The 72,089-nt window shown below is 41.7% G+C and overlaps 1 protein-coding gene across 1 annotated transcript; it reads left to right on the top strand.

The window, feature by feature from the left end:
- Positions 1-27,347: 27,347 nt before the first annotated feature.
- LOC135701475 (methylthioribose-1-phosphate isomerase) lies at positions 27,348-64,425 on the top strand. The gene is made up of 8 exons (XM_065222281.1): positions 27,348-27,768; positions 28,952-29,053; positions 29,113-29,167; positions 62,941-63,176; positions 63,471-63,626; positions 63,707-63,759; positions 63,822-64,187; positions 64,268-64,425. Exons 2-8 carry the CDS (start codon positions 28,977-28,979, stop codon positions 64,405-64,407), a joined length of 1,083 nt encoding a protein of 360 aa, XP_065078353.1. The 5' UTR covers positions 27,348-27,768; positions 28,952-28,976; the 3' UTR covers positions 64,408-64,425.
- Positions 64,426-72,089: the final 7,664 nt, after the last annotated feature.

Below are 72,089 nucleotides of genomic sequence, written 5' to 3'. Positions count from 1 at the left end.
TGTCGAATGCAATAAATATCACAGTGTCGTCAGCAAATAAATTAATATCACAGTGTTTTAGTATTCTCTTCAAGTCGTTGATGTATAAAATAAATAAAAGAGGCCCCAGTACACTTCCTTGAGGAACACCCGTTTTTGTTTCTTTGGCACTTGATATCACCTGTTTATATTTAGTTTTTTGGTATCGGAGATTTAAGTACGATGAAAACCACTGCAGTACAGTTTCACAAACACCATATTTCATTAATGTTTGTATTAGTTTGCTTCTAGAGATAGTTTCAAATGCTCTCTTTAAGTCTAGAAACACAGTTATTACTTTAAACCGCTTTTCAAGATGAGTTTTCCACTTTGCAAGAACAAGGTTCAACGCACTTTCACAAGAATGATTTTTACGATACCCTGATTGTTCTGGAATCAGAAGATTATTTTCTGAAACATACTCCAAAAGCTGTTCTTTCACTGTCAATTCCAGAACTTTTTCGTAAAGTGGCAGCATGTTCACAGGCCGGTACTCTTCAGCTTTAATTGTTTTTTTTTAACCTTTTCAATAGGAACTACCAAAGATTCCTTCCATGAGTTAGGAACAACACCATTCATTAAGGACTCATTTATTATTTCTAGTAAAGTGTTCCCAAGGGCTTCGAAAGCATCCTTAAGCATCCGTCAATAACAACAGCATCATCTCAGGATAGTGGAGAGCAACAATTTTCCAGGACGCATAATATTGAGCTATTCAACAAGGGCATAGCTGGTATCAACGTATCGCCAATATCGACAAAAAAATTCCAGAATGTTAACTATCCCCGGAAAAAGTATATGGACATTACCAATGGCATTAAGAAACGCATCTTCGGTTGTCAAGCGGAAGAAGATGACCTGGAGCAACTAAAATTGAAATCTGCGCAACACAATGAGATGATCGGACAACTGAAGGAGAGATTTGCTGATCCAGGTTCATCGAGAGACGATCAAATAAGGATTCTGACGATTTTGCCGAAATCTTGGTCAACTTGGAAGCTCGATGCTTGGCAAACGGGAAAGGAGTATTGGCCACCCCCAACGAAAGGTTAGGACACGGTTTGGATCCCGAAATCAAAAACGAGGTATTGCAGTTCTTCGAAAGCGACCAGATAAGCAGAGCCACGCCAGGACTAAACGATTACGTTTCAGTGAACAAGGAAGGTAAGAAGATTCATATCCAAAAGCGACTTTTAGTTTGTACATTGAGAGAAGCTTTTATTAAATTTCAAGAAGTTAGTAAAAATAGCATTGGATTTAGTTCATTTGCAGCACTAAAACCAAAGCATTGCAAATTACTTGGTAGTTCAGGTTCTCACAATATTTGTGTTTGTACCATCCATGAAAATATTAATTTAATGCTTCATTGTCTTAGAAAATATTCATTCAAAAAATATTTCAACCATTATTTTAAAGAAAAATATTGCGCAGCTCATCATCCAGAACTAAACATTGTTATCTCCGCGAATGCGAACGTTGTCCAGGTCTCTCAGATTTTGAAAGAAGTTTTTCAGAAAAATTCGAGGAACAAGGTATGTCTGAAATATGTTTTGAACAATGGGTTTCAACTGATCGATGTAGTTTAGAGAAACTTGTAAAACCAGTAGATGGATTTGTTCCTTATTTTTGCGAAAAGTTTGAAAAACTGGTATCCCATGATTATATTAAAACTCAGCAGTCTAGTTTCTTGAGAAATACATAAAATACTCTTAAAAATGGAGAAGTTGTCATAATTTGTGATTTTTCCGAAAATTATTCATTTGTTCTTCAAGATGCTGCCCAAAGTAGCTACTGGAATAATCAACAAGCTACTATTCATCCTTTTTGCATTTATTATTCAGAATCAGGTATAATTAAAAATTTGAGTTTGATCGTAATCTCTGAAGCTTTAAAAAACGATACAATCATAGAGGTAACTCTAAGACCACTGGGTACCGAAGAAAATCATTATTATTTTTGGCTCACTCAGTACCAGAACAACGGTCCCAAGCAGTCCCAAGCTATTTCACTCACCCCTGCATGTTCTGCATGAATCCACACACCCCTGATGTTATCTGTCAAACTTTCATAGCGAATCAAAACAAACATAGTGTAGTAATAGAATTTCAACTAGAATAGGGTACGTTAATCGTTTGCTTGGGACCAATAGGCTACTAAAGTGGTGAGCCAATTTAAAATCGTTAGTTTCGTATTGATTGTTGATACAGTTGCGGTGCAAGTATTTATTTCAAAATTACTGACCTTTTTGCAAACAAAAATACAAGTAAAAAAAGCGATGTTTATGTCTGATGGAGCTGCATCCCAATATAAAAATTGCAAAAATTTGCAAGTCTTTGTAAATTTAAAACAAAGTACAATATTGATGTTGAATGGCACTTTTTTGCAACTTCGCATGGCAAGGGACCATGTGACGCGATTGGTGGCACATTAAAACGAATGGCAAGGAACGCAAGTGTGGCTGTAGAACACGAACATCCAATCACAAGTGTAGCAGAGTTATATGCATGGGCTAACCAGAAGAGTAATGATTATTTAACAAAAATGTCATTTTGTTTTGTGTCACAAAAGTGTAGGAAAGTGATGCTGTGTAATCATAATAATATAAATAATAATAAAATATAAAAATACCAACTAAAAGTAAACTTACTGTTTAATCACATCTGTTTGTGTCCTCCGAAAATTGGATGATTACGATTGGTTGACGACTTAATCAGTAGCAAAGCAAATACTATAAGAGCAAGCATTATCATTTTCCCGGCATTCATTCTTTGCTCGACTGTCGAGCTGTTCAGTCCGTATTTTCGCTTGAGTTCTCGATTCGATTTTGTTTCGTTTTGTGCTGTCGTGTTGCGCCGTGGAAGTGTCGCCACCTTCTCGCGTTCTGGCAAGTTTAATTGAACTTGCAAACACGAAACAAATGGTGCGTAAACGTGCCAATGAGCCAGCAGCGGGCCCTTCAAAGAAGGTGCTAATCAAGCCCAGTGCGTTGCAGGATGACGCCGGAAAACGAGTACTGCAAGCCAACCAGTATGCAGTACTCCCGGAAGAAAATGGCGATGGTGCAAGACGAGAGCGGATTCCCCCACTTTTCACGCCAGTGAAGGATGTTGCCAAGCTGGGTACCAAACTGGCAAAACACAAGCTGCTGCCTCGCTTCAAGCTTTGCAGCATCGGTACCAAAATCATGTGCTCCAGCCTGGAGGAGTACAAACAAATAGGAAGTTTCCTGAAGAACAACAACGAAGGGATCCACCAGTCTTGCGGCTCTGAGATCCAAAATCTGGGACCTGTTTCAGGTCATCATCAGTTGGGAGCATTACAAACCCCAACATCGTGATGTAACACAGTGTATGAACTGCCTCTCATATGGCCATGGCATCAAAAACTGCCACATGAAGACAAACTGCGGCAAGTGTGCTGGAACTCACTCAACTGTGTCCTGTGAGCAAGTCGATGACATCGAGCCAACGTGTGTCAACTGCGGTGGAAACCACCAAGCCTCCAATCGCGGATGTCCCAAGCGAGTGGAGTTCATTAATATCCGTCGGAAGGCCACAATCAACAACCAGCTCGGTCGCCTTCGTAATCAACGTTCGCCTCCTGTACTAACGGAAGTCCAGTACCCAGCTCTCCAGCCCCGTCGACATGTTCCGAACCTAGCCCCGCTTCCGCTCAACAACCAACAAGCCAATCTTGAGAGTATCCAAATGGTTCCCAACAGTCGGACAGTTCAGCATCGTCTCGCTGTTGCTGCAGCCCAGCCAATTCCAGGTTCATCCACCACCCCTGGTTTATCATACGCTGGTGCTGTCTCAGGTGAATCTGTCGATGATTCTCCGTTCACCTCGGAGGAACTTGTGACGCTCGTGGCCGAGGTCATCATCATCATGCGTACCTGCAAGACTCGATCCGAACAGCTTCATGCTGCCTTGTCACTCGTCACTAAGTATGGACCGTGAAGCTATAAAAATTGCAAATTGGAACGCTTGCTCACTGACGAACAAGCATAGAGAGCTACTCGATTTCCTCAACACCAAGGAGGTCGACATTGCTATCATCACCGAGACGCATCTGAAGCCCGAACTGAACGTATTCCTTCCCGACTTCCGGCTTGATCGCACCTGCTCTGGAGGTGGAGGAGTGGCCATCGCTGCAAGACGGAACATCAGTTGCCGGCTGCTACCAAACTTCCAGCTGAAAACAATTGGAGCCATCGGAGTGGAGGTGAGCACATCACTTGGCCCAATCACCATCATCGCGGCCTACTGCCCCAAGCAAACCAACATCAGGGACGGGCCGTCAGTGGCCCTCCGCAAAGACATCATCAAACTCACCCGGAGGAGCGGGAACTTTATCATCGCTGGCGATCTGAACGCAAAACATCAAGCTTGGGGCAATGGTTGGAGCAATAGAAACGTCATCATCCTCAATGATGACCTGCAAGAGGGCCGCTATACCATCTTGGCCCCGGACTCTCCTACCCGGTTGAGTCGGTCTGGGGTCCATGCGACCATCGACATCTTCGTAAGCAACATGGGACACAACGTCTCGCAACCTGTGGCATTCCAGAAGCTGAGTTCGGACCACTACCCGGTGGTGGCCGAAGTTTTTTTTTTTATATCTTTATTAAGGAGACTTATAGCAACAATCAATACGAAACTAACGATTTTAAATTGGCTCACCACTTTAGTAGCCTATTGGTCCCAAGCAAACGATTAATGTACCCTATTCTAGTTGAAATTCTATTACTACACTATGTTTGTTTTGATTCGCTATGAAAGTTTGACAGATAACATCAGGGGTGTGTGGATTCATGCAGAACATGCAGGGGTGAGTGAAATAGCTTGGGACTGCTTGGGACCGTTGTTCTGGTACTGAGTGAGCCAAAAATAATAATGATTTTCTTCGGGACCCAGTGGTCTTAGAGTTACCTCTATGCTTATAGGCCGAAGTTGGATTCTCGGTAAACCGATTCGAAGCTTCCCGGCGCAACTACCATCGAGTCAACTGGGCGCAATATCAACACTGCGTCGACACAACCATCGACTACGATGTCCAACCGGGGACGTCGCAAGATGTTGACTGGTGTCTACAAACCATCGAGGAGGCGGCTTCCCGGGCCAGGGAACAACACGTGCCAGTATCCAGACAGGTGAGTAACATTCTGAACCTTGACAGCCCTACCAAAGATCTCATTAGACTCTGTAACACCATTCGTAGGCAGTACCAGCGTACTGGCCTGTCTAACTTGAAGACCAATTGTAATCGATTAACAAAGATCCTTCAGGCCAAGTTGGTGGATCTCAGAAATAACGATTTTGCTAGTAAGATCCGCTCTCTCCCAGATTGTGCTAAGCCCTTCTGGAAACTTACAAAAATTCTTAAAAACAAGCCTAGGCCCATTCCCCCACTGACCCCACTGGATCGTCCCGGCGACCCAGTGGTTCATCTGATAACTCCTGAAGCGAAGGCTGCCGCGATAGGTCAACACTTCGTCAGCTCCCATAATCTCGGACAAAACATCATCAGCGCTCATGAATCTGAGGTTGATGAAAATGCAACCAATCTTCTTCAGATTCCTAACATTTTTCCAGAGGAATCCGAGATTACGGCTGACGAACTGTTGGCCTATATCAAATCATCTAAAAACATGAAGGCCCCATGTTTCGACAACATCCTGAATCTGGAACTCAAACACTTGAGTTCCAGATTCTACAACCATCTGGCACTGATTTTTAATCAGTGCCTCAGACTTGGCTACTTCCCCTCGTGTTGGAAGTCAGCTAAAGTCATACCCATCCGGAAACCTGGGAAGAATCCGTCCTCTCCTTCAAGTTATTGACCAATCAGCCTTCTCTCAGGATTATCAAAACTGTTCGAAAGAGCACTGTACCACCGGCTCCTAACATCTGCCGATGAAAACAACTTGTTACTCGAGGAACAGTTTGGTTTTCGGAAAGGTCGTTCGACCGTCCACCAGCTGACTCGAGTAACAAACATTCTCAGACGGAACAAGTCTGTTTTGAAAACATCTGCCATGGCGTTGTTGGACGTTGAAAAAGCATTCGACAATGTCTGGCATGATGGCCTGGTGTTCAAATTGCAGCAGTACGGTCTTCCAATCTTCCTAGTGAAGATCATAAACAACTATCTATCAGACAGGACGTTCCGAGTCTCTCTGAATGGCATCTCATCGGATGCTTTCAACATCGGTGCCGGGGTTCCACAAGGAAGCATTCTTGGCCCCATCCTATTCAACCTGTTCACCGGCTCTCCCTGATGGTGGATCGTTGTCTCTGTTCTCAGATGACACATCCATCGTCTACAAGGGTAGGGTCATCGGAGCTCTGACTGCCAAACTTCAGAGAGGCCTGGACGTCCTGTCTGAATATTTCAACAGCTGGAAGATCCGTATCAACGCGGCAAAGACCCAGGTCATTATCTTTCCACACTCTAAATCTCCTAGACTTGTTCCGTCGGAGAATAACAAGATCTGCCTGAACGGCACAGTGGTGGAATGGTCCAAAGAGATCGTGTACCTAGGGCTAACACTAGACAGCAAGCTTCTTTTCAGGGAGCACGTTGACAAAACCAAAACCAAGTGCAACATCTTGATAAGATCGTTGTATCCACTTATCAACAGGAAGTCAACCCTGTCCCTGAAAAATAAGCTTGCTGTCTACAAACAAATCATCCTTCCTGTAATCGAGTACGGTATGCCAATCTGGGAGAGTTGCGCAAAATGCCATCACCTTAAACTCCAAAGGATCCAGAACAAGATCCTTAGGATGGTCCTAAACAGTCCCCCGCGGACTAGAAATTCTGAGATCCACTTCCTGGCTGGAATTCAAACATTAGAAGAACGGAGAGTATTCATCCTGGAAAGGTTCAGAGACACCTGTCTGAGATCAAATCATCAGATCATACGTGATCTAGCACGTTAGGTTAAGTTATACTCGTAGTTAGGTAGGTTCGAGGGTAGGTTATCACTTTTTTTCAATTCAAATAAAACACATCCCCAAAGGGATATTCTGTAAACTAGTTGAAAAACGCAAATATTAAATTAGAATATCAAATTAAACAAAGATGAAGAGACAAGTAGGCTAATCAATTAAAATGATAAATCAATGTACTACCATAATCAACAGAAATAAACATAATTTTACTACTACTTTACCGGCATTCGATTGACTGACGGCGAGGAGAGCATATCTCCATAAAAGCAGCAGCGGTACCTCACTCGGGCTCATTCGATTGACGGACGGCGAGGAGAACACATCTCCAGCGGTGCCTCTTTCGGGCTCATTCGATTGGCGGACAGCAACCGCTGAGGGTTTTCTAAGTTTACCTCACTGCGGCATCCAGCGGACTCCCAGTATACCCGGACGGTGCCACATTCCGTGGCTTATCTGCTCGACGGACGGTGAGGAAAGCAGCAGCCGTGCCATATTCCGTGGCCGACGAACGGTGAGCTTCGGCCAGCTGAGGGTTTCTTTGAATTTACCTCACGGCCCCAAAGCAATCTGCAATCACAACCCATCCGGACAGTACTGGACAGCAAGGCACCCTTGCACTTGAGACATCCCACACCATGGAACCGACCGAAACGACGTTTGAGCTAATGCCTTGTTCGTCTCCGTCCCATAAAACCCTGGCAGGCCTTAGAATACGTTCCTCCCGTGCCACCCAGTTGGGGCTGCGGTGGGAATAGGTTCGGTTGAGTTATTCCCGTCTTACGCGATCCGGCTCTGAACATAACGCCCCATGAAGGCCTATGTCAACCCTCGTCATGGACCTCACTGCTCGCATAGGCACCCATGGGGATCAATCAGCGACTATTCCATTTGCACGGTAGGATAGCGGTCCAAGGGGGACCCAACAGTCGGGATGATTTCAAAAAATCACCAAAAAAGTCAAAAACCCCAAATCCCAGGTGAACAAGTCGACAGCGAATCCGTTCGCGAAGGGTGGTCTATCCAGATCTCCCGAACACAGTGAGCCGAACAAACGGCCGAAATCTCCGCGCGATGCAGAGGCAACGACCGAGATCGGTGGACAGCCGAAGGAGCAGCCGAAGGACTGGCCCGGGCTAATCAGAACCATGAATAGCTTTGGGCCCCTCCCTAGGCTGCTTGTAATCGCGGGACAGCTCGACGCCATCATAGAGTTCACGAGCACGAAGAGCAACATCGCGAAGGACCTAAAGCAGGCCTTGCGACAGCTCCGTGCAACCGTGAACGAGGCCCAGGACGACCACGAGCGGCTTAGGAAGCGACTAGAGGTCGCAGAGAGGGTGGAACAGAAGGAGCCGAAGTCTACCCAGACGGACGCCTTCAACTTCGCGGGCAACAACAAGATGTCCAGCGAGGCCCTCCACTTTGCCGTTACGCAGGGACAGAAGCACGATCGGCCCTCACCTTCGCCAGTAAAGGGCGCAGCACGCCCTAAGAGACGGAAAGTCTCTGCGCTGGTGGACTGTGTGGCGGTGGCCCATCAGTCCACTGCATCAGTGGACGTACCGAAAAAGAGGGCTGGAATAGCCAATAGCAAAAAAAAAAAAAAAATACATAAATGACATTTCCTACATACTTAAAAAAATAAAATTGCTTGTATATGCAGACGACATGAAGCTCTTTATGGAAATAAGTAATTCTAGCGATGCAGAAGAATTCCAGAATGAAATCAATATATTCCACACCTGGTGTGGTAAAAGTCTACTTAAACTGAACGTAAAAAAATGTACTGCAATAGCATTTAGCAGAAAAATTGAAACACCGCATATTGAAATATCATTAGGCAACCAAATCAAAGATGAATACTAAGATGAAACTGTCGGAAGAAAAACTTTCTATTTTAGTGTCTTCTTTCACGGTCCCTTTCATCCAATGAGAACCCCCCGTATTCAAGGTAATTTTGTGGTTTTGCTGCCCCCTCGGAAGAGATCAAATTTTGCGCTCATTTTTATCAAAACAATCACACCAAAATCAGAGATGTCCCATTTTTTAATTACTCGATTAACAACTAATCGATTATTTTTTGTTCGCTGTGCTGCCATTTTTCCACCGATGAGAGTGCAGCACATGTTTGAAACGATCGGTGATGATCCTTTGGAGATGTTAATGCTTATATCGGCATGATCTAACCGATTATAAATAGTTTACTTTTCGGTTCGTTAATCGATTAAACGATTATTCGAATGAAAATCGGACATCACTAGATGAATGTGAAACGTCATTTCAAATATAAGGCCGTTCATAAATAATGATACAATTTGAAAGGGACCGGGGCTAATCACAAATTACGTCTCCATGGTAACTGAAATAAACACGAGTGTTCACCGGTTGACCAAATAGTAGAAAAAAGCAAAATTGTAAGAGATCTAGGTGTAATCCTAGACTCCAAACTAACTTTTATAGAACATTATAATACTATCATTAGTAAAGCAAACAGAATGCTAGGCTTCATCAAAAGGTTCAGTCATAATTTCGAAGACCCATACACTATTAAGCTATTATATACCACATATGTAAGGCCAATTCTGGAATACTGCCACCTAGTATGGAATCCATACATTTCCATACACGAAGAACGCATAGAATCTGTCCAAAAACAATTCCTTTTATATGCTTTACGTAAATTGAATTGGACTGCATTTCCATTACCATCTTATGAAGCGCGCTGCATGCTCATCAATATACAAACACTTAAGGAGCGCCGCCAATTTGCAATGCTTTTCTTCATCAACGACATTATTTCAATGCGCATAGATTCGGCAGAAATTCTCGCACAATTAAATTTTTACACACCTTGTCGATATCTTAGAACACGGAATTTATTTTCAGAAACATCGTACAGAACAAACTATGCAAAAAATAGCCCAATCAATCGAATGATGCGCCTATATAATTTGCATTGCGGAACTATTGACATCACTATGTCCAAGCAGCAAATACAAACTAAGCTAAAACAGAATAGAATTAATGCATAGTATGTAAGTAAACATTGTAATAATCATTGTATGTAGTCTACACTGGCTTGACGAAATGGAAATAAAAATTTATATAGCACAGTTGAGAACAGTAGCGGCTCCAAGGGCGGGAAGCAGGGCAGTAAGAAGGGCGCCCCCCCCGAAACCCCCGATACCCCCGAAACCCCCGGACAAAACTGCCCCCAAGAGCAGTGCTGCCCGGACCAGGAACAAGGGCGAAGCTCTCATCTTCAAGACGGACGCGTCGAAATACGCGGAAGTCTTGAAGAAAATGAGAACGGACGAGCGCCTTGTGGAGATGGGCAGTAACGTGAGGAGCATTAGGCGCACTCGTACATGCGAGATGCTCCTGGTGCTCAAGCGTGGTGCTAAAGACCAGGGACCAACCTACCAGAAACTGGCAAAGGAGGTCGTTGGTACTGGGGTGCAGGTGAAGTCGCTAGGCTCGACTATGACCATCGGAAGGACCTGGACGAAGTGACGGAGGCGACCGAGATAGTCATGGCGCTCCGGGAACAGTGTCAAGTCGAGGTACCGCAAGCAGCGATTACCTTGAGGAAGGGATTGTTTTCCACCCAAGTGGCTACCATCAGGCTCTCTGCAGCTGAGGCCAGAAAGGCGGTAGCCGCAGGGAGGGTGCGAATGGGTTGGTCGGTCTGCCCCGTCAGTATTCCCCGACCGGTTACGGCTTGCTTTAGGTGCTTCGGTCAGGGCCATGTAGCCCATGACTGTAAGAACACCGACAGGAGCAAGCTTTGCAGATGGTGTGGCTCTGAGGGCCATAAGGCGCGAGGTTGCCAAAAGCCGCCGAAGTGCACTATATGCGCGGAGAAGGGGAATGCCCCTACCAACCACATGGCAGGTGGCCCACGCTGCCCGGGGGCCAAGAGTAATGCTCAGCCATGTTCGAGGCAGTGCAGTTGAACCTGAACCACTGTTCGGCTGCCCAGCAACTGCTGTGGCAATCGGCAGCGGAATGGGGAGCGGATGTCGCAATCATCTCCGATCCGTACCGCGTCCCAACCGGCAACGGGAATTGGGTCACGGACGCGTCGGGGATGGCGGCGATATGCACGATGGGGAGCTTCCCCATTCAGGAGGTAGTCGTGTCCAACTCGAGCGAGGGATTCGTGATCGCCAGGGTTAATGGAGTATACTTAAGTAGCTGCTATGCTCCGCCCAGGTGGTCTATCGAGCAATTCCCGCAGGTGGTGGACAGACTCACTGCGGTACTTGTCGGCCTAAGACCGGTGGTCATTGCGGGCGACTTTAACGCATGGGCGGTAGAGTGGGGTAGCCACCACACCAACCAGAGAGGATGCATCCTGCTGGAGGCAATGGCCAAGCTGGACGTTGTACTATCCAACACCGGCTCGGTCAGTACCTACAGAAGGAATGGCGCAGAATCCGTCATCGACGTGACATACTGCAGCCCGAGTTTGGAGGGCAACCTACACTGGAGGGTCGATGAGGGTTACACTCATAGTGACCATCAGGCGATTCGGTACAGTGTGGGGCCAAGTGAGAGGCGAGTGGCAGGAGGAAATTCTTCCTGCGCTCGAGGCTGGTGGACGTCGTTCTTCGAGGAGGAGGTCTTCGGCGAAGCACTGAGGCGGGAGCGAATAACCCCGGATCTGACGGGGGAAGAACTGGTAGCAGCACTGACAAGGGCGTGCGATACAACCATGCCTAGGAGAGCCTATCCCAGGCATGGCCATAGACCGGTGTACTGGTGGAGCGAGTCGATTGCTATCCTCAGGGCGTCTTGCCTCCAGGCGAGAAGGAGGATGCAACGAGCTCGTACGACTGAATCTCGGGAGGAACGCCGTGTCGCTCTTCGAGCGGCTAAGGCAGCCCTCAATAAAGAGATCGCCAGACGCAAGCGCGCGTGCTTTGACAGCCTATGCCAAAGCGCCAACACGAACCCATGGGGGGATGCTTACAAAGTGGTCATGGCAAAGACCCGCGGCGTGACGGCACCCCCGGAGAGCACCAGTGGTACTGGCTCCGATCGTTGGGTTCCTGTTCCCGCGTAGGTACGTAGACTCTTGGCCGCGGATCCCAGGCGTGGATCAGGGAGAAGTGTCTAGAGTGACGAACAGTGAACTTGGTGGTATTGCCAGGTCGCTGGTGGTGGGCAAGGCCCCGGGCCCAGATGGGATCCCGGTTGTGGCTCTGAGAGCGGCCGTTGCGGAAAATCCAGACATGTTCCGTTCTGTTTTTCAGACTTGTCTGGACGTAGGCGTCTTCCCAGCTGGTGCTGCTTCCGAAGCCAGGAAAACCCCCTGGGGACCCGTCAGCATATAGACCCATCTGTTTGCTCGACACCACTGGAAAACTGCTTGAGAGGGTCATCCTCAACAGGCTGTCGGCCTACACCGAAGGTGTAGACGGCCTGTCAAGCAGCCAGTACGGGTTCCGTAAGGGCAGATCCACGGTGGACGCCATCCGCGACGTCATCCAGACGGCAGAGGTGGTCCATCAGAAACGAAGGGGCATTCGCTACTGTGCGGTGCTAACCTTAGACGTGAAGAACGCGTTCAACAGCGCGTGCTGGGGGGCGATAGCCCGCTCGTTACACCAGCTCCAAATTCCCGGAGGGCTGTATAAGATTCTGGAAAGCTACTTCCAGAATCGTGTGTTGACGTACGACACAGAAGATGGCGAAAAATGCGTTAGAGTCACCGCAGGAGTGCCACAAGGCTCCATTCTGGGCCCAGTGTTATGGAACGTCATGTACGATGGACTGTTGAGGATAAAATTCCCGGTAGTCGTGAAAATTGTAGGTTTTGCCGACGATGTCACGCTGGTAGTCTGCGGGGAATCCCTCGAAGAGGTAGAGCTGACAGCGGCCCACTGTGTCAAGCTTGTGGAGGAATGGATGAGAACCAGGAAACTGGAGCTCGCCCATCACAAGACGGAAGTGGTCGTAGTCAACAATCGCATGTCAGTACAGCATGCGACGTTGACAGTCGGCGGAAGCACAATTAGGTCTGTGCGCTCTCTAAAACTCTTGGGGGTTATGCTCGACGATAAGCTCAGCTTCGGCTGCCACGTCGAGTACGCCTGCAAGAGAGCGTCTATCGCTGTGGGGGCATTATCCCGTATGATGTCAAACAGCTCGGCAGTGAATGCCAGTCAGCGCAGGCTCCTCGCTGGGGTTGTAGCATAGAGGTAACTCTAAGACTAGTAGGTCCCGAAGCAACGAGCTCAACTTTTTGGCTCAGCTCTGGTACTATCTTCGGTCCCAAGCTAATCGATTCACCCCTCGAAACATAGAAAAATCCACTAACCCCCTAGGGGAAGGACAGCTTCAAATATCAGCATCAATACCGATGGTGGAAATATTAGATATTTTAATATGTGTGATATTTGCGAATCTTATACTTAGTCTGACGGTTTTTAATTTCTTTTTGACTATTTTTGGGTTTAAGTGTACATTTGACATTCATTTTATCATAAATGGATTTCACACGAGAGGCAAATCATTCCTTGATGATCTTGCTGGCCACCGCCACCGAAATCCACTTCTTGTTCTCATAAATTCGGCATAGCTGATCTCAGTGCACATAACCGGCCGCATTTCCTTTCCCAGGAAATAGTCATTAATTTCAACGAAATCTTGAACGTCTGCGAACCAATATGCTGTCATTCTATGGAATGGGAATTCACTGACAACGGCGCCCCTGTAAACGGAGTCGCAGAGTGTTGGTTTCGTATCACGCTCGATTCGCCATGAGCCTGCAACTTGGAGAGATTTGCTGCTGGAGGAACACCCAGTTCCGTTTTTAGCATCAAAAGTTGAAGCCGAAAACGATCTGAGCTATCGAAAACGAAAATCTATGCAAAAATGATACAAAGAGAAAGTTGCTGTAAACATAAACAACAACGGTGAAACGTCATTGAGTGTATGCGTTAAAGTTACACTGTTAATTTTTTGTACTTTGTAGCATTCCGCTTGACAGTTAATATCATTAATATTTATACTAAAAACTATAATAACTATCAATTTGAGCAATTTTTACATCAAATATTACTTCACATCAAGTTGTACTTCCCCTAGCTAACCCCTCATGTTATCTGTCAAACTTTCATAGCGAATCAAAACAAACATTGTGTAGTACTAGAATTTCGACTAGAATGGGACCAATAGGCTAGTCAAGTAGTGAGCCAATTTAAAATCGTTAGTTTCGTATTGATTGTTGGTTGTAGTATCTATCCTCAGATACGGCGGCCCTGCGTGGGCTGCGGTACTGGATATTGACTGCCACAGGCAGAAATTATAGAGTACACACAGGCTAATGTGCTTGAGGGTGGCCAGTGCATACCGCACTATCTCGAGAGAGGCCGTCTGTGTCATAGCAGGGATGATGCCAATCAGCCTTATCATTAAGGAGGATGTGGTGTGCTATGACGCGAGGACCGTTCGAGGGGTGCGCAACAACGCGCGAGTTGTGTCGACCGCGAGATGGCAATCGGAGTGGGAAAACTCCACAAAGGGGAGGTGGACTTACCGCTTGATACCTTCCGTATCAAGCTGGGTCAACAGGCACCATGGGGAAGTAAACTTCCACCTGACACAGTTCCTGTCAGGCCATGGCTGCTCTAGGAGCTACCTGCATAGGTTCGGACATGCAAGTACTCCCATCTGCCCCACATGTGCTGGTGGCGAGGAGACCGCCGAACGCGTCGTGTTTGCCTGTCCACGTTTCAAGCCAGTATCGAGCGCTATGCTAGCGATATGCGGAGCGGATACCAGTCCGGATAACATCGTTCATAGGATGTGTGGTACCACCGAGAACTGGAGCGCGGTGGTGACTGCGGTCACCCACATAGTTTCGGTATTACAACGACAGTGGCGAGCCGAGCATCAGTTACCTACTGCCCGACTAGATCGTTAGAGTATTGCTAGAGAGGCGCCATAGCGCTACAGCGGCCCCTCCCACGAAGTAATGCCTTCGGGCGGTTCCGGGGAGGTCAAGGGCCAAGCGCACAGGGTAAGGTCAAAGATGAATACTAAGATGAAACTGTCGGAAGAAAAGCTTTCTATTTTAGTGTCCTCTTTCACGGTCCCTTTCATCCAATGAATATCCCCCGTATTCAAGGTAATTTAGTGGTTTTGCTGCCCCCTCGGTAGAGATGAAATTTTGCGCTCATTTTTATCAAAACAATCACACGAAAATCAGAGATATCCCATTTTTTGATTACTCGATGAACAACTAATCGATTATTTTTTGGTTCGCTGTGCTGCCATTTTTCCACCAATGATAGTGCAGCACATGTTTGAAACGATCGCTGATGATCCTTTGGAGATGTTAATGCTTATATCGGCATGATATAACCGATTACAAATATTTTACTTTTCGGTTCGTTAATCGATTAATCGATTATTCGAATGAAAATCGGCCACCACTAGATGAATGTGAAACGTCATTTCAAATATTAGGACCATACATAAATAATGATACAATTTGAAAGGGACCGGGGCTAATCACAAATTACGTCCCCACGGTAACTGAAATAAACACGAGTGTTTACCGGTTGGTAAGGTTTAGTGGGTTGGGAGTGAAATTCTCCCATCCCCACACCCTTAGTTCCTTCTCAGGTGTCTGTTAGCAGATTCCCCCTGTATAAAAAAAAAAAAAAAAACACACTATGGAGCACCACCATTTTGTGAAGGCACCCGACAACCCATTATTTGTAAGGTCCGCTTCCAAAAAACCATAATACATAAGGTTAAAACTTTATCACACAAACGTTCATGTAAAGTACCATAACCATTTCAGTTTAAGTTTAGCAGGGATTATAAACAATTTATAACCATTATCGGTAAGGTCATGTGATGGTTCGCGTTTATGCGGGTATATACACACCAAATTTCTTAAATTTTGTTCGGTCTTTTTTTTGCTGCATTCGTTCTGTAAAATTTATGTTTTACCGAAAGTTTTGTAGAATGTGTTGTTTTACCATCTTTCCGTAATGAAAAATAATGAATTTCTATAATTTACAGAAGTTTACCGAAAACTGTAAATAAAAATTGCTGATCGAAACTGTAAACGCCTTCAATGCTGCAAAACTGTAAAAAGTTTGCAAATTCTTTACTGTCAACCGAGCTGTCATCATCCAACAATGCGGCCATTTAGGTTGAGCGTTGTCCGGTTCTCCGGTGTGAATAGTAAGTACTTAACTTTTTTTTAACATTTTCCGTATAATCTACACTAAACGGAACATTATTTCACTACTAATTCTCATTTAGGCGAACCGCTTCCAGTTATTGATGCTAACTGCATAAGCAACATAATGTCCTCCTCAGCTGAAAGAAAAAACCAAATTGTGCGCATGTTTGCATCAGACCAAGTTTACCGTCGATATTTTTGTCTGGGTTCTCAGCTGAATTCAATTGAAAATAAATTATTTTTCTGAGTAAAATGAATCATTCGATATATTTTATTATCAAAAACACAAAAACTGTAAAAAACAAAACGTTCGGTAACGTCAACATTACGTTACGGAACGCACACTTACCCGAATAGAAATTGTAATGTAGGAAACATCAGCAGACATCTTCAATACATTAAATTTTAACGTGTATTGCTGTAACATTAATGTATTCAGACTTCAGTGTGACGTCCAAGTACATAAAAATACATTAGCCTCAAACGTTACATCAGAATCAAACGTCTTGACGATGTAAAATTTGACATCAGAATACATCCAATGACAACAGCACCTAACGTTACATTAGAGTCAAACATCACCACGATGTAATTTGTTGCACGCATAAAACATCAGAATACATCCAATGACAACAGAACCTAACGTTACATTAGAATCAAACAGCATCACGATGTAATTTGTTGCACGCATAAAACATCAGAATACATCCAATGACAACAGAACCAAACGTTACATTAGAATCAAAGTTCATCACGATGTAAATTGTTGTCCCTCGGTCTCTCGCCGCATGCAAAGTTTGTTTTTCCCTGAGTCAGCACTACACGGCGAATGAGAACAACCCAAATTTGAGGTTAGTTCACTCATAAATCGCAAAAAGTGCTGGAACTCAGTTTTGAATTAATTTCCCTTATGTTCCGAATATGAGAAAAGCAAAGATTGGATTCTCTGGATTCTCGTAAATTTTCCTTATTTTAGGGCAGATTTTTGAGGTTTTCCACAGGAAAACATGCGGTAAAAACCAAATTGTGCGCATGTTTGCATCAGACCAAGTTTACCGTCGATAACTTTGTCTGGGTTCTCAGCTGAATTCAATTGAAAATAAATTATTTTTCTGAGTAAAATGAATCATTCGATATATTTTATTATCAAAAACACAAAAACTGTAAAAAACAAAACGTTCGGTAACGTCAACATTACGTTACGGAACGCACACTTACCCGAATAGAAATTGTAATGTAGGAAACATCAGCAGACATCTTCAATACATTAAATTTTAACGTGTATTGCTGTAACATTAATGTATTCAGACTTCAGTGTGACGTCCAAGTACATAAAAATACATTAGCCTCAAACGTTACATCAGAATCAAACGTCTTGACGATGTAAAATTTGACATCAGAATACATCCAATGACAACAGCACCTAACGTTACATTAGAGTCAAACATCACCACGATGTAATTTGTTGCACGCATAAAACATCAGAATACATCCAATGACAACAGAACCTAACGTTACATTAGAATCAAACAGCATCACGATGTAATTTGTTGCACGCATAAAACATCAGAATACATCCAATGACAACAGAACCAAACGTTACATTAGAATCAAAGTTCATCACGATGTAAATTGTTGTCCCTCGGTCTCTCGCCGCATGCAAAGTTTGTTTTTCCCTGAGTCAGCACTACACGGCGAATGAGAACAACCCAAATTTGAGGTTAGTTCACTCATAAATCGCAAAAAGTGCTGGAACTCAGTTTTGAATTAATTTCCCTTATGTTCCGAATATGAGAAAAGCAAAGATTGGATTCTCTGGATTCTCGTAAATTTTCCTTATTTTAGGGCAGATTTTTGAGGTTTTCCACAGGAAAACATGCGGCAAATTTACTCATCCTGCACTTTTTTCGATATTGAGTACACTGTACTCAAATTTGCTTTGATCTCATTGGCCGTGTACAGTTTTTTTTCGCAGTGGGAAAAGTTTGGTTTTTCGACGAATTAGCCCGGGAAAGTGCCGATAATGTGTCCGTCGTGAGTTTTGGTGGCGATGCAATGTTTTTCTGGTAAGTAAATGTGAATTTATTAATGTAATGAAATGTAATTATGTTTTTTTTAGGAAAGCGTACCAGTCCCAAGCCGAATCCCGGTAGGGAGTCCGTAGCTGGATCCCGGGCGGGGAGTTTGCAGCCAGATCTCTTTGCAGGTTAGTCAGTGTGTTTACTAAAAGCTACAAGCCCGATGACGGGTTCCGTAGACGGATCCCGATGGGGAAACCGAATACGGGTCCCAATGGGGAAACCGAATACGGATCCCGATGGGAAAACCGAATACGGGTCCCAATGGGGAAACCGAATACGGATCCCGATGGGAAAACCGAATACGGGTCCCAATGGGGAAACCGAATACGGATCCCGATGGGAAAACCGAATACGGATCCCGATGGGGAAACCGAATACGGATCCCGATGGGAAAACCGAATACGGGTCCCAATGGGGAAACCTAATACGGATCCCGATGGGAAAACCGAATACGGGTCCCAATGGGGAAACCGAATACGGATCCCGATGGGAAAACCGAATACGGGTCCCAATGGGGAAACCGAATACGGATCCCGATGGGGAAACCGAATACGGATCCCGATGGGAAAACCGAATACGGGTCCCAATGGGGAAACCGAATACGGATCCCGATTGGGATTCCGTAGACGGATCCCGACGGGGAAACCGAATACGGATCCCGATGGGGAAACCGAATACGGATCCCGATGGGGATTCCGTAGACGGATCCCGATGGGGAAACCGAATACGGATCCCGATGGGGAAACCGAATACGTTTCCTGATGGGGAAACCGAATACGGATCCCGATGGGAAAACCGAATACGGGTCCCAATGGGGAAACTGAATACGGATCCTGATGGGAAAACCGAATACGGGTCCCAATGGGGAAACCAAATACGGGTCCCAATGGGGAAACCGAATACGAATCCCGATGGGGAAACCGAATACGGATCCCGATGGGGAAACCGAATACGAATCCCGATTTAAGTTCCATTTTTAAACCATTTTTTCAACCTATTAATATTGGATTCAGAGAGCCGCAATAATGGCGGTAAGCTCCAACTCGGATTAACTTTTAATACCGTCCCTGTTTGGATGATCTGCGAATTGTTTGCATAGCATCGTGTTGAATAACTCTGATGTCGACATCAAAGCAGCCGGACATTCTTGATCGGGATTTAATCCGAGGATAATACCGATTGGAGCTTACAGCCATAAGTGATTTAATGAATAATTCGCTGATTGCGACTCTCTGAAAACTAAATGCACAGGTTTCATACGTCAAACTCATCCTTTGCAACGTCCTCTTGTAACTTAAAAATACAAAATGTCATCATAACGTAGGGTAGAGAACTACTTCGGCCTAATCGCCCGTTTTGGGCCTATCGAGCAGAAAACTTCAATAGAAATCCATGATTTCAGAGTTCGTCAATTCAATTATGCGTTTGGTACGATACTTTAGTTAATAAGCTACGGAACGAAGTCAATGAGAACACGTGATATGAAGGTTTGCACCCATTATTCCCAAAAACAAAAGAAGCGCTCGGACCGAATCCATTTTTATCTTCATTCTTTATTCTTTATTTCCATTTCGTCAAGCCAGTGTAGACTACATACAATGATTATTACAATGTTTAATCTTCATCCGATAGGCCGAAGTGAATTTATTGGCGTTTCAATCGAGATTTCAATGGCGTTTCAATGCGCTAGGACGAGTTTAGAATTCGTAGGCCGAGTTTGGTGTCAAGAAGCAGTGTTAGACTTTTGACAATATCTCAACGATTGGTTTCTCTTTATCAAATCTTACGGTACATACGGAAAGGTAAATAAATTTGGAAGCCATCAGTAATAATAACATTCCGTTTGGTGCTAAACTACGCTAGATACAGAAGGACTAAGTGCGGGTTGTGCTTAATAGGCCAAAAATGGGGTAGTTAACCCTATAATGACTTCATAATTCCGAAAAAACATGTTTCCGGGCGGAATAAGTTTCATCAATCCTTATGATGGTACACAAGATGGGTCACAAGTTTATATAAAATTTAAAGTGTGGTTCGCAAACAGGGAAAGACTGCGATTTAAGAATTCTAATGTAAATTTTTCATAAATAATGCCAATTTAGAATTCTGTACTATCTAATAACTATTTCTTCGAACTTTTAGGCAGTTTGGATCGAGGGGGACGACTCTATCTACGATGCAAAAAAGATTGTGTTTTGCTGTGGCTAACTGCACGCACGCTGAGTAGATAGAAAGAAGATTAATGACGATTCTGAAGATTTCTTGCAAACAGATGATGAGCGATGCAAGTAGATGCGACAAATGAAAGAAGATTTTTCGAAGATTGATTCGCTAGTGTGCGATTTGTTGAGCATCTAAACTTGAGATTTAGATGTGTCGCCCCCCTCGGTTTGGATAACAATTTAACCAAAGATGAATACTAAGATGAAACTGTCGGAAGAAAAACTTTCTATTTTAGTGTCTTCTTTCACGGTCCCTTTCATCCAATGAGAACCCCCCGTATTCAAGGTAATTTTGTGGTTTTGCTGCCCCCTCGGAAGAGATCAAATTTTGCGCTCATTTTTATCAAAACAATCACACCAAAATCAGAGATGTCCCATTTTTTAATTACTCGATTAACAACTAATCGATTATTTTTTGTTCGCTGTGCTGCCATTTTTCCACCGATGAGAGTGCAGCACATGTTTGAAACGATCGGTGATGATCCTTTGGAGATGTTAATGCTTATATCGGCATGATCTAACCGATTATAAATAGTTTACTTTTCGGTTCGTTAATCGATTAAACGATTATTCGAATGAAAATCGGACATCACTAGATGAATGTGAAACGTCATTTCAAATATAAGGCCGTTCATAAATAATGATACAATTTGAAAGGGACCGGGGCTAATCACAAATTACGTCTCCATGGTAACTGAAATAAACACGAGTGTTCACCGGTTGATTTAACCAACGTATAAGATACTTACCACAGACAAACAGACATAACACATTGAATATTTCTCACTGTAAAACATCGTCGTTAAAACATTACCGCCATCTGTTGAGTACAATGTGGTGGGTAGTACGCTGAACAGATGGCGGTAGTGTGGAAACGTCAAACGCAAGGGAATTGACTATGCGCGCCACAGGTGGCGGTACTACCAACAAAGATACTTTCAAATTGACCGATAAATGCTTGTTCGATGAACATCTTGCGAGTGTTATGTCTGTTTGTCTGTGTACTTACTTTACTTTTGCTGATCCGACGTCCCTCGGAACCTAACCTGTATAACAAGTTGCGCCAACGAACTCGGTCCCTGGCTGCTTGTCTCCAATTTCTCGAGCGTCCCACATTTCCTACATCTTGCTCCACTTGGTCTAACCACATAGCACGCTGTGCTTTTCTGCGTCTTGACCGGCCGGATTTGAGGAAAACACCATTTTTGCGGGATTATTGTCCGGCATTCTTACAACGTGTCCCGCCCATTGTACCCTTCCACTTTTAGCGACTTTCTGGATATTGGGTTCGCCATAAAGTTACGCCAGTTCGTGGTTCATTCCTAAATAGAGCTGGAACTAGGGCGTAACAGCTTTTGTAATCAATGACTTCTCTCGATTATTTCTCGGAAGTCATGGCTCTCCCAGGCGAAAAGTCGATTAGAGAAAGACTTCTACTACCCGATGGATATGTTGGTTTGTGTAGGCGTGTCTTGAATTCCGAGAAATCAACAAGAGAAGTCATTGTTTACAAAGGCTGTTACGCCCTAATTCCAGCTCTATCTAGATTCTTCTACTCCATTCACCATTTTCATATACCCTGCCAAAGATGGTCCTAAGCACGCGTCGTTCGAAAACTCCCAGTGCTCCTCGAGCATTGTCCATTGTCATATTTTTCATGCACAATAATTTTGTTTATTATATATTTGCAGTTCGTTTGCAGCAATTTTTGGAGCGATCCGTGAAGGGGAAGGCTTGCCACTTGTATATCCGAACAGTGGACCAAACAAGCCAGCAACCCCGTCCAAAGTGTCATGCATTATTGACAAATTGGCACAGTGGGTCGATTTAAAGGGAGATCTGGAGGTGCAGCGATCACATTGTCATGATTGTCTGGTAGTTCACTCAAAAATGCTATAACAATCGCCAAGCTCGCTGTAATGTCACCAAGTGCCTCGTCACCCACGAATAGGCGCCTATGTCAGTGGTCTAACAACTCTTAGCGCGCTAATGGCATAGTTCCCCTGCCGCATAGAGAGTTGCCACAATGATATTAGGTTAGCTAAGGTCAGTTAACTGACTGGTGGGAAACGGGAGCTTAAGCAATGGCTATTCTTTATGCATTTAAGAGATAGTCTACCAGAATGGATGGCTTTTTTTGTACAATTTTATGTTTTCTGGTGGTTTCGGTTGTGCAAAACATGAGAATTAACTTTTTCAATACTTTCAATTGTACAAAGCATAAGAGCTAGAAACAAGATCTTGTAAACACTACACACCTTAACTGGTAGTTTGCTAAAAAAATGCTGCAAAAATCGTCAAGCTCGCTGTAATGTCACCAAGTGCCTCGTCACCTACAAATTGGCGCCTATGTCAGTGGTCTAACAACTCTTAGCGCGCTAATGGCATAGTTCCCCTGCCGCATAGAGAGTTGCCGCAATGATATTAGGTTAGCTAAGGTCAGTTAACTGACTGGTGGGAAACGGGAGCTTCAGCATTGACTGTTATGTACGCATTTTTATGATGTTATCTAACAACAATGGTGTGTAGTGTTTACACGATCATGTTTATAATTCTAATGTGTTGTAAATATAATTGAAAGCATTTGAAAAGTAAGATTCTAGTGTTTTGTATATCTAAAAACATCAGTAAACATCTACATTTGAATACATTCAAACAACGTTTACTTTAAACGTTTTGTACATCTGAAAACATCAGAGAACAACAAACACGAAGTACAATTGAAAACATCCAAACAACGTTTAGTTCTAACGTTGTGTACATCCGAAAACATCCAAAAAAGTTTGGTTCTAGCATCGGGAGGCATCTACGTTAGAAAACATCAGAATACATTTACATATAAAAACATCCGAACAACGTTTAGTTCTAACGTTTTTTACATCCGAAAACAACCGAAAAACGTTTGATTCTAACATCAGGAAACCTCTACATTAGAAAACATCAGAAAACGTTTACATATAAAAACATCCAAAAAACGTTTAGTTCTAACGTTTTTTACATCTGAAAACATCCAAAAACGTTTGTTTCTAACATCAGGAAACATCTACATTAGAAAACATCAGAAAACGTTTACATTTAAAAACATCCGAACAACGCACTATGGGCAAAAATGGGTTCAAAATTACCCAAAATTCAATATCTCAACAGCACGCTGAATTCCGGCCATGAAAAACAACTTTTCCGAAGGGAAATCGTCCGGGGAATCGATTGCACGTAGTCCCATAGACCGGAGAGCCTTGTAGGTATGTGTTTTGGACAATTTAACACCATTTTCCCCTACTTTTTGGAGGAAATGTTTTTTCACAGCTCTATTTTTGTAAAACATAAGCAATTTATGCATGGTTTAAGAATACTATGTCTTTAAACAACAGTTCATGAGATATTAGGGGAATACGGAGTACACTTTATAGGAGAGTAAGGGGTAAAATTGAAAAAAACAATCAATGTTTTTTAATACAAACTCCTTTTTTTAATATCCTAATATTTTTTTCTTCAAAATACTTTTAATTAACTTTCATTTGGTATTTTGAGTTCCGTCATCGGCCAAACAGTTCAAAAGTTATAAATTTTTGAAAAAAATAAAAAAAATTTTTTTTTGGCTACCCTAATATATAAATAGTCACCCTAATGACAAAATAAAAAATAAGGGTCTAATATGTTGCGTCTAGGAACAAAACTACCAATTTTTACAAAATTCTGAGAACCACTATATCGTTTTGCTGTATACAGACAAATAGAGTGAAAACTCTTTTAAAACAGATAGCAGTAAATTAAAACTTATTTAACCCCAATTAACCTTAAAATTTCAAAAAAAAATCTTATTATTGCATGCAACCTTTGGGTTCATTCAAACAATCGCATCGTTCAACATTTTTATGAACTAAAATAAATTTAGCAAGGGTTCACTTTTACCCCTTACTCCCCTATAAAGTGTACCCCGTATTCCCCTAATATATCATGAACTGTTGTTTAAAGACATAGTATTCTAAAACCATGCATAATGTGCTTATGTTTTACGAAAAATAGAGCTGTGAAAAAATATTTCCTCCAAAAGTAGGGGAAAATGGGGTAAAATGGTCCAAAACACATACCTGCAAGGCTCTCCGGTCTATGAGACCACGTGCAATCGATTCCCCGAACGATTTCCCTTCAGAAAAGTCGTTTTTATGGCCGGAATTCAGCGTGCTGTTGAGATATTGAATTTTGGGTAATTTTGGACCCATTTTTGCCCAAAACAGTAGCTTTTGCGACTAACTACTGAATACGGTAATAGCACGTACTGAATTTTCCGTAAAATAACAGAATTACGGGGAATGACTACAGCTCAGTAAAATAGAGTACCGAGTTTTCAGTATTCATTATGATTTACTGAATGATCATCAAATGAAATTCAAAATTGCTGATCTCTCCAGTAAGTGAACTTGTTTGCATCATCCTGCTCCGTATCACTTCGCGCACTTGACCCCGGAATTCGCTGTGTTATAATAGAAAACCTTTGTGAAAATAAGTGAAACATCTGGAAGCCAACGCAGGAGTGCAGAAACTACCACGGAATTGCGCAGTTTATGCACTCCCGCATCGACTTCCAGATGTTTCAATAATTTTGAAGGAAAAACACTCACTAACATTGCCTTTTAGCTCCATGCATGGACATGCAATCCGGCACACCGAGAGAGCCACCAACCAACCGGCTGAATCACCATGATGAAGCGTTAAACTTGAAACTCAGTCCCCTAATAAAAAACATAAATTTTCATCCTCCCTTTGTATGGAACTTTTTTGATGAATTCACTGACTTATTCACCAAAAAAATAAAATAAAAATACCGAAAAACTAAGCAAAAAAAATGCAAACAAATAAATTACTGAAAAAGTCAGCAATTATTTTACTGAGTTAAACGGTAATTTTTGACAGTTCAGAGATTCTGCAATTTACGGAGTTTTAAGTAAAAGTAAAAACTACTGGATTGATTACTGAAAACTCAGCTGTTTAAAAACCCAGTAAAATTTTACCGACTTTGGTAATCTGAACTCTGTGTGCGGTATTGTAAACATTACCAATTATTCAGCAAAATTTACAATGCGGAATTCGGTAAATTTTGACAGTTCAAGCGAAAAGATAATTTTACTGAATGTATTGCGCATTTTGCACCTTCTTAGACAACTGTGCAGAAAATTTCTGCACAGTGAATATTTTCGCACACCCAGCGTACACCTATCTCTTACTCACACAAACGTAGCCTAGCTATGTCAAAGAGAAAGATCGGGCAATGCTAATTTTATAGTCTCTTTCATTCCCCTACTGTTACCATTTAACAACAAGTGTGACGTCAAACTCACTGTTCCATTCGAATGCGAGCGAAGGAAAAAACAACAAGCTGCACATTGCCAGACCTCCTCTCCTTGTCTTGGATAGCCTACACTGTAACTGGAAAGTACCCATTAATGGGTGAAAAAGTGCCCATTTCGAAGTAAAGTAGATAAACTCATTTAATGCATGGGTAAAACGTCTTTACCCATTAATGGGTAAAGACCTTGTACGTCAAATCATGGGGTACTTTTTTACCCATTTTTAAATAATAATTGGCTTTATAAAATGGGTACAAAGTACCCAATTTTGAAATCCTTAAACCAGGATTTTTCTTTTAGAATTTGTATGATTTATGGATCATTGAAAGAGCCACAATGAATAGTTAAGAATACAAAACGTTATTTATATTTATATCTTTATTTCACCATTTTCCATCCAGCGGTCTTTCCATCGTTCGTGCAAGAAATGGTGCTCCCAAAGCTCTCCTGGGATCTCCTTGCTGATTCGGCTAGTTCTGCCCCTGCAAGTTTCAGATTGATTTTTAGATGTGGGCAGAAAGAAATAAAATAAGAAATACCTACTTTTCAAACGAGCAATTTCCATTCGACATCGTTAAGACATTTTGCGACTGAAGCGAGGACTGGAAGATGTTATCTAAGTTGCTTTTCACTCATTAATGAGTAAAAAAGTACTCATTATTCTAGCCCGAAGCGCTCTGAGAAATGGGTAAAAGAGTACCCATTATTTGAAATTGAACTTCACCCATTATTTGACAGCCTCATATAGTCATCAAAAATGGGTCCTTTTTTACCCATTAATGGGTACATGGCAGTTGCAGTGTAGTTGGCTTGTGATTTGACAGATCGTGAGAAATTTTATTTTGTTTTGTTTTGGTTTTGATGGTTTGCTGCTACACTGTCTGACAAGGATTAAGTAGTATTAGGCTGTGAAGGCTGTGAACCATTTGCCGAGTTAAATTTAACTCGTGGTTAAAAGTGACATTTCGAAAGTTATTTTCTATGTTCGAAAATCCCTGTGCTGTCGATCGACCGGTTTTCGAGAAGAACTCAGCCAAAGTTGTAAAAATTTAACTTCTTGTCTGTCAGAAGTAACCAAGCTCGGATAGCAGGGTCAATCGATAACTTTCCATCTGTCAAATTTTAACCAAAAGTTAAAATAATCCACCAAATGGTTCAGAGCCTTAGTGAGTGCGCAAGCATAACTGTCACTGAAATCTTCTCGCAGAAGTCTAAAAATTCGTGCAATGCATAATACGGTAAAACAACAAAAAATTACCGAACCGATTCTGCTGTTCCATATTCGGTAAAAAAATTACAATCAACTGTAAAAAAATCTTAGTGTGATAGGCGAGGAGGTCGCGGGGGGGGGGGGGGGGGGGGGGTTGAAAGTGCGGTTTTAGAGCAAATTGTAAACAAACTCGGTCGTTGTCCCATACAAAAATCCAACATGGCTGAATCATGAATTTGACACATTAGAACACCTATTTGTAGTCACCTTGATAGCGAGTAGCGACATCCGACTGCAAACGTCAAAATTGTTTACTCTTAATATTCGTGCTGCAGTCATATTCACCGGCTGTTTTACTCTGTTCTGCAGTTATTGATAATCGTAGTTATTTTGGTACACACCGAGTGAAGTTGATAGTGATATAGACGTTTTATTCTTGGTGGCACACGCTTTAAGAATACACCCTAAGGGATGCACGCGACATATTACGTTCTAATCTTGAAAGTGGTATATTTCTAAATAATTCTTAGTTAATATAATTTCAATATAAATTGTGAGATTTTATGAATTTGCATCCTAGTTTAGTGATAGACAGACTTTGATCCCATTTAGTTCTTAAAATATACATAGAAATTCTGTACAGTTGAGAGGAAAAACCTTATCTATTGCGGTGCTGTATCTCTAGATAATAAGATTGACCTGGCTTGTCGGAATAGGGTTGCAAGGTAAGCATAATATATAATTAAATTTTGTCTTTTACAGCTTTCCCCCATTATCGTTCCATGTAAAATGTAAAAAAATAGAAATATAGATAAAAAAGTGTTGAACCCTTTGTCTAAATCTCATACTAAGTTATACTAGCAAATTACTATTTTTTAATGAAAACCTCAAATTTTGGCTACTTTTCCTATAGTTCTAGAAGGAAAAAAAGCTTTGAATGTTTTATTTTGAAGTTCTAGTGATAGTAAACGTCATTTCAACTGCTCGAATGAATTTGTTAATTAACCACTTCATTCGAGCAGTTAAAATGACGTTTACTACCACTCGAACTTTGAAATAAAACATTATTTTGAGATTTTTTTCTTCTAGAACCACGAGAAAAGTAGTCATTATTTTTGTGCATTTCATAAAAAATAGAAATTAGTTGGTCCAGTTTTGTGAAATCGCTGGTAGAAAGTCACGCCAAAACTGCTTGACAAAGTGGTCAATTATACACATGTGCAAGGTGACTACATATAGGTGTTCTAATGTGTCAAATTCATGATTCAGCCATGTTGGATTTTTGTATGGGACAGCGACCGAGTTTGTTTACAATTTGCTCTAAAACCGCACTTTTCCCCCCCGCGACCTCCTCGCCTATATAGTGACAAAGCTGTATCACCATTTATATACCCACCATGCACATGTGTATCGATGACATTCTATTTAAATAAGAGTATTGGCGGCAAACCGAGTTCATAGCACCAAAATGTTCCTCTTGAAGGCGGAATCTTCAACTAGGGTAAATGACGGCTTCGGAAATACCTTATTATGTTATCGTCATATTTAACTTGTTATTTTATGTTTTATGCTAACGTAAGAACTCCACGAAACTCACAACACGCGACGCGAAACAAGACACAATACTTATCGAACTAAAATGAATTAAAATTTACCTTTCTGACCACCGGTTTCGGGCGTGATGCTGTCCATCTACGGTAAGTGTTGTGTCTTGTCTTGTGAGTACCTATTTAAATTCAGATATCGACGTAGATTCAGTGAACCAGGGGTCTCATGTTGGCAGTTAAACCGTCCGACTTGTTCATACAAGCGTTCATACAAACAAATTCTTTGTTTAGACTTCCGCAATGAGGCCCCAGGTTCTTTACAATGGAAATCTTGAAAATAAATAACATTTTTTTACGGCAGAAACGTATGAAACTCACCATCTAATATGAGTCTGAAAGCAATCAAATATAGTAATGGAAATCTCGAGATTTTGGACCAACTCTTACTTCCTGCTCAGTCCAAGTAAGTGTATATCTTTTATGGTATGAAAAGAATAATGTCATAAGCTTTCAAACTTTCAGATATATTGATATAAAAGGAGTCGAGGATGGATGGAAAGCCATCAACAAAATGCAGGTATACATTTCAATATCGCTATTTTGACATGGTAACAATAGCGGTGCAATATGGACACCCCACCGGGGCAGTATGGATACCTTCAGCACAGACAAACAGACAAAACTCTGGCAATTTGTTCTTCGAATACGCATTTAACGGTCAATTTAAATGTTTTTAGCTGGTAATACCGCCACCTGTGGCGCGCATAGTCAATAACCCTTGGGTTTGACGTTTACACACTATCGCGATCTGTTCAGCGTTCTACCCATCACAGTATACTCAATAGATGGCGGTAGTATTTTAGCGACGATGTTTTATATTGAAAAATATTCCATATGTTATGTCTGTTTGTCTGTGCCTTCAGTCTACCAAAACGGGAGAAGATATTTTATTGTTAGTGTTTTTGATTATTTTTATGAAACTACCGAAAATTAATTAACGATACATGTGGGAATAACAGAAACAATTGAATATTCCACAACAAACGATAATTGCAATCTAATTACCGTCACCTTATTTGGTGATACGTGAGAATTATAATTTTTCAGCACACAGCAAATTACACAGTCAATCACTCGTTAAATTACACATTCAGAAGAGGAATAAACTATCTGTTGCATCTAAATTCAACAATTGTTGACATTTTGGAAAATGTAGGGGGTGCTGAAGGAGTGCGCTTTGGTCAAGGGGAATAATTTATATTGTTAGTGATTTTCAAGAAAGCACTACTTTCTTTTGTTAATATCTGCGAAAAGAATGAAGCTACAAATAGCATTAGGTACTGTTTTCATAAGAAAATAGTTCAAGAAATCGTAATCTGAAACTGCTATTTCTGTACAGTTTATCAAATTTGTTTAGTTCACGTTTGAAAACGCAATTGTCATAGAACGTAGGTATTTTAATTTTCAATTTGATGGCAACACGATCCTTGATGTAAGAATCACTTACCGACAAAAAGTAATTTTGCAAAAATTAAAAAAATCAATTATGTTATAAAGTTTTTTTCAAAATGTTTCCCCCTTTTAATTTTTTTTTAGTAATATAATATCAAGAGAACTTTTTTAAGTGTTGCCAAATTTAAATTTAATTTAGCGATTCAAAACTTAAGACATGATTTTTTTTAAGTGGATGCAACTAAATATTTGGTTTGATAGTACCATCGTGTTCCTCAGCCATTTTAACATAAGATAGATAAACCGACAAAAAGGTCATAGCATAGCACCTGTGATATAGGATTTTGAAAAAAAATAAAAGAAAGAAAGAAGCTATGGAATTGAATTTCAGACCTATTTTCAATGATTTCGGAAGATAACTGAACAAAGAATCTAAAACTAATGTTTTTGGTACAGTGTGGCAAAAAAAAAGCGATTGAAAGCCATCAATGATTTTTTTTCAAAGTTATTGCAATTATACTTTTTATTTACTTCCATTGCCGTGTTCCATTATCTATTATCACAGGCAAACAGACAGATCACTTCATACACTGATCATCGATTACTCATTTAACGTAAAGAGCCTGAATTTATAAAGAGGCGACATCTTATCCATTTGACAGGTCTTCTGCTCGATTGGAATGACTTTTCCTATGACTTTGACAGATTATCGATTGTTCCAGTTTTGACATGTCGTCTCTTTATAAATTCAGGCTCTTTAATTTAACGGATGATTTCATTTTTTGTTAGTACACTGAAAACAAACCCATGGTAACCCGTACTATTTCGTAGGTTAAAAATGAAAACAAAATAGTACTAAATTGCGGTATAATGAATATTGTTGTTGATTTTACCATGCTGCGCCGAAAACGTCAACATAGTAAGGTGAACTATTTTGTGCTTTATCTGAACTTGTGCCCATTTTGCATCGATGTTATCATCTAGCTCATTTAAATAATTGTGCAATGCACAACATGCTTTGATGACTGAGGATGCATGCTCCGTGCTGTTGTCAATCCCTTTGCCAATCCGACGAAATCGAGCTTTGAGGTGGCCAAATGCGTTTTCAACTACCTACTCTGCGGGATGTAGACAACGCGTAGTTAAAGTTTTTCTGCACTGCATTGCTTTCGACGTTATAGGGGTACGGTTTCATAAGCTGGGTGGAAAACCTGAAGGCTAAATCACCCATTATCATCACTGGTGCATTCACGCCAGATATTGGTCACGACATCTCCTGCAGTAATGCACATCCCGATAGCTGTTTTTTCAACAGAGACTTTTCGTAAATGTATGAATCGTTGCATCTGCCTGGGTTCCCGACGTTAATATACACAGCAAAAAAAGTTGTTGAATATTACATCGAAACTGCTGCAACCAGGTCAATCCATCGGTTGTGTAATATCACATTGTACGATGTACATCGATTTTGTGAACAAAATTACATCCATTGATGTAATATTGTATCTGCTTTTCTGCTATTACATCATTATTTCATACGTCAGCTTGAATTACGTTGATCGATATTACATTTTTTTTTGCTGTGTAGAGGAATCTATATCTATAAAGAAGAGTCAATATTTTTTTTGCTGTGTTCATTACACATACATACCTGTAATCAACTAACGCAAACAGAATTGTTGAGTACCAGCCTTTATAGTTATAATAGTCAACCGCGTCTGCCGCATGAGGGTGAATTTCAATGTGGCAACCATCTGAAAATGCATTTGACACAATTTACAGGGGAAGTTCTCATAAAAGTTTAGAAAACCTCAAAGAAGGACAGAAAGCAGTTCATAAGAAGGTCTACGTTAGCAGATCGGTGTCACACTCCAATAAATATTTTTCATCGCTTTATTGCTCTTATCCAGCTGATGTAATTGGTGTTGCACTGATTTGTATGGCGCTGTCGGAACCGTAATCCTCCTCCGGACGTAGGCGTAGGCGTGTAACATGCATAAGAAAGCTAATACTGTTTGCCACACCTTTTATTTGACTAAACTTATGAATTGATTACACGCTTAAATAATAAGGTCACGAATGTTTTTAGTCACCTTTCTCACCAGAAGAGGGTATTACTAGAGTCGGTGTATAATGAGCCACGCCAAGAGTGAAGCCAAGTCTGTGCAAGTCCAAGTGCAGAGTAAACAAACATTACGATGCTATGAAAGGTCCACGAAAGGTATTGCAATGAAATATATAATATAATCGAAGAAATTATCATAAACTCGCAGTGAGCAATAAATTGTCATGTGATACGTTCTTTTATGTCATGTGATACGATCTTTTATGCGAATTTCTACTATTTTTGGTTGAGATAATTTGACTAAATCACTGATATAATGATTTACTACAGCCGCTATTTTTTTTCTCGCTAGAAGTCATTTGAAGTTGATGTAGAAGTCTTCTGTTGCCAAGTGAAAAGAAAGGGAATCTTTCGAAAACCGTGATGCGAGTTCAACTGTTTTTCTCTTGGCGTGACTTATTATACACCGACTCTAGGTATTACTTATGCGTCTTTTCAGAAACATGGGAATTCTGGAAGAGAACCATATAGTATATTTATAATATTTACTTATGCTCCATGTCCGAGTGAAGTGGGAACACTTCAGGAAGACTGGAGGAAATTTCCAAAACCTCACCCAGTGTCGTAAGTGCCAGGGATGGGGTCACGGAACAAAAAATTGCGGTGATTCCTCTCACGCAAAGGACGGCTGTCCTGTACAAGACGATCCTAAGAAAATTAAATGTTCAAATTGTGGTGAAAACCACAAATCCAATTTTTGGGAATTGGGATTGGGATTCGCTAAGCGATTCTACAATCTCTTTCCAAGTGCAGGTAGGAAACGCTCCACGTTTCCGGACAGGTACAAATTCCTCTGTTGTTAACAACAGTCGGCGAGTGAACAAATTCTACATTCGTACCCGTAGGTACAAATGTCACCCCTGTTTCAAATTTTTCATCTATACCTATTCCCCTCGCTGCTAAGAATGTTCAGCGAGTAAAAGGAGCTACCTATGCTGAAATCAAAATACTAACCAACGTCATTCTAACGGTAATTTTGATAATTTTGACTTAGGAAGCATTACTGCTCCTAAAATGGAATTTTTACAGAAATCATAAATTGACATGATTACTGATATGCTTAAATCTAACTCCATGTTTGATGCTATTCAAAGTGGAGTAAAATTTGCGAACAATATTGTCATGACTTTGAAATTCTGTAATGGATTTTAAATCATTAAATATTTTAAATTGGAATGCTCGATCTCTTAAAGATAATGAAGACGAGCTATTTTACTTTTTGTGAGTTCATAACGTGCATATTGCCGTTATAACTGAAACGTTCCTTAAACCTGACCAGAAGGTTAAGAAGGACGCAAATTATTTCATTTATAGAAATGATCGTCTTTATGGACCCTGTGGTGGCGTTGCCATCATTGTTTATAGACGAATCAAACATAAAATTCTTTCTTCATTTGAAACCAAAGTTTTTGAAACTTTGGGAGTTTCTGTTGAAACAAAATTTGGACAATTTACGTTTATAGCTGCCTATTTACCATTCCAATGCGTATGCATGCAAAAGAATTTTCTCAAGGGTGACCTACAGAAACTTACCCGTCATATGTCTAAATTCAGCGGCGCCAGTGGTGTAGTGGTAAGCGTGACTACCTCTCACCCCAGCAGGCCTGGGTTCAATCCCAGTCGGCGCCGCCGAGATGTTCTGAGGCATAACATCTCTGATCACGCCAAGGGAAGTAAAGCCGTTGGTTTCCGGTTCATGAGTTGATGGGTCGATATGTAGGGTCCACGTGTGGGAGCTGCCTTTTTGGCGTCGGTAGCATTGGTGCTCAGCACGGAAAACAAGATTGACGGAAAACAAATCAAGGGAAAAAATAGGTCTAAATTCTTCATTATTGGTGATTTTAATGCAAAACACCGCTCATGGAATAATGCTCAAAGCAATTCCAATGGTAATATTCTGTTTGATGATTGTTCTGCAGGTTATTACACTATTCAATATCCAAACAGCCCAACATGCTTTTCTTCTGCAAGAAATCCCTCCACTATTGATTTGGTCTTAACTGATTCATGTCAACTTTGTAGCCAACTGGTTACCCATGCTGACTTCGGTTCTGATCACCTTCCAGTAACTTTTGAAATATCCCAAGAAATAATTTCTAATCCCCGCTTTCAATTACCATAGAGCTGATTGGGAGCAATATCAAACATTTATCGAACATAACTTCGATCCAAATATTCCGTTGCAAACCAAAGATGATGTTAATTATGCTCTTGAATCTCTGACTACTTCGAAGCAAAAGCTGCCTCAGTACCAAAATGCGAGGTTAAATTCGATTCATTTATAAAAGACGACGATCTTCAGCTCTTGATTCGTCTTAAAAATGCCCGTAGGAGACAATATCAAAGAACACGTGATCCTGCCATGAAAGTTATCTGGCGGGATTTGCAAAAACAAATTAAAAACCGATACCTTTCTTCAATATTTTAGAAAAATCAAAACGTAATTATTGAAATGACCAAAAATTAACTATTAAAGATCACATTGAGGGCATTCAAGCCAAATGTAACAAATATATAAAATGTTTGTAGGGTAGAGTACTACTTCGGCTTAATCGCCCATTTTGGGCCTATCGAGCAGAAAACTTCAAATAAATCCATTTTTTTTTTTTTTTTTTTTTTTTTTTTTTTTTTTTTTTTAACTCTTTATTTGTTCCAAATTCAAAATAAATTACATTTCATTTTAACCTAGGTGCTCCAGTTACTGCAGTAACGTACCAGCCTTAATTGTTATGATATATATCTAAGTGTTTTTACATTGTTCATGTCTTGGCAATTCAGTATTTTAAACAGGTTTTTTAACCTGCATGTCAGTATAACAATTGATATCTTAAAACTAAAAACTAAAACTAAATCTTATCTAAGTATAAAGGGAATTAATCGTTGCAATTGAGGATTGCAACGATTTTTGCCTGAAATTATTAATTATTTTGTTGGACATTTGTGCTAAAGTCTCAACATTCGAAATTCTATGTACTTCGGTTGTACTGTACCAGGGAGGCAACTTCAAAATCATTTTCAGAATTTTGTTCTGAATCCTTTGAAGTGCTTTTTTCCTGGTAGTGCAGCAACTAGACCATATTGGTACAGCGTAAAGCATGGCCGGTCTAAAAACTTGTTTAAATATTAGAAGTTTATTCGTCAGGCAAAGTTTGGATTTCCTGTTTATAAGAGGATACAAACATTTAATATATTTGTTACATTTGGCTTGAATGCCCTCAATGTGATCTTTAAAAGTTAATTTTTGGTCAAGTATTAATCCAAGATATTTCACTTGGTTTGACCAGGAAATTGGAACTCCGTTCATAGTGACTATGTGACTACTACTAGGTTTCAAAAACGAAGCTCTAGGCTTATGTGGAAATATTATAAGTTGAGTTTTGGAAGCGTTGGGAGAAATCTTCCATTTTTGTAAATAAGAAGAGAAAATATCTAAACTTTTCTGCAGTCTGCTGCAAATAACACGAAGACTTCTTCCTTTAGCGGAAATGCCTGTGTCATCAGCGAACAAAGATTTGTGGCAACCCTGAGGCAAATCAGGGAGGTCCGAAGTGAAAATGTTATACAATATAGGCCCAAGAATGCTACCCTGAGGAACTCCTGCCCTAACAGGTAGTCGATTAGATTTGGAATTTTGATAATTTACTTGAAGAGTTCTGTCAGTTAAATAATTTTGAACTAATTTCATAATATAAAGTGGAAAATTAAACTTTTTCAATTTAGCAATCAAACCTTCATGCCAAACACTGTCGAATGCTTTTTCTATGTCTAGAAGAGCAACTCCAGTTGAGTGGCCTTCAGATTTGTTTGAACGAATTAAATTGTTAACTCTTAAGAGCTGATGAGTAGTTGAATGCCCATGGCGAAATCCAAACTGCTCATCTGCAAAAATTGAGTTCGTATTGATGTGAAGCATCATTCTATTCAAAATTATCTTTTCAAAAAGTTTACTTATTGAAGAAAGCAAACTTATTGGACGGTAGCTAGAAGCTTCAGCTGGATTTTTATCCGGCTTCAAAATTGGAACAACTTTTGCATTTTTCCATTTATCAGGAAAGTATGCCAAATGGAAACATCTGTTAAATAATTTTACCAAGAAAGACAAGGTACTCTCTGGGAGTTTTTTGATGAGGATATAGAAAATTCCATCATCACCTGGAGCTTTCATATTTTGAAATTTTTTAGTTATAGACCTTACTTCGTCCAAATCAGTCCCCCAGGAATCATCAAAAATATTTTCCCGAGAGAAAATATTCAGAAAATCCCGAGCAACCTGATTCTCAATAGGACTAGTAAGACCCAAACTGAAATTATGGGAACTCTCGAATTGCTTAGCAAGTTTCTGAGCTTTTTCCAAATTTGTGATCAAAATTTTACCACCTTCTTTAAGCGCTGGAATAGGCTTTTGAGGTTTTTTCAAAATTTTTGTGAGTTTCCAAAAGGGTTTGGAACTCGGGTCTAATTTAGAAATATTATTTTCAAAAGTTTTGTTCCTCAGGGCAGAGAATCGCTTTTTAATTTGTTTTTGCAAATCCCGCCAGATAACTTTCATGGCAGGATCGCGTGTTCTTTGATATTGTCTCCTACGGACATTTTTAAGACGGATCAAGAGCTGAAGATCATCGTCTATTATAATTGAATCGAATTTAACCTCGCATTTTGGTACTGAGGCAGCTCTTGCTTCAACTATAGAAGTAGTCAGAGATTCAAGAGCATAATTAATTTCATCTTTGGTTTGCAAAGGAATGTTTGGATCGAAGTTATATTCCATAAATGTTCGATACTGCTCCCAATCAGCTCTATGGTAATTGAAAGTAGAGCTGTTGGGATTAGAAATTATTTCTTGGGATATTTCAAAAGTTACTGGAAGGTGATCAGAACCGAAGTCAGCATGGGTAACCAGCTGGCTACAAAGTTGACATGAATCAGTTAAGACCAAATCAATAGTGGAGGGATTTCTTGCAGAAGAAAAGCATGTTGGGCTGTTTGGATATTGAATAGTGTAATAACCTGCAGAACAATCATCAAACAGAATATTACCATTGGAATTGCTTTGAGCATTATTCCATGAGCGGTGTTTTGCATTAAAATCACCAATAATGAAGAATTTAGACCTATGACGGGTAAGTTTCTGGAGGTCACCCTTGAGAAAATTCTTTTGCTGGCCTACGCATTGGAATGGCAAATAGGTAGCTATAAACGTAAGTTGTCCAAATTTTGTTTCAACAGAAACCCCCAAAGTTTCAAAAACTTTGGTTTCAAATGAAGAAAGAATTTTATGTTTGATTCGTCTATGAATAATGATGGCAACGCCACCACAGGGTCCATCAAGACGATCATTTCTATAAATCAAGTAGTTTGCGTCCTTCTTAACCTTATGGGCAGGTTTAAGGAACGTTTCAGTTATAACGGCAATGTGCACGTTATGAACTCTTAAAAAGTTAAATAGCTCGTCTTCATTATCTTTAAGAGATCGAGCATTCCAATTTACAATATTTAATGCTTTAAAATCCATTACTGAATTTTAAAGTCATGACAATATTATTTGCAAATTTTACTCCAGTTTGAATAGCATCAAACATGGAGTTAGATTTAAGCATATCAGAAATCATGTCAATTAATGAATTCTGTAAAAATTCCATTTTGGGGGCAGTAATGCTTCCTAAGTCAAAATTGTCAAAATTTCCATTAGAACGTTGGTTAGTATTTTGATTTCTACCCGTTGCAATAGCAGCATAGGTAGCTCCATTAACTCGCTGAACATTGTTAGCAGCGAGGGGAGTAGGTACAGATGAAACATTTGAAGCAGGGGAGATATTTGTACCTACGGGTACGAATGTAGAATTTGTTCCTCGCTGACCGTTGTTAACAGCAGAGGAATTTGTACCTGGTCGGAAACGTGGAGCGTTTCCTACCTGACGGTTAGAACGAGATTGTAGGATCGCTTTGCGAGTCTTACATTCCCAAAAATTGGATTTGTGGTTTTCACCACAATTTGAACATTTAAATTTCTTAGGATCTTCCTTTACAGGACAGTCGTCCTTTGCGTGAGAGGAATCACCACAATTCATGCATTTAGCTGGCATGTAGCAATTTTTAGTTCCGTGACCCCATCCCTGGCACTTACGGCACTGGGTGAGGTTTTGGAAATTTCCTCCAGTCTTCCTGAAGTGTTCCCACTTCACTCGGACATGGAGCATAAGGCTAGCTTTTTCTAAGGCCTTAAGGTTGTTTAGTTCACTAGACTTGAAGTGAACTAAATAAAAATCATTAGAAATCCCGTTGCGCGAATCGCCAGGACGGGATTTCATTTTCATTTTGATTACTTGGAGTGGCACAACTCCAAGTAATTTTGCCAGTTCATCTTTGATCTGATCCAGGGATTCACCACTGGGCAGTCCTTTCATGACAACCTTGAACACACGTTCAGTTTTGGTGTCGTAAGTAAAAAATTTGTGCTTCTTCTCAGTAAGATACTTGAGAAGACATTTAAATCCGTCCAAGGTTTCAGCCAATACACGGCATTCACCCCGACGTCCAATTTGTAGTGAAAACTTAACTTTCACGAAATTCAAAAGTTCCATGCGAAGAGCATGGAAATCGGTAGTGGTTATCACAATAGGGGGAATCTTTTCCTTCTTGGCATTAAGCCGGGAAAGTTTACTAGAATTTTTCTTGGATGATGGATCATTCTCATCATCCGTGAGCAAATCAAATTGATTACTCAAATTAATTTCATCAGAAGGGGGGTCAAGAGTTTGCCCCTTTCTTTTGCGTTTAGGCGCCATGGCGGCAGTAAATTTTTATCCAAATCGACTTCCAAGCAGATTACTATAAGAATCTGAAGGATCGAAGAGGAATTTTCCAAATCGATATCCAAGAAGGATTACCTCGGGTAGGGTCCAAACAAGGATCGAAGAGGAATAAGAGTTGAACAAGGTAGAAAATTTTTACAGGTTGAGCACTGAAAAGTGCTGTTAAAATTTGTTGTAGCTTTAGGTAGTAGTAACACTTCCTTCAGCAAAAAGCAAATAGATCCGCACGGCAAGAGAGCACGATGCGGACTGTCAAATAAATCCATGATTTCAGAGTTAACAAGTCAATTATGCGTTTGGTGCGATACTTTAGTTAATAAGCTACCGAACGAAGTCAATGAGAACGCGTCATATGAACGTTTGCACCCATAACTCCCAAAAACAAAAGTAGTGCTCCGACCGAATCAATTTTTATCTTCATCCGATAGGCCGAAGTGAATTCATTGTCGTTCCAATGGCGTTTCAATGCGTAAGGCCGAGTTTAGAATCCGTAGGCCGAGTTTGGCGTCAAGAAGCAGTGTTAGACTTTTGACAATATCTCAACGATTTGTTTCTCTTTATCAAATCTTATGGTACGTACGGAAAGGAAAATAAATTTGGAAGCCATCAGTAATAATAGCATTCCATTTGGTGCTAAAATGCGCTTGATTAAGAAAGACTAAATGCGGGTTGTGATTAATAGGCCGGAAATGGGGTAGTTAACTCTATCCTCTTATAAACAGGAAATCCAAACTTTGCCTCACGAATACACTCCTAATTTTTAAACAAGTGTTTAGACCGGTCATGCTTTATTCTGGCCAATATGGTCTAGTTGTTGCACTACCAGGAAAAAAGCACTTCAAAGGATTCAGAACAAAGTTCAGAAAATGATTTTGAAGTTGCCTCCCTGGTACAGTACTACCGAGGTACATAGAATCTCGAATGTTGAGGCTTTAGAACAAATGTCCAACGAAATAATTAATAATTTCAGGCAAAAATCGTTTCAATCCTCAATTGCAACGATTAATTCCCTTTACACTTATTTTTTCCTTTGGTTTGTTTTTCCGTCGATCTTGTTTTCCGTGCTGAGCACCAATGCTACCGACGCCAGGGAGGCAGCTCCCACAGCTGGACCCTACCTATCGACCCATCAAATCATGAACCGGGGACCAACGGCTTTACTTCCCCGAAGGAAGGCGTGATCAGAGATGTTATACCTCAGAACATCCCGGCGGCGCCGACCGGGATTGAACCCAGTCCTGCCGAGGTGAGAGGCAATCACGCTTACCACTACACCACCGGTGCCGCTGCCCTTTATACTTAGGTAAGATTTAGTATTAGTTTTTAGTTTTAAGAATTCAATTGTTATACTGACATGCAGGTTTAAAAAACCTGTTTAAAATACTGAATTGCCAAGGCAGGAACAATGTAAAAACACTTAGATATATATCATAACAATCAAGGCTGGCAAGCTACTGTAGCAACTGGAGCACCTAGGTTAAAATGAAATGTAATTTATTTTGAATTTGGAACAAATAAATCGAAGATAAAAAAGAGTGGAGCAGTAAGTTCAGTTGCTAAAGTTTTCATAAAAACTGGCGGAATACCGTCAGGGCCAGGACCGTTAGATGCATCTAAATTGTTTGAACCCTTTAAGGTATCATGAACCTTGATTTGACTTACGCTGATGTCACTGGAAAATTCTTCATAAGATCGAAAATATTCATGGTCATCATCACGGTCCTCTTCTGAAAACTTATAATAGATTTCTTGGAAGAAATTTCCAAACAAATTGCATAAAGGGTGTCCACGATGAAATTGCCACACTATGAAATTGCTCTAACTTTTTAACCGTTGGGTAGAATTTAATGAAAATTTGGGTGGATTTAGTTCATAGTGCATTATTTACATAGTTTTAAAGTCCTGTGATCAAAACTCGCGGAAATGGAGTCGAAAGAACAGCTCGTGCGTGATAAAATCTTGCGCATTCATCACGAGAACAAGGATCTCTCGCATCGTTCCATCGCTAAAACGTTGGGAATCGCGAATTCCACGGTGTCGCGAGTGATTAAGCGGTTCGAGGAACGGTTGACCACCGATCGGAAGCCCAGAAGTGAAGGAAAAAGTATTCCGTACAACACCAAAAAATCACAACCGCGTAGTTGGGGCCTTCAACCGAAATCCGAACGCCTCCGTTAGGGATGTGGCTAAGAAGCTGCACCTAAGCCAAAGTTTTGTCCAGAAGGCCAAAACTAAGGCTGGGCTTCGAACGTTCAAGGTACAAAAGGCCCCTAATCGCGACGAGAAGCAGAACAAGTCCGCCAAAACCCGTGCCAGGAAGTTGTACCTCAACATGCTGACGAAAGTTGAATGCTGCATCATGGACGACGAAACATATGTGAAGGCCGACTTCAAACAGATCCCCGGCAACCTGTTTTTCACGGCCAAGGATAAGTTCAGCGTTCCGGAGCATGTCCGCACTCAGAAGATGTCCAAATTTGCGAAGAAATTCCTGGTTTGGCAAGCCATCTGCACGTGCGGGAAGCGGAGTGCACCTTTCGTGACCCAGGACACGATGAACGGACAGGTGTACATAAAAGAGTGCCTCCAGAAGCGGCTGCTTCCTCTCCTGAAGGCCCACAACGTCCCAACAATCTTCTGGCTGGATTTGGCCTCATGCCACTACTCCAAGGACGTGCTGAAGTGGTATGCGGACAATAAGGTCAATTTCGTGCCGAAAATGTTCAACCCTCCCAACACACCGGAGCTCCGCCCCATCGAGAAGTACTGGGCGATTATGAAGCAGCACCTTCTTAAACGACCTAAGGTAGTGAAGACAGTCGAGGAACTGAAGAAAGTATGGGTTTACATGCAAAAAACGGTTGATTCACAGGTTGTGCAGAATCTTATGGCCGGGGTTAAGGCCAAGGTGCGGGCATTTGCGTATGGACTGTAAATAAAATACGAGTAAAATGGTAAAATGAAGTTTAATAGTTATTTCTCAATCCCTGAAAATTTGATGGCAATCGGATGAAAACTCGAATTTTGCGAATCAATTTTGTGTGTGGCAATTTCATCGTGGACACCCTTTATATCATCCGAGTTCTCACCTACTCTATCGTCCAAATGCATCTTTGATGGAAAATTTTCAGATTTTAATTTGGTTTTCACATGATTGAAGAAGTTCCTAGGACAAGATTTTATTTCAAGTTCAGTTTTTAAATTATAATCCTCAAATGCCATATTCACGGCCAAATTTAACTGATCGCTAATAATATCTTAACTGATATGCCAAATTTGTGCGCTTTTTGCTTTCGATTTTTTAAATTTTTTAGTTCCCTGTTGTACCCAACCGGATGTTTTGCATGACTCTGACCTCGTCTTCTTTTAGTTGGCACTTCTTCAAGTATTATTTCAAACACATTGTAGAATACGTCAACTGCACATTCAACATTTCCTACATGTGAACGAATAAAGAATATTCTATTGCTGTGTGAAACATTTCATTTCTCCGTATGGGACTTACCCGAGCAAAGCTGAAGATCAAATTGAAATCAAAATGGGGGCGACCCCGGCGTAGTGGTTAACATCCATATCTCTCACGCCAAAGTCACGAGTTCAAATCTCACCCCCAGACAAGTCACGAATGACCCAAGAGTGTTAAAGTGATTATAACAAAAAAAAAAAAAAAAAAAAAAAATGGAATCAAAATTTGCTGTTATGATGTAACTTATTTAGAATACTCCAGTTGATCTCATTTTGGTTGACTTAACGGTTAACACAGCAAAAATGAGAGCAAAATTTGACACTGTTGAAGCAAACGGAAAACTAATCCTGCTTTCAATGAAATCAATTTGATTACTGATTTTGAATTTATAATGTTAAACTGAATACGGGCCTGGAGTAAATGGTTACCATTCATGTTTCTCAAGCTGAAAGACTTGGGCTCCAATCTCACCCCGGGCAAGTCACGAATGACCTAAAATGTGTCAAACAAATCAAATAAACAATAATCATAAGTTCAATGACAGATGAATTTCAATTAAATTTTAAACAAGACGTAAACAGCAGAACTTCAAGTTAAGTTGCTTTCATTTAAAAAGTCTTGACTGCATAATGAAACCACAATACGATATCAGACTTGTGTCGCAACATTTGAAATCAAAATGAGTTTTCATTATGACAGGAACTGCACACTTTTATATCAATTTGCTTTCATTTTGTTAACCGACTTTGCTCGGGTAACGATTCAGTCACACAGAAATCTTAATAAGTATTTGTTAATAAAAGGACTAAATAACAATTTTGCTGATTTTTCACATGGTCAATTTGATTAAGTCTTAAATTTGCAATTTTGTTTTATTCTCCCCAACGGCTGGAAGTAAGATGCTTTCATTGCCCATATCAGAAATAAAGTCAATATGAGCATTGTTCGGAGGAAAGTATACCGAAGCAATTCTTCGAATTCTTTAAATTTAGTAGCCATAATGATTTCTGAGTTCAATTGGGTCGAAATCGCTATTAATACTCCACCTCCCGATTTTTTTTCCAGACCATTGAAAATTTACCAAAAACTTCTTCACTTCTCACACTATCATCCCAACTTGTTTCATTAGTCATTATGACAGAGTAAGTAGAACTTAATATATTTTTGCTACTTTAATTCATTTTACCGGCGCTTCTCATGCGGTTAACATTTTGGCAATAAACCAAAATTTCTGTAGTGGTCTGAAGATTAGGTGAAGAAGTTGATGGTAACCTGTCATTCATAAAACTATTATCAAAATTATTTAACACTGATCCATGTTCCGATTTGTATCGTTCTGAAAAGTGTCGTGATCTTCGTTATTTTCTTCCTCCACACGTTCGATAGGTGTCAGTTTCGTAGAAAACACGAGTGCCTCTCCTTGATGTAGTGAAGTCGTCAAGTCTTGGATAATGTCGTGGTCTGCCGGATCATTGTCTTCCCAAGGGGTGCGTCAATTTCGTACAAAATATGAATTCCTGCATACACACGCCTCGCATGATGCAGTTGCAGCCATCCCGTTATGCAAGTGCGCTGGAACGGTACGTGGGTATACATCACACACAGGGTAGGGGTATAAGATTTCCCCTCGTTGGAATTGCATTGTGGGTCGATAGTTAGCCTTCGGCGGCCTGGAAAACCGATCTTTCGTTGCCGAAAGAAGCTCTCGATCAGGTGACAGTAGGTTGTTTCCATTCTGACTAACGAAGTGAACATTACTATGATCGTTGTTGTAGTTATTGTGGTAATTGGTGTGGTTGGAGTTACTGCGATTTATATCACTGCTGTGGAAACATATTACGGTTAGTGGCGTTGTTTTGATAATTGTTAGATATTTTGTTGTTGTTGTTGTTGTTGTTGTTGCCAAAATTGTTGTTGTTGTTGTTGTGGTTGTTGTTCTTGTGGTTGTTGTGGTTGTTGTTGTTGTTGTTGTTGTGGTGTAGCTGTTGTTGATGTTGTTGTTGTTATTGTTGTTGTTGTTGAGCACGTTTTGTTTCCTTCGCCTTCTAGCCTTTCCAGCTATTTTCTGTGGGTCACATTGGCGTGGATCACCGATGAAACCTGGAGGAAGATCGAGGAGCGGAGAGAAGCAAAAGCCGCGATAGAGCGAGCAAGGATCCGAGGAGCCAAGAACGAGGCCCGTCAGCGGTATTCGGCTCTAGAGAGGGAAGTTAAGCGCTCGTGGGTGGCCTCCCTGGCTGATGAAGGGGAGAAAGCCGCAGCAACTGGCGATATCCCCCTCCTCTATGATGTTTCACGACGCCTGAGCGGGGCAAGTATGAACCCAAAGATGCCTATGAAAGTCGCGACTGGACAGTTGCTCACCGACCCCACTGACCAGTTGAAACGTTGGTTTGAGCACTTTGAACAACTTCTCGAAGTTTCAACGGTCAACCAACCATCAATATCTCGGCATTATCCGCCAAGGGTGAGGCGCGTTACTCGCGTCAACACTGAAGCTCCATCATTGTAGGAGATAGAAGCAGCCATCCGAAGTATAAAGTCCAACAAAGCCCCGGGGGTCGATCGTATATCAGCAGAGATGCTCAAAGCTGACCCCATGCTATCCTCACAAATTTTGCATCAATTATTCGTCAATATCTGGGACACCGCGACTTTTCCGGCCGACTGGATGCAGAACGTCTTGGTAAAAGTCATTATGTTACTGTGTATTGTTCTCAAAGTTCTGTGTAAAGTTATCCTCAATCGGATACAGGAGAAGATCGACGCGACTCGTGACGACAGCAGGCAGGATTCCGTGCTGGAAAATCCTGTGTGGACCATATTGTCACGCTCCGCATCATCTTGGAGCAGGTCAATGAGTTCCATGTATTTGGTATTCATTGACTACGAAAAAGCTTCCGACCGATGAAAACTTGTGGCGCGCTCTGAGACGCAAGGGAGTCCCTGATAAGATCGTCAACCTTATCGAAGCGCAGTACGAGGCTTTCTCATGCAGAGTGTTGCACAACGGAGCTTTGTCTGACCCGATTCGGGTAATCGCGGGTGTGAGGCAAGGATGTATATTATCACCGCTACTGTTCCTCATCGTAATCGGCGAGATCATGGTTGGAGTCGTTGACCGTGTACCGAACCGTGGGTTGCTGTGGTAGCCTATTACCATGGAGCATCTCAGCGACTTCGATTTGGCTGATGATGTTGCGTTATTAGCACAACGGCGCTCTGACATGCAGAGTAAGCTCGACGACCATGTGGAACGCTCCTCTGAAGCAGGTCTAACTATCAACGTCAACAAGGCCAAATCGTTGGATGTCAACAAGGAAAACCGTTCCAATTTCACGGTAGCTGGGCAGGCAGTGGAGAAAGTCAAAAGCTTCCAATATCTTGGCAGCCAGATAGCGTCGGATGGCGGCACCAAGAGCGACATACGTACACAGATTAAGAAGGCGATAACTGCTTTTGTCAGTTTGCGAAATGTATGGAGAGCGAATCAGATCAGTCGACGCACCAAAATCCGAATTTTTAACTCGAAAGTGAAGTCTGTGCTGTTATACGCCAGTGAAACATGGTGTGTATCAGCGGAGAACACTCAGAAGCTGCAGGTGTTTATCAATCGATGCCTGCGGTACATAATTCGTGCCTGGTGGCCCCACAATTGGATCTCAAATTCCGAGTTTCATCGTTTGTGCCACCAGAAGCCGATAGAGACAGAAAATCGTGAACGGAAGTGGAGGTGGGTCGGCCACACACGACGGAGCGGAAACGAAATCTGCAAGCAAGCACTGGACTGAAATCCAGCAGGACACCGCCGTTGAGGCAGACCCAGAGGCTCGTGGCGGCGAAGCCTAAACAGTGAAATTAAGAACATTGACCGAAATTTGACTTGGGCACAGGTCAAGGCCAAAGCTAGTAATCGCCCAGGATGGAAATCTTTCACAAAGGCCCTTTGCACCCCTGGAGGTGCCAAGGATCGTTAAAAAACGGCGTGATTTTCGGGCATCTCGGTCCAGTCTGCTCTCCATACCTTCCTGGTACCAAGTAGACGCCACCCTGAGTCATCGTTGATGTTATTTAATTCCACCTCCAAGCTGGGGCACGAGTCAGATGGCGATTGCAAAGGTGCAGCGCTCCGTGTTGAGGCTATATTTGCTGACAGTGACTTCAGCTCGTCAAGAATATCGAGTTCCAGCACAGAGTTAGAGCTCATGGTACAACTTGCCGCAATGTTGAGCGACAGCTGGTTCAGTTGTTTTATTTCATTACTGATATTTCGGAGCTCGGTGCATATATCTGACGTCACAGTTCTCAATGACGTAGACACACTGTCTGTTGTTGTATGGCAACACAGATCATATCAGTTGTTTTTTATGTTTGAAAACCATGGAGTGATTTTGTTCAGTGCATTTTCTTTTGTTAACATTTTCTTTTATATTCTCGAAATTATCAAAATGTGTTCGCGTGTTTTATTTTTGATCAAAACGTTTCTAATAAGATAATCCATATTTTCATGATAAACCGAGGGGGGCGACACATCTAAATCTCAAATTTAGATGCTCAATAAATCTCACACTAGCGAATAAATCTTCGAAAAATCTTCTTTCATTTCTCGCATCTACTGGCATCGCGAATCGTCTTTTTGCAGGAAATCTTCAAAATCGTGATAAATCTTCTTTCTATCTACTCAGCGTACGCACAGCTAGCCACAGCAAAACACAATATTTCCTGCATCGTAGATAGAGTCGTCCCCCTCGTGATAAACTTCGTGTTTTCTTTCGAACGATCCGAAACCTGTCTCTGCCCAACAGGTTATGGGCCCAGTGGAGCAGGCGGATAAAGTGCGTGGAACTGTTTTGATCGTTGGACGTTCGGCAACATACGGGGGTACAAAATTGAAAACAGTCATTTTGGATGCGTTACGAAAAATTAAAAGATTTTGAACGATAATAACTCAACCGTCTCTCGATAGATTTACGAGATAATAGCATCAATCGACTGGAAATATTTCTAGCAATTTGCTGAATGTTTCAAAACTATTGATTTCATTCTGTAAACTATTGAAAAATTGTTAAAAGTAAACCATTGTCTAAAGATGGTGAAAATCGATTGATTTTTTTATATTCTTATACTTTCTCCAACCGAGACATCAGATGCGAGTATCTGACACCTCGGATATTTTCTGTTCTACTATATAAGCATCCAACAAGGTCGCCCGTTCCATCATTGTCTATCCGATCGTCGACACAGCAGCAGAGCAGCAGAGCAGCAGAGCAGCAATACCAGAGCAGCGGAAGCAGAGCAACGGCAGCAGAGCCTGGGGGCGAAAGGGCAACTACGCCGAGTGCGTTGGTGCCAGTGCTCCGGTATACTGAGCCGCCGTCATGGAATGCCCAGCTGCTGCAGTTCTCAGTCGGTCGTATTCACCGTCTGCTCCGTAAGGGCAACTACGCCGAGCGCGTTGAAAAAATGGCCCTTTGCAGGGTCACAACTTTATCAAGAAAGAGTATCTGACACCTCTGTTATTTTCTGTTCTACTATATAAGCGTCCAACAAGGTCGCCCGTTCCATCATTGTCAACAACATCAGCCCAACAAAACGGCCCTTTTCAGGGCCACCAAACTTTCGCAAAAGAGTTATTAAGATATATTTTATTAAAATATAATATACACAATTAAGTACAACACATAACAGACGTTATCCAACGCCAACCCTGCGGTTGTATCTAGTATACAATCCTTCCAACTTTTTTTGAGCTGTATTCTCATCGAATTGTCGTTTCAATTCGGATTTTTGTTGTTGCGATGGCTACCGGTGAGAAAATGCTGTCTTTCCCCAAGCTGAATGGGTCGAATTACGACAATTGAAGCTTCCGGAAGAAGCTGCTCCTCTTGAAGGAAGGTAATTGGGCTATTGTCAGTGAGTAGAGGCCTGCGGGTACGAGTGCGGCGGCATCAGCGGAATGGACCAATAAGAACGACCAAGCAATGGCCACTATTGGTTTGGCAGTGGAAGATGGACAATTGATCCACATCAGGAAGGCCAAATTAGCGTCGGTGGCATGGAAAAATCTGGAGAAATTTCATGTCAAGCGTACACTAACCACAAAGGTGTCACTAATGCGCAAAATCTTCCGTCTCCGGCTCGAAAGAGGTGGTGATATGGAAGTGCATATCGGTCGTCTTACGGAACTTTTCGAGAAGCTGAATGATTTGCAGGAGGCCAAAGTACTCGATGATCACTGGCTCGTTGCGATATTGTTCAGCAGCTTACCTGAGGAGTACGAAACACTCGTAACTGCGTTAGAGGCACGCTCAGATGAAGATCTGACCTTGAATCTCGCCAAAGGGAAGCTGATAGATGAATGGCAGAAGCGGAAAAATCGCTCTGAAGATGATGATGGTCTAGAGGCGGCGTTGCGTGCCGGTCCGAGTAATAATAGTGTTTTTCTGTAAAAAGTCCGGGCACAAGAAGGTCGAGTGTGATAAGTTCAAGGACTGGAAGAAGAACAGGGAAACGAAGCGAAACGAAGAAAAAGTTCACAGTGCGGTGAAAGTGCAGAATGAAGATTGTCAATGGGCATTTCTTTCTGCGGGTTCTGAGTCAGTGGAAAGACTGTGGATTTTAGATTCGGGTGCTACGTGCCACATAGTGAATCACCGTGATTTTTTCGATACCATTGACGAAACTGTTCGGGAAGTAGTGTACGTAGCTGACGGTGCCAGAGTGATGACAAAAGGTCGTGGACACGGTAAGATGAAAGTGTTAGATAACAAGAACAGAAGTCGTGTTATCACAGTGGAAGAAGCTTTGTTCGTTCCGGAGACGAATACTAATCTTCTGTCTGTGAAAATGCTCGAGGGTAAAGGCTATGTGGTGACATTTGATAGCAAAGGAGCTGGAATCGCTCGTGATGAAGTTGTCGATGCATACGCGGATCTGAAACGCAATTTATTTGTTTTGCGAGTATATGGTGAATCTGCAGCGTTGGTACAGAAAGACAGTGGTTGCATTTATGGTTGACATCGTCGACTGGGTCACAGAAACTGCAACGCAAGTTGGCAGACGGTGTGTAAGTTGGCAGACGGTTTCAAAGTCGTAGAGTGCGAGTGTGATGATGTTTGTGAAGTGTGTATAAAAGGCAAAATGCACAGAAGTTCCTTCCCGAAAAGATCAGAGTGTAAGTCGTCGGCAGTGATGGATCTGGTGCACACAGATATTTGCGGACTGATGCGAACGGCGACGTTGGGCGGTCGGAAGTAGTTTCTTACTTTCATTAACGACCACAGCAAATATACGGTGGTGTTAGTGCGAAAGAAATTGGATACATTGGAGAAGCTTAAAGAGTTCGCCGAATTAGCAAAGACTCAGTTCGGATGCAAACCGAAAGTTCTTAGGTCTGATCGAGGTGGCGAATACATCGGCAAACAGGTACGAGAATATCTTAAGTCTAACGGTATCATTAGTCAGCTTACTGCACCATACTCACCTCAGCAGAATGGGGTAGCCGAACGAAAAAATCGGTATCTCGTTGAAATGGCACGATGTATGCTGATTGATGCAGGGCTGGATGATCGTTTTTGGGGAGAGGTGGTGGTCACGGCGAATCATATGCAAAATCGTAATCCCTATGTACGATGGTTCGGGCAAAAACCCAATCTGAATTATATTAAACCATTCGGTATCGATGTTTATTGTCATGTACCCAAACAAAAACGAGGCAAACTGGACGAGAAGGCTGTGAAGCTGAAGTTCTTGGGGTTCAGTGTAGAGACCAAAGGGTACCGTTTGGTGGACGCTAATTAAATTGACGATAAGCAGGGATGTTAGATTTCTAAATACGTTCGATCCTATTATGGAGAATCGAGAAGATGAAGTTGTTGTCCCGTTGAGTGTTTCACCTGTTGCTGTATCTGAAGATACTGCACTGATGGATGATGACCCTGATGACATGTGGGTCGATACCGAATGTTTTTTGAACGGTGACGTTAATGACGATGAACCCAATGGCGATGAATTATTTCAGGAACCGTTAGACGATCCTTTAGAGCTGGCAGTTCGTCGTTCAGAGTGAACAACCAAGGGTATTCTGCCCCAGAGATATGCCTGTGTAGCGGTACAGCTAGGGATGGAGCCCCAGAATTCACAGAATCGCAAGCTAGTCATCACAAGAATGAATGGCGGCATGCTATGGTAGAGGAGTTGGAGTCTATTCAAGCAAATGACACCTGGGAAATTGTTGACCTGTCACCAGGAAAACGAGCACTTGGAAGCAAATGGGTGTACAAGTTGAAGCGGGATGCGGAAGGAAAAGTCAAGCGTTTCAAGGCACAACTTGTTGCTCAAGGCTTCAACCAGCGGTACGGGACTGAGTACGACGACATTTTTGCACCTATTGTCCGTTTGACCACATTTCGTGCACTTTTTTATCGGTTGCGGCGAAGAGAGGTATGATAGTGCAACAGTATGATGTGAAATCAGCTTTTCTCTATGGCAACCTTGAGGAGGGGGCTACAAAATGGTGAGTGACAATCTGGAAGGAGCTGAAGCGCCCATACTCCGTTGCGCATCCATGTTTCACTCCCGTGTTGAAGTGCCCAACGTAGAGCAACAACTCGCGTGGTCTTTCTTTCTTCGTAAAATGAAAGACAGTGCAATTCCATTTCTACTGTATGGAAAAAGCTCTTTGATGAATCAGTTATCCTGAGGTTGGAACTGTGCTCGTCCGCACCTAGCAAACCTCGGATAATAAACTCATCAGAACAACTGCCCCGATTCTTTATTCTTCGAAACCTTTTATACATGAATTTGTTACTTAAACTCTACACAATAGTTTTTCTCCAGTATGTACATATAAAGCGAGACAGATAGTTTTTCTCTTGGAAAGTCGGTGTCTGTTTTTTTTAACAAGAATTATTGCTCCTCGCGGTAGGAACGGCTATGTAGGATGCTTACTCACCAATGTTTACTTTGACCTTTCTCGAAGCACCTAGTTAAGCCAGCGCGCATCGCTGACGACGCGGTAGCAACTGTTTATAAACAACTGACCCTGGAAATGTGCAACATTGTCACTGCTGCTGTTAAGTTGTGTATTTTCTACTACCGTATGGGGATCTATTACTGGTTAATTTCTTACTCAGATTGATATTGGATTTTGAGGCCTTTGCAGGAGCGATATACCTAGCTCCGGTCCTCACAAGTTCCTACCTCACGCCTCCACGAGTCATACACGGAGAACAAATTATAGCAGAACCAATTATTTTTCCGGTCAAAATAACTATATTGTTCAATTGTTTTAGAGATAACCCGAAACTATAGTTGATTTGACTATATATAGAGGGCAACAACTATAGTCCATAGTTGGCTCCTCGGTTGGCTCAACTATATTTTTCAGTAGATGAACAAACGTCAAACTTCAAAATACAACTATGCTTTAGTTGATTCAAGAAAACTATTGTTAGGAAAGCAAAATTTTACAATGTTTATTAAACGAACTGCTCTTCATTATCGACATACTAAGGAAGTTTGTTTTGCTTCTTTATCGATCGCACACAACTGCAAAATCATAAAAAAGTTAACAAGAACATTCAGCTTTGATTTGAACCGTGTTCATCTGCGTGAGAGCCAGCTATCTTATCGCCTGCTCTACGCATCACAAGTTAAAAGTATGTGGATTTATGATGATCACTTGAAACCAAATTATATAAATAAATTACATTTAACGGTTGTTATAATTGATCAAAGTTATAGTTGAATTGAGTATAAGACGAACAGTTGAATCTATTAGGTAGATATGATTGAGTTGACGGTCAAATTAATGTTGGAATAACTATAGGTTTCTTTCAAACAACAATATTTTTCCATGTGAAAGTAACTATTAGGATTGCTATCTTAACTTAACGAATTTGTTCTCCGTGTATGATCACAAAAGACTGCCAGCTGAAACATGGACACAGCTGGTTGGCGTAGCCTGGTCAATGTTGTCAATCCGACAATAGCAGAGTTAGGAGGTGCGACGCGAACTCTGGCGCGGTAACCATAGCACGGTGATAGAGGAAATGCTTCGCCAACCCGAGCGTCTGTTCACCATGGAGGTGCGGCTCAAACAGCGTCTGACTGGCATCCAGCGGCTGAATAAGAAAAGCTCTTCCCCGGAAGCTACACCTAAGATGGCAGCCCCATCACGGCGGATAGGAGACCTTAGGCCAACCACCTACTGTCTCTGAAACCTTTACAATTGTTACAGAAACCAACAGAGAAAGACATCGAACTGATATAACGGCAACGACTTTTAGCGCAAAACAACGGACATGAATTGGATCATGGAATGTATTGACGTTAGCCCAGCAGGGTAAACTTGCACAACTCGCCAACGAGGCGCGACGCATGAAGCTAGAAATCCTGGGACTGAGTGAAGTTCGTTGGCCAAACTTTGGAGAACACAAACTGCCGTCGGGACAGGTACTACTATACTCTGGTATTCGAGGTGAAAACGCTCCCCGCCATCGTGGAGTTGGTCTCCTACTTAGCGTCCAGGCAAGTGCTGCGCTCATCAAGTGGGAGCCTGTTAATGAGAGGATAATCGTTGCCAGATTTAGAACACGAGTTCGTAACCTTACCATAATCCAATGTTATGCGCCAACCAATGCTGCCGAGCTACAGGACAAGGAGAATTTTTACAGTCAACTGAATGCCGTCGTGGTTAAGGTTCCAAAGGGTGACATCAAGATCTACACTGGTGACTTCAATGCGAAGATCGGCTCCGACAACACGGAATATGAGCGTGTCATGGGACGCCATGGTCTCGGCAAATGGGCGAGAACGGTGAGCGGTTTGCAGAATTTTGTGGCAATAATGACATGGTGATCGGGGGCTCGCTCTTCTCCCATCGGCCAGTGCACAAAGTCACGTGGGTTTCCCGTGATGGACATACCGAAAATCAGATCGACCACATCTGCATCAGCCGAAAATGGAGACGGAGCCATCTTGATGTCCGGAATAAACGCAGCGCCGACATTGCGTCTAACCATCACCTTCTAATCGGTGAAATCCGCCTACGCATGGCGTGGATCCAGCGACGGTGGTTCAACACACGCCGACTTGAAGATCCAGCGGTAAAAAGGTCTTTTGTTGAAGAACTTGAGACTCGAGCTGCGGACGTTCCAGAAGGTGGTAGCGTAGAAGAACAATGGACGGTCATCAAGAATGCCTTTATAGAAACAAGCGAGAACAACTTGGGTGAGCTGCGCACCCAGAGGAAAGAGTGGATCACAGATGAAACCTGGCGGAAGATTGAGGAGCGTAGAGAAGCAAAAGCCGCGATAGAGCGGGCGAGAACCAGAGGAGCCAAGAACGAAGCCCGTCAACGGTACTCGGTTCTAGAGAAGGAAGTCAAGCGCTCTTGCAGACGGGACAAGCGAGCGTGGGTGAACTCCCTGGCTGATGAAGAGGAGAAAGCCGCAAACACTGGGGATATACGCCTCCTCTACGATATCTCACGACGCCTGAGTGGAGCAAGGATGAAACCGAGGATTCCAGTGAAGGACACAACTGGACAATTGCTTACCGACCCCACTGACCAGCTGAAACGCTGGTTTGAGCACTTTGAACAACTTCTTCAAGTTTCGACGGCCAACCAGCCATCAACATCTCGGCATGATCCGCCTAGGGTGCGGCGCATCACTCGCGTCAATTCCAAGGCCCCATCACTGCAGGAGATTGAAGCAGCTATCCGAAGCATGAAATCCAACAAGGCTCCAGGGGTCGATCGCATATCAGCAGAGATGCTCAAAGCTGACCCCATGCTATCCGCACAAATGTTGCATCAACTATTCTGTAATATTTGGGACACCGCGACTTTTCCGGCCGACTCGATGCAGGGCATCTTAGTGAAGGTCCCAAAGAAGGGGGATCTGACTGTGTGCGACAATTGACGAGGCATCATGTTACTGTGTATTGTTCTCAAAGTTCTGTGCAAAGTTATCCTGAATCAGATACAGGAGAAGATCGACGCGACTCTCCGACGTCAGCAGGCAGGATTCCGTGCCGGAAGATCTTGTGTGGACCATATTGTCACGCTCCGCATCATCCTGGAGCAGGTCAATGAATTCCAAGAGTCCCTTTATTTGGTATTCATTGACTACGAAAAAGCTTTCTACCGTCTCAATCACGAGAATCTGTGGGGCGCCCTGAGACGCAAGGGAGTCCCGGATAAAATCGTCAACCTCATCGAAGCGCAGTATGAGGCTTTCACGTGCAGAGTTCTGCATAACGGAGCCTTGTGCGACCCTATCCGGGTAGTCGCTGGTGTGAGACAAGGATGTATACTATCACCGCTACTGTTTCTCATCGTAATAGACGAGATCATGGTAGGTGCAATTGACCGTGGGCTACTTTGGCAGCCTATCACCATGGAGCATCTCAACGACTTCGATTTGGCTGATGATGTTGCTCTACTGCAGAGTAAGCTCAATGACCTAGCCGAACGCTCCTCTGCGGCGGGTCTCACCTTCAACGTCAACAAGACCAAATCGTTGGATATCAACACGGGCAACCCTTCCAACTTTACGGTAGCGGGGCAAGCAGTGGAGAAGGTCGAAAGTTTCCAATATCTTGGCAGCCAAATAGCGTCGGACGGCGGGACCAAGAGCGACATAGGTGCATGAATCAAGAAGGCTAGGGCTGCCTTTGCGAGTTTACGAAACGTATGGAGATCCAACCAGACAAGTCAACGCACCAAAATCCGAATTTTCAACTCGAACGTGAAATCTGTGTTGTTATACGCCAGCGAGACGTGGTGTGTATCAGCGGAGAACACTCAAAAGCTGCAGGTCTTCATCAACCGATGCCTGCGGTATATAATTCATGCCTGGTGGCCTGACAACTGGATCTCGAATGCCGAGCTCCATCGTCGATGTCATCAGAAGCCGATAGCAACAGAAATTCGAGAGCGAAAGTGGAGGTGGGTCGGCCACACACTTCGACGGGGTGGAAACGAAATCTGCAAGCAAGCGCTGGATTGGAATCCGGCAGGACATCGCAGCAGAGGCAGACCTAGAGGCTCATGGCGGCGGAGCCTCAATAAGGAAATTAAGCAAGTCGATAGAAATCTGACCTGGGCCCAGGTCAAGGCAAAAGCGAGCAGCCGCCCAGGATGGAAGTCTTTTACGTTGGCCCTTTGCACCGCTGGTGGTGCACAGGACCCTTAAGTAAAAAAAAAATTAACCTACTATATACAAATTGCTTATCAAAGCATATTCTGAAGTATTGCATTTCTGCACAAATTTTTTCCTAGTTTCGTTATTTGAAAATCTACTTTCGGAATGTTAGCCTCTTGATAGAGGTCGGAAATGCGGGTATCGAAAGGACGATCAAGGATCATCCTCAGTACCCTGTTCTGCGCTACCTGTATTTTGTTCCTGTGAGTTTGTGCACATGATTCCCACACCGGAGCTGCGTAGAAGATCTCAGGCGCAATGATTTGTTTGTAGACAGCCAGTTTGTTCACCCTAGAGAGACGAGATCTGCGGCAAATTAGCGGATACAAGCACCTAACTAGATTGGAACACTTAACTACTGCCCTATCTATGTGCGAGCGGAAAAGGAGCTTCTCGTCAAATAACATACCAAGATATGTGCTTCCGTGGACCACTCAACCCTTGTGCCATTCATTATTACAGTACAAGAGGGAGCCGGTTTTAGTTTGGGAGATTGTCGATGGAGGAACATTATTGATTGGGTTTTGGAGGCATTGATTTTGATTTTCCACGTGTTGGCATAATCAGCAGGCGTCAAGGCATCGTTGAAGTTTGTTTGTTATTTCACGAGGCCTCCTTCCCTTGACGGTTATAGCGGTATCATCTGCGAACAGGAAGAGGGGTTGTGTCCTAGACGGTTATAGCGGTATCATCTGCGAACAGGAAGAACACGCAACCATTGCCCAAGGGAGGAATGTCGGAAGTGTAGACGCTGTATAGCAAAGGGCCCAACAGACTACCTTGCGGAACACCTGCTGGGATGGAAAAGGTGTTTGAATTGCAACCATTCAACGATACCTTAAACGACCTTTGCTGGAGGTAGTTATGGGTGATTTTTACAAGATGTGGTGGAAAGTTGAAGTTACAAAGCTTGTACACAAGTCCGTCATGCCAAACATTGTCAAACGCCTTTTCAACGTCTAGCAATGCCATGCCTGTGGACTTGGATACAGCTTTGTTACTTCGAATGTTATTCATCACCCGAACTAGCTGGTGATTTGTGGAATGCCCCTTCCTAAACCCAAACTGTTCAGGTAGGAGAATGTTGTTCTCCTCGACAAACTTGAGCAAACGATTGAGAATTAGTTTCTCGAACTATTTGCTCAGCGCTGAAAGGAGGCTGATTGGTCTATAGCTGGAAGGTAGTGATGGATCCTTACCGGGTTTGCGGATTGGTATGATTTTTGCTATCTTCCAGATACTTGGAAAGTAGTGCAGTTTCAAGCATCTGTTGAAGATAGCAGTCAAAAGTGAGTACACTTTCGTGCTCAGCTTCTTCAATACCAAGTTGAATATACCGTCAAACCCGGGAGCCTTTATGTTCTTGGTGTTTTTCAGCGCTGAGCAAATCTGCTATTTTCTGCCGGAGGGACGACACAAGCGGAGGCATCCAAATTTGTACGCATTGCGTCACCTGATTTTCGAGCGGACTTTGGATAGTTGAGCCAAGCAAATGCGATGTAGCAATATGATTGCCAATCGCGTTTGCTTTCTCTTGTGGGGTAATGAGCCGATTGTCATCATTTCCGACTCTGAGAGGAGGAACGGGTTTGGGATGAGTTTTAGCACCTTGGCTACCTTCCAGAATGGACGGGAGCGGTCATCCAGATTCTGGACAACACGCCCGAAACTTTCATTTCGGAGTGAGCCATTCTGGAAGCAATCTGCCTGTTCAGATCGGCCATTTTATGTTTTTTGCTCAGATCTCCAGTCCTCTGAAACTGGCGTCTACGAACATTTCTCAACCGAATAAGTAATTGGGTGTGGGAATCAATAGCAACAAACTTACCCCTCACAGGAACTTGTCGAACGCATGTCTCGTCAGCCACGGATATGGCCTGGTGGAGTCCTTCCAGAGCCCGGTCGATGTCCTCTACGGTGTCAAGCGGCAGATTTTCGTTGATGTTCCGGTCAACCACACGTCCAAACTGGACCCAGTTTACGTGGTGGTAGTCTTTTCGTAGGATTGGAGCAGGAGCTATGTTTATGCCGACCTCAGCTACCACCGGTTGGTGATCGGAGCTTAAGTCGTTGATTGCCACCGGCTTGGATAGCCCGAAGTTCGTCAGGAAGAAGTCCAGTGTGGAAGGGTTTCCCGCCGGAGAGATGAATGTTGGTTCATCCGGAAATTGCACTGCATACAGCCCATGCTGCGAGTGCGAGTGGTCGAAGAGCAGACGTCCATTCTGATTCCGCTGATAGTTCCGCCATGCTTCGTGGCGGGCATTTAGATCGCCCCCAATGACGAATCGTGAGCTCGTGCGAGTGATAGCGGTGAGGTCGTTCTTGAATTTCATCCTTAGTCCGTTGCTGGCAGCACACTGACGAGGGCAGTATACGGCGACGAACCGGACGTTTCCGGTTGGTGATTCCACCTCCACACTAAGGGCCTCGATGATAGAAGTGCGAATATGCGGCAGCGTGCAGAACTGGATTCCTTTCTTGATGATGATCGCAACACCCCCCCCCCCCCCCTGGAGTCGATACGATCAAACCGGATAATGTGGTGATCAGGCAACCAAAAGCTGTCACCGGATTTAAGATGGGTCTCTGTTAGGAGGCCCACGTCGATACTATGCTTGCGGAGGAAGTCAGCAAGCTCGAGTCTTTTTGCTCTTACAGAGCAAGCGTTCCATGTGTCGACAGTTATCGGTTTAGACACCATACTGAATAATAAACTTACGCACTTGGATCTGTTCGGGCTTGCTGCGGCACTGACGAAGAGCGCTGGTCATGTCGACGAAAATCTTTATCAGCTCATCCGCAGAGAAGAGATCGGGATTGGCGTTTTGTGCTGGTGGTTGTCTCCAGAATCCAGGGGGGATGGAGAGCTTTGTCCAGCTGAGGCACCAGATGTTTCTTGGCGGGAGCCGGATTGCACCCGTGGATTTGCTTGACCGTGTTTCGTAGCAGGAAGAGGCGGGAAATCCTCCAGTCTGAATGCCGGCGTATTGTCCTTCTTTCGTCCTGGTTGATTTCTTGTGGACGCCTGCTTTCGGATCCGTTTGAAATCTTCGCGTTTGGGGCACTGTTTGTCGGATGCATGATGAGCGCCATTACAGTTGGCGCATTTGGTCGTTTCCGACTCGTCGACAACACACTCGGAGGAGATATGGTTTTGGGGGCATTTGCCACTGCGCGGCTTGACGAAGCAGTTTCGGGTGCCATGCCCGAAATTCAGGCAACGTTGACACTGGGTGACGTCGTGACGGCCGCCATGGTATGGCTCCCATCGGACAATGATGGAATTGATGGAGCGGATAGCCTTCAACGCATTGAGCGTCACCGTTTCCTTCTGGAAATGCACCAGGAAAAGACAATCCGGATACCTCTTGACGTTCTCGTCCCTCCTTGTCATCCGGAAGACGGCAGTTGGGGCCAGCTTGTAGCGGTTCTTGATTTCCGCTTCAATCAACTTCGGGTCAAAATTCGGTAGACCCCTGATGACGACCTTGAATGGTTTCTCGCCGGGAATGTCGTGGGTGAAAAATAATTTTTTTATTTAAAAATATTTTTGAGATTTTAGGAAAGGTTGTTGATGAGCGTGGGAGGGGGGGGGGTTAGGATAGGTTGTTGAGGGGGGGGGGGGAGATTGTTGTGAAGGCGGGAGGGGGACAGATTGTTGTGAAGGGGGGAGGGGGAGAGGTTGTTGTGAAAGGGGGAGGGGGTTTACATACAAAACTTTTCCTCATTGTGGTCACGCCGTGACCCACCTTTAGCCGCTGATTTGGTCCTGCTTACTGCAGGACCAAGTGCCACGCCGTCCGAAGCGAAAATGAGCAAAAGCATGACAGCAGCGCTGTTTTATATCTTTTCAGGTTCAGAACCTGATAGGATTTCCCGCCGTTTTTTATGAATTGGGCGGAGCAAAAAGTTTCTTTTGTGCAGAATATGTAAAAAAGGATGGACTTTGGATGTTAATATAATTGCATATATAGAGGTACCAGATATGTTTTACAGTCAGTTGTTGGTAATTCATCGAGTGTATGTCTCCTATTAAGCAATATTTTTTTTTTGAAAATGTTGGCTCTGCATGTAAAAAATTAATTTTTCACACATTATTAGGGTTTGCTTAAAATTTATTTTCCGAAAAAAAAATTATCGTCAAAGTCCATGTCTTTTTCGGGTTATTGTTAAGGGGGAGGGGGAGGGGGACGGGGGAGGTGGTTATTATGCGGGAGGGGGTTTTACATGCAAGTTTTTTTCAAGTCTCATTCCTCATTGTGGTGGACATGCCGTGATCCACCTTTAGCCGCTGACCTAGTCCTGCTTGATGCAGGACCTAGTGCCACGCCGTCCGAAGCAGTAATGAGCAGAGGCATGAGAGCAGCGCTGATTTATATCTTTTCAGGTTCAAGCAGAATGATGTGCAACCAAGTGGTATTCGTTTATGATGACTGGGTTTGCGAAAAAGGCTTATTTCATGAAATCAGTGATAAAATTATCATTTGTACATTTTCGAAAGTTTAATTACAGAAATATTGGAAAAATATTTATTTCAACAGGTTTGTAATGTAATATTCTATCGATTGGCGTATTTGGATTTTAATTTCATCTATAAATGACAATGTTACAAGCGTTTAAAACCTAACACTCCTTCACTACACATATTTTTTTGATTTGCACCCCAGTATAGTCGACAAAGCCGTAGTTCTACGTCAAAACCTTGAGGAGGAGATTTTTATACGGCAACCTCCGGGATTTGCTGTAGATGGTGCGCAAAACAAGGTGTGCCGTCTGAAGAAGAGCTTATACGGATTGAAGCAAGCGGCGCGATCTTGGAACAATCGGCTCCATGAAGTTTTGGTTCAAGAAGGGTTCCAGAGATGTGATTCGGATCCATGCCTATATCGCAAGCAAATTGGAGATAAGCTCTGCTTCGTTCTTGTCTACGCTGACGATCTGATCATTTGAAGCGACGACAGAACTATCATCGATTCTTTGGAGCAGACACTGAAGAAGAATTTCGCCATCAGCAGTTTGGGAGATGTACAACAGTATCTTGGTGTTGATGTTAAGCAGGATGCAGGAGGAGATTACTTCATAAGTCAGCAGCGTTACATCGCCGATGTCGTAGAAACAGCTGGTCTGGAAAACGCTAAAGTGTCGGCGATTCCTTTGGATTCAGGATATGAAAATCAAGAGCCGGATGTAACCTTCCTATCGGACAACTATGAATATCAACGGTTGGTTGGAAAGTTACTGTTTATAGCAGTGAATTCATGACCAGATATAGCTGCGTCTGTATCTACCCTTAGTCGGAGAACAAGCAAACCCTATCAGCGAGACTGGAATGAGCTTAAAAGGCTATTTTAAAGGTACCGCAAATCTGCGGCTTCGTCTGAGTAACATGGATGACGAATAGGGATTGGTCGGATTTGCAGACGCCGACTGGGCGGAGTGTCGTGATGGTCGAAAATCGAATAGTGGCTTCGTATTTCAGTACAGTGGTGGAACAATTTCTTGGGCGTGTCACAAACAGTCTTGCGTTTCGCTTTCGACAGCTGAAGCCGAGTTTGTAGCTCTTTCAGAAGCTTCGCAGGAGGCACTATGGCTTAAGCGATTACTGGTTGACTTGGGAGAGAACGTGACAACCATTCTGATGAACGACGATAACCAAAGCTGCCTGCGGATGCTGGAATGTGACAAGTTCAGCAATCACACTAAGCATATAGATACCAAATATTATTTCATCAAGGATTTGAAACAAGCTCGAGTGATGGAGTATCAATACTGCCCGAGTGAGATAATGCGAGCTGATCTTTTAACGAAACCGCTCTCAAGAATCCTTGGCGCGTTGAGAAAGCTGTGTGGCCTTGATGTCATGAACTGAAGCAATGATATGCGTTGAAGAGGAGTGTTGTTGTACACGAAACGAAAATCAATTATTTAATTCATGTGTTTCACTTATACATTTTTGCCAAAGCATCAGCCTTATACATTCCATAAAACAAACCACATAGGTCCTATTAGAATGCATGAAAGGTATGTGTGACCGCTTATACATTTCATTTGACACATGATCTTTATTAACTTTTTGCAAGGCGTCTGCTTATTAGTTGATTTATACATTTTATGAATAATCAGCAATGGAAATTTGCCAAAAGGTATAAGGAGATTTGTGTATGGCAACACAGATCATATCAGTTGTTTTTTATGTTTGAAAACCATGGAGTGATTTTGTTCAGTGCATTTTCTTTTGTTGACATTTTCTTTTATATCCTCGAAATTATCAAAATGTGTTCGCGTGTTTTATTTTTGATCAAAACGTTTCTAATAAGATAATCCGTATTTTCATGATAAACTGCGTGTTTTCTTTCGAACGATCTGAAACCTGTCTCTGCCCAACACTGTCTTTCGTTGCCATCATTGCTGTATCGAAAAGCGATGTAATGTGATTTTTGATGGCAACGACACTGCCAGCTAAGGTGTTCTTTCTGTTAATTGCGGACAGTTCATTTTTTATGGGTACCAGCAGTACCTCCAGTACTTCGACAGCTTCGTGAACAATTCGATGATTTTCTTGCTGCATCGCTAAACGATGTGTCACCATGTTGGCATGCAGTTGCTCCGTTAGAAGTTTTTGTTGGGCCGCTAATCGATTAAATTCTAACTTTGCTTGTAGATGTATATCTTGACACGAGTCGCAGCATGTTAGAAGATAAGAATTAAAATCCCCTACTTTTTTATTGTACTTCCTGCAGACAGTGCATTTCAACATCAGCGAATCAACGGGAGAGTCAAATGAACAAATTTCACAATTCATATTGAAAAGAACGGAACCAACAGCTATCGCGCGAAATTAATACAGCGAGCACAGAACGGACGTGGCTAGAAACGATAACTTTTGGTTAAAATTTGACAGATGGAAAGTTATCGATTAACCCTGCTATACGAGCGTGGTTATTTCTGACAGACAAGAAGTTAAATTTTGACAACCGTGGCTGAGTTCTTATCGAAAACCGGTCGATTGACAGCACAGGGATTTTTGAGCATAGAATAGAGAATATCTTTCGAAATGTCACTTTTAACCACGAGTTAAATTTAACTCGGCAAATGGTTCATAGCCTAAAAGACGCATCCGATTGACGATCGACAAAAAAAGGGGCCAATATCGATAAATATAATAAAATAAAATAAATTTAAAACGATACCGATACTGATATTCAAACCAAACTATATCGCGAAACATATATTTTACACAACCTGTTGCACTTGCTACAAATCATTATATAACAATTTCAGGTACGTGGAGCCCCTGCGATAGCGATTGTCGGCTGTTTATCGTTGGCAGTTGAAATATACGAGGAAATGTTTGGTTCAAAACAAATTTTCAAGCAAGAAGTTGAAGGCAAGCTGAATTATTTGGTGTCCGCTCGGCCAACGGCAGTCAATATGAAGCTTGCAGCTGAGGAATTAATTTCCTTGGCAAACGTATTAGCACAAGATGAATCTGTTCCAGTGGATAAAATGAAAGAAAGGTAAGTATTGAGATGTTTATTAGCATTTACCGAAGTTTGCTACTATGACCTACCCAAATAACATAATATGATATTATCGCACATATAAACGGTTTGCTAATTTCATTGATACAGCCTCGGATACAGCCTCAAATTCTATACCATATGAGGCAAATTTAACTCAACCTCTATACTTTTTTTTCGTTGGATTTCATTATATTATATTAAAGGTTTCAAAAACTTACATTGGAAATTTGTATGTATTGCTTACAATTACAATTTACATTTTACAATTCTCTGATAACTCACCGATAGGTTTCTGAATGCAATCGAAGATATGCTTGAAAAGGATATAGCCGATAATATGGCTATAGGAAAAAATGGTGCCAATGAAATTCTCTCCAACATTCCTAATGGTGGCTCCGTCCGGATTCTCACTCATTGTAACACCGGATCACTGGCAACAGCAGGGTACAGTAGAAATACAATATATTATAAGATCTTATTTTATAAAACTAATTTTCGGATCTTTGAAATTTTCTCACTATTAGCTACGGAACTGCATTGGGAGTTATTAGAAAACTACAGGAAATGAATCGTTTAGGTGTGAAAACAGATGCCGGTGTAATTAGACCTTTATACTAAATAATTTAATGTTACTTTCAGAACATGTCTATTGTACTGAAACTAGACCATATAATCAAGGAGCTAGGCTAACGGCGTACGAACTGGTTCATGATAAGCTGCCTGCTACGCTGATTTTGGATAACATGGTGGCATCACTTTTTAAATCTCGCCGTGTTGCAGCTGTAGTAGTGGGAGCAGATCGAGTGGCTGCTAACGGTGATACAGCTAACAAGATCGGAACCTATCAGATTGGGGTTGTAGCCAAGTACCATAATGTGCCATTTTACGTGGCAGCTCCCTTCACATCAATTGACTTGAAAATTCCGTCGGGTGATCGCATAGTAATAGAAGAACGTCCAGATCGTGAAATGACTCATGTAGGAGAGCACAGAATAGCAGCGCCAGGTCGGTTTTGTATTGATTCTTTATCATGCATGAAGGCATCATCTTCAGAATAACGGTTTTAATTGCTTTTCTATTCACAGGGATTGCATGCTGGAATCCGGCATTCGATGTTACTTCTGCTGATTTGATTACCGGTATCATCACCGAGAAAGGTGTCTTTAAACCAGATGAACTGAAAGAAAAGGTTGAAACAATAATTTCTGTCAATCAAAAGTTATGAAAACCTCAACAAATGAGCTTTTTACGCACAAAAAAAATGTTACACTTGTTTCACATATTTTTTTTTTCTATTATACTATAGTAAATATCACATACCTTGCAGCCAAACAGCGTCAGATGGTGAAGACAAGAGCGACATAGGTGCTCGAAACAAGAAGGCTGACATTACGCTGCACTTTCACTGCATTTGTTTATTTTTGTGGCCATAAAAATTACATGAGATTTTCGACATGATTGTAGTGCATCCTCTTGAATGTAGTAGGTATTAAAATTTATTTTTTGCTGTGTATTTTTTAATTTAAATTCGCCCCTGCAGGGCTGGTAGCCATCACTGCTGTCAAAAATAGTGATTTTAGTGACTACGTTGAAGAAATAAATTACTAAATATTGACTTATAGTTGTTAAAATAGTGACCAAAAAGTAACCCTGAATTGAATTAAAAATAAATTTTATTGAAAACTCTTAGGAATTTCTGAGGAGCACAACTCCTGTGAACATCAAAGGAAAATTCGAAGGGCACTCTGAGGATAATTTTATAAAGTTTGTGGGAGAAAACAAATTCGGAGCATAAGTCATTGGATTTTTTTTAAATACTAAAAGAAGGATTACAATTAAATCTGAGAATAACTCCAGGACATCTTCAAAGGAATTCGGAAAATAAATTCAGGAAAGTTTGTCAAAAAAAAAATATGAGAAGAAATCTAAGGAATTTGTGAGTAGAACTGCCAATGATTTCTTAGGCGACTTTCAATGTGAGTAGAATTCCAAGGGAAGGAGCGAGACTCAAAAGGAAATCTGAAATGAATTCAATGAATATTCTGACAATCTTTCCAAAGGGTGTCTTATTGTGGATAATTTCAAGGTAATTACGAGGAAAACTAAAAGAAAATAGAGTTCGAATGATAGCTTCATCGAAATTTCCATTGAATATGGAATGGACTATTCTGAGAACTTTCCAAATTTTTCCTGAAGTTAATGAATTTGCCTTGAAGTTGTAGTTTGAGAATCATAGCCTGATGCTGAACTGCTCTGAGGTTCTCTGTTCTTTTCTTAAATTCTCAAAACTGCTCTAACGTTTTTACAGTTCTCATGAAGCTTGTTGTACTGCGCTGAATTTAATTGTACCTTCCTTAAAATGTTTGAGCTTCAGCGAACTCATGCAAAAGACCTCAATTAAATTTGTAAACGTCTTTGAAGTTATCTGTAAATCTGCGAACTGCTTTAAATTTCCCACTAATTTTCTGAAACTAATGAAACTGACCTCTCCCTAAAAGTCCTTCAATTTGCGGAGCTTCCAAAAAAAAAAATTCAAACACTCCCGCATTATGCTAATTTATAAAAATTCCTGAAGTTCGCGGATCTCCTCTTAAGCTCAAAAGATTTCTATGAAGTTCTCAAAATGTTTCTGAAGACCACTGTCCTTGTTTTCGAAGTTTTTCTAAATTTCTGGCACTTTTGTGCTCCCACAATTTTCATGGAATTAGAACGAAATAATTAATATAGTTTTTTTGATTTTCACTGAAGTTCATGAAACTTCTATTAAATCATCGACACTAATTTAAAACTTCTTCAATAGTCTAGACTTTCCTGGTGTTATTAAAACTACCTAAACGATTATTGAATTTATTTAAAGTTCTCTATACAGCCCTAACTTGATCAGTATATTTTAAGAATCCGCCACTTTACTGAAATTAATTGATTTGCCATATATATATAACATTCCCTGACGTTTTTGGATCAATCATAGAATTCTTTGAATACCACATAATTCCACGGAATTCCTTGTAAGTCTCTGCGAATTTGCTTAAGTTAATGGGATTGTTTTGAAGCTATCTAATCGTCCTGGAAGTACTCGGAACTTTGCTGAATATCATTAAACTATCTCAATTCTAAGTCCTCTGGAATTTCTTGAAGATATTTATCGCTGCTTGCTAAAAGTTCTCGCTTTTTTTATTAATGGAAATTCGTTGACATTCTCTATCAACTTAGCTACATTTTCGCATTTTTTAAAGTTCTTGAAAAATCCAAGATATAACACCCTTAAAATAACGGGTGTTCAATAAAAAATGAGAATTTTTTCAGTCATATAGCTAGTAAAAAAACATTTTTTTTCAACGAATTCAGAATTTTAAATTAAAAAGTAGAAGGGTCTGTGCCTAGGGGCACGAACGGAAGCTTGACGTAGGACCGCTAGTGGACGCAATAAATGTGAAGAGCATTTAGTTATTTTAATTGATCAATTATCTATTATCTCAACTTTTTCCGGTTTTGAATTGTAGGCGTACCAAATTTGTAGAATTTTTTTCAAATAGAAAGTTGATTAAGAGAATCAATCAAAATCACTTGCACCCCTGCTTCCAAGTTTGGTTACAAGATTACAACTCTGGAGAGCATTTTGTGTGGTCGTTGGGGGCTTGTGGTTCTGAATATGGACAAACAAGCACAGATAAATTCTATTCCAACTCTTTACTGATGTAAGCTTGATGGCCCTGAAAAGGGTCGTTTAATTGAAGAGGACATCCATGGCCACTTACGCTTGGCGTGTTTAGTGTAGGTGACAGCATAACGGACCTCATTTTCCAGGAACTCCTTCAGCACACCTCGTAGATCAGACCGGAGATACGTTTGACACCACCACGGCGAGCCAGACGACCGATGGCGGTTATCTCGAAGAACTTTGCGATGACGCTTGGCGCCTCCTTTACCAGACCTTTTCCTCCTTTGCCACAACCAGTCAATTCAAGAGCAAATTTTCATTACGTCGAATGTAACAAAGGTAAACAAAGTCGAGCTATCAGTGTCAATCGATGTTCCTGCTATTACACTATATACTGTCCGAATATAGGATCACATCCCATTTTTAAATTTATTTACCAGTCGAATTGCTTTTTGACGTAATCACCTTCCGATCAAAATAGTTTTCGATGTTAGTTAAGTCACCCAATTTCTATGGAGATGCCGTTTGCCTTAAGTAACAGCACTGAGAAACCCGTGAAAAGTGTACTTTCGTCGTTTCGCTTTCTCATTATTAAAGTGAATAAATCGAACTGTTTGTTGCTAAGATGATTTCGGTGGTCCTAAAATGATGAATGGGCTGCACGTAAGGAGACGTAATTGAAAATTCTCCCGAATATCCTGGTAAATACACTTTGACTTAAGTAACAATAGGGGCCACCAAACGACGTATAATAACTTTTGACTCAAAAACCAGTATTTCTTAGCATGAAAGCTAGCGATTTGCCTTTGTATGATTAAAACCCGGCTAAATATGTTAAACATTGCTATCACTATGAGATTATATGTGTTTAATTGGAAATAGGAATAACTTTTCGGTCATCAAAACAAAACTTTATTTTTCTCGGATCGGTGCGAATGTTACTTACGACATAATGAAAATTTGCTCTTGAATTGTTGCTTGTTAGGTGTCAAGGAGTGGACTTAGCCACCATCTTCCTACTGCTGCTATTGCTGTTCACCACGCCGTCCGAAGCGAAAATGAGCTAATGCCATAGTCCGCATCGTGCTCTCTTGCCGTGCGGATCTATTTGCTTTTTGCTTAAGGAAGTGTTACTACTACCTAAAACGACAACAAATTTAAACAGCACTTTTCAGTGCTCAACCTGTAAAAATTTTCTACCTTGTTCAACTCCTCTTATTCCTCTTCGATCCTTGTTTGGACCCTACCCGAGGTAATCCTTCTTGGATATCGATTTGGAAAATTCCTCTTCGATCCTTCAGATTCTTATAGTAATCTGCTTGGAAGTCGATTTGGATAAAAATTTACTGCCGCCATGGCGCCTAAACGCAAAAGAAAGGGGCAAACTCTTGACCCCCCTTCTGAAAAAATTAATTTGAGTAATCAATTTGATTTGCTCACGGATGATGAGAATGATCCATCATCCAAGAAAAATTCTAGTAAACTTTCCCGGCTTAATGCCAAGAAGGAAAAGATTCCCCCTATTGTGATAACCACATCCGATTTCCATTCTCTTCGCATGGAACTTTTGAACTTCGTGAAAGTTAAGTTTTCTCTACAAATTGGACGTCGGGGTGAATGCCGTGTATTGGCTGAAACCTTGGACGGATTTAAATGTCTTCTCAAGTATCTTACTGAGAAGAAGCACACATTATTTACTTACGACACCAAAACTGAACGTGTGTTCAAGGTTGTCATGAAAGGACTGCCCAGTGGTGAATCCCTGGATCAGATCAAAGATGAACTGGCAAAATTACTTGGAGTTGTGCCACTTCAAGTAATCAAAATGAAAATGAAATCCCGTCCTGGCGATTCACGCAACGGGATTTCTAATGATTTTTATTTAGTTCACTTCAAGTCTAGTGAACTAAACAACCTTAAGGCCTTGGAAAAAGCTAGCCTTATGCTCCATGTCCGAGTGAAGTGGGAACACTTCAGGAAGACTGGAGAAAATTTCCAAAACCTCACTCAGTGCCGTAAGTGCCAGGGATGGGGTCACGGAACTAAAAATTGCTACATGCCAGCTAAATGCATGAATTGTGGTGATTCCTCTCACGCAACGGACGACTGTCCTGTGAAGGAAGATCCTAAGAAATTTAAATGTTCAAATTGTGGTGTAAACCACAAATCCAATTTTTGGGAATGTAAGACTCGCAAAGCAATCCTACAATCTCGTTCTAACCGACAGGTAAGAAACGGTCCACGTTTCCGAACAGGTACAAATTCCTCTGCTGTTAACAACGGTCAGCGAGGAACAAATTCTACATTCGTACCCGTAGGTACGTAGGTAATATCACCCCTGCTTCAAATTTTTGATCTGTACCTACTCCCCTCGCTGCTAACAATGTTCAGCGAGTTAATGGAGCTACCTAACTGCTACTAATGCAGCGGGTGGAAATCAAAATACTAACCAAAGTAATTCTAACGGAAATTTTGACAATTTTGACTTAGGAAGCATGACTGCCCCTAAAATGGAATTTTTACAGAAATCATTAGTTGACATGATTTCTGATATGCTTAAATCTAACTCCATGTTTGATGCTATTCAAACTGGAGTAAAATTTGCAAATAATATTGTCATGACTTTAAAATTCAGTAATGGATTTTAAAGCATTAAATATTTTAAATTGGAATGCTCGATCTCTTAAAGATAATGAAGACGAGCTATTTAACTTTTTGAGAGTTCATAACGTGCATGTTGCCGTTATAACTGAAACGTTCCTTAAACCTGACCATAAGGTTAAGAAGGACGCAAATTACTTGATTTATAGAAATGATCGTCTTGATGGACCCTGTGGTGGCGTTGCCATCATTATTCATAGACGAATCAAACATAAAATTCTTTCTTGATTTGAAACCAAAGTTTTTGAAACTTTGGGAGTTTCTGTTGAAACAAAATTTGGACAACTTACGTTTATAGCTGCCTATTTGCCATTCCAATGCGTAGGCCAGTTACCCGTCATATGTCTAAATTCAGCGGCGCCAGTGGTGTAGTGGTAAGCGTGACTACCTCTCACCCCAGCAGGCCTGGGTTCAATCCCAGTCGGCGCCGCCGAGATGTTCTGAGGCATAACATCTCTGATCACGCCAAGGGAAGTAAAGCCGTTGGTTTCCGGTTCATGAGTTGATGGGTCGATATGTAGGGTCCACGTGTGGGAGCTGCCTTTTTGGCGTCGGTAGCATTGGTGCTCAGCACGGAAAACAAGATTGACGGAAAACAAATCAAGGGAAAAAATAGGTCTAAATTCTTCATTATTGGTGATTTTAATGCAAAACACCGCTCATGGAATAATGCTCAAAGCAATTCCAATGGTAATATTCTGTTTGATGATTGTTCTGCAGGTTATTACACTATTCAATATCCAAACAGCCCAACATGCTTTTCTTCTGCAAGAAATCCCTCCACTATTGATTTGGTCTTAACTGATTCATGTCAACTTTGTAGCCAACTGGTTACCCATGCTGACTTCGGTTCTGATCACCTTCCAGTAACTTTTGAAATATCCCAAGAAATAATTTGTAATCCCAACAGCTCTACTTTCAATTACCATAGAGCTGATTGGGAGCAGTATCGAACATTTATGGAATATAACTTCGATCCAAACATTCCTTTGCAAACCAAAGATGAAATTAATTATGCTCTTGAATCTCTGACCACTTCTATAGTTGCAGCAAGAGCTGCCTCAGTACCAAAATGCGAGGTTAAATTCGATTCAATTATAATAGACGACGATCTTCAGCTCTTGATCCGTCTTAAAAATGTCCGTAGGAGACAATATCAAAGAACACGCGATCCTGCCATGAAGGTTATCTGGCGGGATTTGCAAAAACAAATTAAAAAGCGATTCTCTGCCCTGAGGAACAAAACTTTTGAAAATAATATTTCTAAATTAGACCCGAGTTCCAAACCCTTTTGGAAACTCACAAAAATTTTGAAAAAACCTCAAATGCCTATTCCAGCGCTTGAAGAAGGTGGTAAAATTTTGATCACAAATTTGGAAAAAGCTCAGAAACTTGCTAAGCAATTCAAGAGTTTCCATAATTTCAGTTTGGGTCTTACTAGTCCTATTGAGAATCAGGTTGCTCGAGATTTTCTGAATATTTTCTCTCGGGAAAATATTTTTGATGATTCCTGGGGGACTGATTTGGACGAAGTAAGGTCTATAACTAAAAAGTTTCAAAATATGAGAGCTCCAGGTGATGATGCAATTTTCTATATCCTCATCAAAAAACTCCCAGAGAGTACCTTGTCTTTCTTGGTAAAATTATTTAACAGATGTTTCCATTTGGCATACTTTTCTGATAAATGGAAAAATGCAAAAGTTGTTCCAATTTTGAAGCCGGATAAAAATCCAGCTGAAGCTTCTAGCTACCGCCCAATAAGTTTGCTTTCTTCAATAAGTAAACTTTTTGAAAAGATAATTTTGAATAGAATGATGCTTCACATCAATACGAACTCAATTTTTGCAAATGAGCAGTTTGGATTTCGCCATGGGCATTCAACTACTCATCAACTCTTAAGAGTTACCAATTTAATTCGTTCAAACAAATCGGAAGGCCACTCAACTGGAGTTGCTCTTCTTGTCGGCTCCACTAGCCAACGTTACGATGGGACAGCGGGATACTGGATGCTCGAAATCCACCAGCACCAATCTCGAACGGCTCAGAGGACCTTCGTGGAATAATCTCTGGCGCTGAACTGTTTATGCCCTTCAATCGTCTACTGTCCCTATGGCTAGTCCTGAAAAGGACTAACGCTAAACTCTTTCAAGGTGGAACAGTAGCGAGGAACTGTGGCAAGATAGCAGCTTCAGCCAGAAACTAAGAGAACTACGCAGCAGTGAAAGGTCCTCGAAGCGGATACGGAATCAATCAGCAGCAGCGGTGGTGGTGGCAAATAACGACAGCAGAACTCAATTTGCAGCAGGTCAATTCGGCGACAAAGACGAGCAGCAGATAGCTGCACTTCCCAAGGCTCTGGTTTGAATGAACTTCAACACTGCTACTTTGCTGTTTTATTATTTTATTCTGCACTGTATAGAATACAAATTACTTCTATCTTATTCTTCTAGACAACACTTCCTTAAATATCGTTCGTTGAAACAAAATTCGTTGCGATACAACAGCTCGTTCGATTGGTCCACCAATCAGGAACGTCGTTTGATTTGCGGTGTACAAAAAAAAAGTGTTAGCTTGGGTGACCGATT

The sequence above is a fragment of the Ochlerotatus camptorhynchus genome, unplaced genomic scaffold (assembly GCF_037179485.1).
Source record: "Ochlerotatus camptorhynchus isolate MF236.1 unplaced genomic scaffold, CSIRO-AGI_Acam_v1.1 ptg000164l, whole genome shotgun sequence".
Taxonomy (NCBI): Eukaryota; Metazoa; Arthropoda; class Insecta; order Diptera; family Culicidae; genus Ochlerotatus; species Ochlerotatus camptorhynchus.
This window is presented reverse-complemented; position numbering and strand designations above follow the sequence as displayed.

Bases quoted from the DNA above. Each gene is read 5' to 3' on its own strand.
- LOC135701475 (XM_065222281.1), top strand. From the start codon at position 28,977: ATGAGTCTGAAAGCAATCAAATATAGTAATGGAAATCTCGAGATTTTG. The intron at 29,054-29,112 runs GTAAGTGTATAT...TCAAACTTTCAG, and splicing joins TTACTTCCTGCTCAGTCCAA to ATATATTGATATAAAAGGAG. The intron at 63,177-63,470 runs GTAAGTATTGAG...ACTCACCGATAG, and splicing joins GTGGATAAAATGAAAGAAAG to GTTTCTGAATGCAATCGAAG.